Genomic DNA, 72089 nt, shown 5'->3' on the forward strand with positions numbered 1-72089 from the left:
TGTCAAGTGAGCCACACATACTATTAACACAGACTTAATTTCCCTCAGTAACGAAGCAGCAGACGAGGCAGCCAAAATTGCAGTGTATTTTCCAGTGCCAGAAATTATTTCCTACTCAGAAGTAGCAAATTTCCAAATATAATTAGAGATTCCCTATACAGCCATACCCATTACCCTGATAATAGAATTGCAAGGGCAGGCACCCCAAGAAGAGAAAGAGTTGTGGCAAAATAGGGGAGGTTTGCAATCACCTACTGACCTTATCTGGAGACAAGTCATCACATGTACGTTAGTGATGCCCCACAAATTGCTAATGGTTGCATTCAAACAGCTACATCACCCCTCACATCTGTCCAAACATTGCACATTGCTGCAGATATTCAAGAGGATTGCTTTGTACCTAACCTCCAGGAATTGCTGAATGTTTGTGTTGCCAATTAGACCACCTTTCATATGTATAATATGGGGCAGACAGTAAGGACACTGTGTGACACATTACCCCATGCAATGGATTGTGCCACAAGCTCCATATTGATTTTGCTGACATGGGAGAGCAGTAAAATAACTATTAGTACCTTATTGTCATTGTGTGTTCGTTCTCCCGGTGGATTGAGGCTGAGCCATGTGCACATCCAGACGCTAAATCAGCAGCCATATTTTTAGTCTGAGAAGTGTTCCCCCACTGGGTAGTGGGTGACACAGAAAAATCTGACAATGGCACTCACTTCTTCAACAAGCTGTTTAAAGAAATATCTCCATTGTTAGGTATTATGCATAAGATGTGTTCATTTTAGCACCCTCAAGCCAACAGCATGGTCAAGAGGATTAACACTCTTTTTGAGTGGAGATTGTCAAAGCAATATGTGACCCTCAAAAAGAAATAACGCCATTGTTTGCCCCTGGCCATGTTCTGTTTGTGGATGCAACCTTGTAAAACGATCTTCTCTCGCCTCACGAAACAGTGATGGTAAGGAGAATGCACACGCCACTTTCACCCACACCTAGTTAGTCTGATGCTCACAGGGCTGCAACAATTTTGGGAGAGAGGTTTACAGGGTATTTGTGTCAGTTAACCAGTTCCATTAAAGTCTTTTCTGGACAGATAACACCAAGATGAGAATAAGTAGATGACTGCACGGCGCCTGCCACCGCAAGCTTGCAACTGCTGCAGCTGTAACCACGAGACACATATACATGTGCAACTTTGTTAGGCGGAGGAGTCAGCCTAGGTTTATTGGCCAATTCATGGAGGTTTATGCCACCCCATTTACAGTGAAAGTAAAGGAGTTGTGGTATTGGGTGCACCTGTCTAATTTCCGGAACGCTCCTCACACAGCTCCCCTTCACCAGACCTGCAACAACTGTCTGAATAAAAAATAGCTGTTTGAGTATTATTATTCACCTGTGCTGACAGCTTTTTTATGGAGTAATGTGTTTTCCTTTTAAAGTAGTGTTTCTTCAATGGTATAACATATTTTTCTCGATAATACATGATATGGAAACTACTATGATGACTGCATGGTTGTCTTCACATCCCCTACAAGTTTCTTTTCATCACAAGCATTGTTTAATAATGTCTTTAATGTATATATGAACATAAGGATCGCAAATACACTGCGCCAAAAATGCAAGGATTGAAATGCAGCATGGTATTTATTTATAATGGTCGATCAGCCTGACACGTCTTTTGAGCTTTACTGACCCTTCATCTGAGGCTGCTATTTCACATTGATATATCAGATATACAATATTACCACATATTGGATCCAAATAAAAGACAAAGGAAAAAAAAAACATTTGCAACAGCCATGGCATCATGTTGCATATGTAGGTAAATACAAAAGCAGAACAAAAAAATTCAAAGGAGATACGGGGAAGAAAAAAACAACAAAACAAAACAAACAGCGAGAAAGAAGAACAAAGCATTATTAGAGACATTTTTGCCAGGTAATGGTAAACTGAAAAATACAATGGAAAAAATAGTACCTTGTATTTGAAGTAATAATTTCAAGTCGTGAGGGCATAGATTGCCTATAAGTGCTTCAAAAAGATCAAATTATAACCATGTGATTAGTTGGACCGATAAAGGGAGGAAACCGTTTGGTGCATTAGAGAGAAATTATATTAGAAACATACCTCTAATGCTTTGCGGTGCGGCAGAGGATAGATTTAGAAAAAATTACAAAACGCTGTCAGCAGATGACTTATATAAAATTCGGGAACATGTAGTTTGAAAAGTAATTAAGGAGGCAATTGTAAATTGACTGTAAAGCTGATGGGAAGTTAGGCATATATTATTGTTCTGAAGCGTGAAGATGCTTATTGTCTGGCCACGTACAGAGATAGAGATGATTGTGAGAGGAGTTACGTTGTGCAGCCGCAGCATGCCGGTATGAGAGAGGGCAGCTGTCAGCCGCATCGCAAGAACAAAACAAGGGATCATAGCCAAAGCATTTTAACTGTGTACAGGACAAAAAGCAACAGGAATAGGCTCGAGCATGATACGCGAGCAAAGGGAGGCATTTAAAAACAAGATCTCCGGGTGAATGCACAACTAGACTTTGTGAGCTGCAAAGTCAATAGTGGCTTGAAAATGAGTGCCATATTGGATGAGGGAAGCTTGTAGTAAACAAATAGAATGGAGGCAAAATTATGCCTATTGTATTTACATTTGGGGACACGGCTCATGTTAAATGATTAATTGACTAGTACTATATATAAAATAAGCAATTTATATGCATGATCAATACGACAGTACTTGTAATGCCCTCAAAAAATGTTTTTGGGGGGGGAATATCTATTGCGTTTGAATGGGCCGACATGAAGGTCTACTGAGGTTAAGAAACCAGAGTATATATGCCAAGATGAGGTGCTGGTCTTAACTCCTTGAAATAGGATATGTAAGGTAATTATTGGGAAAAATAATTTGTTAGCCATGTTCAACCGGAGATGCAAGTAAGGTCACAGAATTTAATGGAGCGAAATTAATTAAGTCAACAAGTCCTTGGCAAAATACAAAGATTGCGCTGTCCTGTGCCATTTAAATTGCAATCCACAATAGGGATAGGACATGATACATTCATTATGAATAAACGACAGAGCAGTGGGGAAACATTGGCAACTAATTTGCACAAAAACAGAAAGATTTGGTTACAGCATACCACATGTTTATAAGAATAATGCAAATTCGTGGTCAGAATTAAAGCCATTATACAGTGTTCGATATTTGCAAATAAGTCGAGCCTCAAGTTGGCGAAGCTTCAGTTGTAGATTGCCTCCTCGTGGAGGCAATGAGTCTTTCACCAGACCCGCAAAACGAATGTGATCCTTGCTGTCAAGTTGGTGCTGGACTTGCCAACGGACAGCCAAAGAGTATTTTGCTTCCTGGCTGCCAATGGTTGACAAATATTCTCTGATACGGATTTTAAGTGGTCAAATTGTATATATTTAAGACCGCAAATACAAATGATGCAATAGACCACAAATTTCATGTTACAATTTATGAAGGAATCCACACTGTGCTCGCCTAACGTTCCAAAAGAAACAACTTGAGTTTCAAATGCGTATTTGCACATGTTACAGCAACCACATTTGCGGAAACCATTGACTCTGGCTAAGTGTAGCCAGGTAGTTGTAGGACGGAATGGGCCCATAAACGAGGGGCATAATTTATTTTTCAAAGTCTTGCCATTGCTGAATGTAATGATAGGTTTAGGATCTTGCCAATTTGAAATATCAGGGTCTAAGTGCAATAGGTGCCAATGTTTATTCACTATATTGTGTACTTTAAAACTGCCTGAGTTAAATCTAGTAATCAGCTGAATTTTCTGAGCAGCTGATGTAGTAGTGTGTGATTTTGGGACTAGCAGTTCAGCTCTATTCAGCTGGCGTACTGCCTCTGCAGTTGAGTTAAGACGATTAGTTTTGTACCCTCTTGCTGAGAATCGAGATTTGATCAAAGTGCTTTCCGCAATAAAGTCTTGTAGATCTGAGCAGTTTCTCCACGCACAAATGAATTCTCCCTTTGGGATATTATAATTACATATTTTTTGTGACAACTTTCAGCATGCAAGGTAGCATTAATGGACGTACTTTTACGAAACGTTTTGGTTAGCAAGCCTTTATCAGTCAAATGAATAGTAAGATCAAGGAAGTCAATCTTAGTTTGACTGCTCGTGGATGTAAATTGAATCCCCCAATCATTATTATTCAAAAAGGAGACAAATTGTTGAAGAATGCTAGGTGGTCCATTCCAAATCATAATAACATCATCAATATATTGTTTCCAGAGGTATATATATGGGAAATAGTCCAAATTAGTGAATACAAATGTTTGCTTGAAATGGTGCATGAATGCATTCGAGAGTGCCGGGGCAAAGCTAGCACCCATCGCGATACCAATCAATTGTTTGAAGAACACATTGTTAAAAAGGAACACATTATTTTGCAAAGTAAATAAAAGGAATTCTTTGACCATTTCAACATGTTCAAAAAAGGAAGCTGAAGATTCTCAAAACAGGTAATTCACACATTGAAATGCTTTCAAATGATGGATTGAGGTATATAAAGCTTTCACATCGAGGGTCAGAAGCCAACATTTATCATGAAGATCCAATTTGTCCAAGATTTCAAGTACACGCATAGTATCTCTAATGAATGTGGGAGTCAAAAGTACAGCCAGTAATAGGAACTCTTTTATTTAAATAGAAATAGGTTTAAGAACGCCACCTCCTCCACTTACAATAGGTCTCCCTTCTGGAATATCTGCAAAGCTTTTATGAATTTTGGGTAAAAAGTAAGCAGTTGGCATGATAGGGCCATCAACCGTGAGGAAATTTCTTTCCACATCTGTAAGCAAACCTTGTTTGTGCCATTTCAATATTAATTGGTTGGCCAAGGTTTGAATTTTGTGTAGTGGTTTTTTTTGGAGTACTAGATAGGAGTTGCCTGAATTGAGATGACGCATGCCCATAGTAATGTAGTCTCAGCGGTCCATCACAACTACATTACCGCCCTTATCTTCTTCTTTAATAATAAGAGCAGAGTTAGTAGCTAATTGTTGCAATGCCTGGAATTTCGGTTTGGATAAATTGTAAGTGGGTGGATTGGAATTACGAGATCGGTTATCAGCTAATGTATGAACATCTTTTACTACTGCCTGATAGAAAGTACCAATGATATTATCAGTGGGAAAACAGTTGTAAACTTGGATTTCTTAGTGAGTTCTTTAATGTGTACAATCTGTTGAACAATGTCAAAATCTGAAAAAACTTTGGTGGTACATGTTTGGGATTGAAGATCTGTATCTTCCAAAGTCCAAGTCTGTTCATTGCTCTTGTAACGTGGCAGTATACTGGCAGTATATCTACACTCCCCAGACACCCGCTGCCTTGTGCTATTTGATAAATCTTGTACAAGCACTGTGGATACTTTTGACTCATTCTGCCAATTGTGTTTGTTCTTCTTTAATGTATATATGTTTAGGTTTTGTTGTAGGATTTTGTATATATAGCTTGAGTGAGGTTATGTGGTGGGGCATATAAACGGGGGTGTACAGGGTGTGTAGAAACTATTTATTTACAAAATTATATTTTTCAAAATAACATGGTTACTATGAAAAGGAGGAGGGTAATAGATAATTATACCTGGGTCAAAGGACACCATCTAAGGAGTTGAAGAAGAGAAGGAATATGATCAATGCAAAGGGGTAGTGTTTGATATAATTACAGATGTGCATCATCCAGAATTCTGTAATGTATTGTACCGTCACATGTGCTCAGTGGGTAAACAGAGGTCAAATGGGAGCTGTTATGTTTGCTCTCTCATCCCACATGAGTGAGGGCCACCCAAGATGTTAGTACCCCAAGAAATGCCATCTCTGGTAGACCAGAGTCTGGTCCATTTGGCACTGTGTTGGGTACAAAGCATGCTCCGGAGGCACAGAAGAATAGTTATACTGATGGACAAAGATGATGAAAAATGTGCAAAGTATGAGATGGATCCACCGTTCAAGGCAGGCTCATTGCTAAAGATTGAAGGAGTGCTGTTTATAGCCAACAGATGGGAGGAGGTAGAAGTAATCTGTGCTGCAGGGGGAGCGGTGGGGTTCGATGAAGAAATACTATGGAACTGCCTCGCCACATGGGCCACATACATGTCAAAATAAACAAGAATTGAGACAAAAGAGATATACATGTCAAAATAAACAAGAATTGAGGCAAAAGAGGCACCAGTGAAAGTACAGGCAGCAGATGAGGACATGGCACTTTTCACATGGGAACTAACAGCAAGTGCAAAAAGACACTGTTTATTCCTGACCTCAGCAAAGGTACAGCAGGGCTTATGGACATCTTCTGGGTCTGTGACCTGCAAGCATACATGCTTCTCTCACCATCATGGAGAGGAAATTTTTCACTAACAAACCTACACTCAGCTATCCCAGTGGTTCCCGATGCAGACCTGGTTATAGCAAACACGTCAAGGGCATAGCAGGAGCAACCCCAGCCCACGCAAGTAGAGAGAAAGAAATGCTCAATTGGAGGAAGACAAACACAATCACATTATTTGTCTGAAGAAACCTCCAAACTATTGAAAGCAATCCCAGACAAATGTTTCCTCTTCACAAAAACAGAAGTATTTTTTGCCTCCCTTCTACTGCAAGGTATTCAGGCCGCAGGCAATGCCAAATGGCTACAAATAGTGCCATTCGGAATGATCCAGCTGCTGAACGACACAGAGCAGGTGCTCAATTTGATAAAAAGCAAGCTGCGTGCAATACGGCTTATGACCCTGCAGAATAGGTACAACTTCTTATTGACGGCCATTGAAGGGGCATGTGCAAGAAAATTGGAATGTCTTTTTGCATGTACGTCCTCCAAATGATGCATAAATGGCTCTGGGTCACACAAGTTGAATACCAGCATGGAGATAGAGGCACGAGTGGAAGCTAAGATCTAGTTTGGTGTGATGTTCTCCTGGGCCTCAACTTGGCTAAGAATAGTAATGAAAAATCGAGTCACTATCATGGTGTTCATGCTATTAATATTCTGCACGTGACAGATGCTACTCTGATGTTGCACAAAGACTCTCCAAAATAGCGACATGTTGATGTCTTCAATAAGAAAGCTGGAGTTCCACCTATCACAAAAGACCAGTATACACAAACAGGTGATCCAAATAAACCATGCATTGTGAGAGATGACCACCCTATAGATTCCCCTGGGACATTAACCTCACCCCCACCGGACCCAGGAAATTATGTAGAGCACTGGGTCAACCTAGCTGGAGATAGTGATTCCCTTGATCTCACATGTACCCTGGAAAATGATGCCCAAGATGGGGGACGTTTACATCACGTGTGTGGGGTATGGGTGCCCAAAGATGATGATTATAGAAGAAAGAAAGCTGCTGGGTTAGTTAATGGAGGATTAACTAAAGGGGGGAATGTTGGGATGCACATTTAGCTCCATTGCCCACCCAAATGTTACAGACTTTGGAAAATCCATTAGCGCACAAAAAAGTGAATGTGCATGGTTGCAGGGCCGTGGAACTCGCAAAATGGGAATGATAAAGGTAATCATTTTGTACTAGTTATGATAGTGAAGATAGGCCCAGGTATAGTTTGGGGGATATTGTGTAACAGTAGTGAAAATATAGTGTAAAACTGTGATGATGCAGACCATGGGCTTGGGTGCAAGAAATACTGAAGCACCAACATATTGGAAATGAGACCTAGCATTTTACATTCCAGTACAAGGAATCATCCCCTCCACCCCCCGAGCTCCAGCAGTGGAACCTAGATTAGAGGAATTCATGCCAAACAGATAAATGTTTAATTGTATTGAGCTGCAGGTCTGCAAAACCAGAATGGAATGTGAATTGCTGGGGAAGGGTAGGGCTGCACCCTTCCTGAAGGACACAATTATGGGAGCTGGGGTGGAGGTCTTGCGCTGACAAAATGCTCAGTCTATATTTAGAGCACTCGCACCCCCAGAATAATGTCCATTTCATTTGAACTACCAGTTCACTTTAAAACAGAGTCCCTAAATCCATCAGAATTTGGGTGAGTACTGTGGTCCTCGAGAGAACAAGAAGGTTCTATGCGGAGGGGCAGCTGATAAGGGGGGAGCGAGGAGTGAAACATCTCATAATTTGTGATACAAGGAGCAAGTGGCGATGCCAACAAATTTTGTTCAGCAATGGGGATGCATTGTGTGGGTGCCCTTAAGTCTGGTATTAAGAGAACTGTATCATTATTCAAAGGAGCCAATTTGACATCAGTTATCCACTAATCTCATGTTAACAACTAGGTGCACACCACAGCCGATGGGGAGGGTATCATTCCAGGTAATTCACCAAACCAGTGACTGGGAACCAAGATGATGGAATAGGGGGACCAGGTGGTAGAGGTAGGCATATACTAAGTTGTGGCCAATCAGTCGAGGGACTATAAGGGACTGTTAGTATGCATATATGTGTAGGAAGGGAGAGTGTTCTCCTGGCTATCTTGCTTTATTGGTTCCAAGAAAGGTTCTAACACAGTGGTTACTGCGATACAGTTTTCGCTTTATTTGTGCTAGTGATGGGTTATTCTACATTCAGTTGGTATGCATCTAGTACATTTAGGGCATTTCTGTCCCCTCATTGTCAGCCGACACGTGTTTTGACCCGTGGGTCTTTATCAAGGCTATTGGATGCGGTCTGTAGTCCCCTGTGCGGTCCTGGTACGTAATGTTTGGCTGTCCTTTAGGGACAGTGGCTCTTGTTGTGCCCTGTGTGCTGCTTGAGCTGGTCCGTGTGGCTCCTGGTCGACAATCAGGGGAGAACACTCTCCCTTCCGACTCAACAATTGGGGTGCTGGCTAAACCCCAAAAGCTCCTGTGATCTTGCGACTCATGAATCTTACTAGCATGTTCAAGAAACAATACAGCTTAGCACAGTTGCTTCCAAACCTAGAGCCAACCACGATTCTATGTATATATGTGGTAGCTAATGAGGGCGGAAGGTTAACACTGCATATTGACTATGTCACAAGTGACGTTTTTCTTCCTTAAGACCTTGTGACTGCATTTAAATAGCTTAGAGCTCTGAGTCCGTCTGGTTCTACGGGACCTTCTGTCACCTTTTTCCTGTTTGTATACAAAATAAATCTTGGTTTCCTTGCAAAGAGGTGCAGCAAGCCTTTTTCCTTGGAGAAATGTTTTTTTTATTATCTGGTTGTCTGGAGGCCTTACCTTACAATCTCATTCCTCACTGTAATCCCCCCTTAACTGCATCTTTCACACTTTGCCATCTGCAACTCCCTTCGACTACAACTGCTCTGCTTATCCCGCTGTTTCCTTTTTGACTATGCCTTCCACCACTTTGCACTTGCTCTCCTTAAATCCACACTTGAAAGCTTGACTGATCTGCCATCCTTTCTCCCTGTTACCTCTCCCTGCAAATAGCACCACAATCAGCCCCTCCTGCATCTATCCCCACAGGCAATCCCCCAAGTCAGCGCCTTCCCTGCTTCTTTCCTCCCAACCTCAGCTCAACATTTAATTCCATGCTCCTGCAACTGTAACCAGTGGGCCCATTCTGCTGCTCAGTGGCTTGCCTCCTTCAGAGCACCTCAACAATGGGCACTGATTATGACCACAGTTCTATCTTGGCTTCCCAAGTTTAGTGAGAATTACCTTGAAGTCCTGGTGGAGGGTGTCTTGAAAGATGCTACATGCTCTAACCACCAGAATTTTTTTTATCACCAATGCATCAAGATTTGGGAACCCTTCTTCTCCATGGCAGCTGCTATTGTGCCCACCTAATGCACCCATCACATATCCTAGAATTATTTTATGTGACTTCTCTTTATCTATGAGGAAGGTATAGGGGCATGTACAATTTCTTTTGACATAAAACTCTGATGCTTTCTATAATGTCTTTATTTTCTTGACAATATATATGTATGAAGGTGTATATCAAATGCAATTGTGTGGTAGAGCAATGGCTTCATTGGCTCTTCCATCATATGCGATCTTCTTTGTGTGGTGATAGGAGGAAACAAAAGTAAGGGGAGGGTGCTATGAGGAATATTATGGTTATAGAGTACATTGCTGTAGTTATATTGACCACTCTTTTATTCGGAACTACCAGAAGTGCCCGTTCTTGGATCAGTTTCTGTAGAAAGACATGATAATGGAAGGACATGATAACGCTGATTCTGCAGGTTACTGTTCCAAATTTGCTTACCGCTTGATGTGCTTTGCACCCTGAAGTAAACTGCACTGAGAATGGGCACATGTGGCTGGCTGTCATACACCTGAGAAGACGTTGGGGGGGAGGTGAGCTTTGGTGTGCTGCTGCACACTGGGAACTTCTGTACTCTCCCCCACCTGTCACCTCACCCTGGCCTGGTGCAGTTCATTGTGGTGCATTGCGGTGCACATATCTTGGAAACCGTATTCTAGGACGTGGACCTCATGTTTTGTTCTTCATGTCGAGACAAGTCCTTCTATGACCACATTGATGTTTTGCCATTTTCAGGCAACCGTCCCATGTGTGAAGGTGGTGAAATCCACGGAAAAGGGTGGGGTGCCAAATGTTATGTAGCTAGTAGTGTCAGAAGGGTCCCAACAGGTAACTATGAATAATGTGGTTAATATTGGTGAAACAGTGTGTAATTGTATAAGGAACAATGCTTCGCTAGGTCACAAACCCACACACACATTTTGACTTGTGCTGAAAACCGGGGAACGGGTTGGGGTGCCTAAATGACATGTAGCCAGTAAGTCCTGGAGGGTCCTTTTAGGGAGTATTCTCATTTATGTGCTAATTCCCTTCTACCTTAGAGACCACCAGCTCTTTTGCTAGACTTTATGATGTTTTAATGTTAACCTTGGAGTGAGTGAGCCCTTTTTCTCACTCTCTCATGTGTTTTGACCTGATTTGGATTATGTGTTTTCTTTGTTTTTCGAGTCTGACAAACTCCATAGCAATTTACTTTTTGTATGACCTTCTCTCTTTGTAGGTCCAGCACACACCATCGTATGAGGAGTGCTGGGGGGGTTACTTAGTAGCCCCTTTTCCTACCTACTCATGAACATTTTTTATGTTTCCCTCACTACTTTAAATGGCTGTTGGCAGTGGTTTAATTTTCTTACCATTGTGCTTTTCTACCGCATGCTGAATCCTCAGCTGCAGTATAGCACCCATGGGTGACCATTTTGTCAAAATGGCCCTGGTCTTCTTTTTGCAGCATTTTCTGTCTGTGAGGTCTTTCTTGGGTTTTATTCTGCGCACCAAGCTAGGATTGAGCCCTTTGTTCATTTTGCCTTTGACAGGCTTCAGTACTGAAACCCGCCTCTGGGCCAGTGTGCCTGGAAGGGCATGAAGGTTACTGAAACACCCCTGTGCTTTGTGTTTAGGAATACCTAAATACACCCATTCCTAATCGGCTGGCTGGCTGTCCTTTCAGGACAGCCACCCTGCTGTTTCAATGAAAGCTAGGCTGTGCATGAATGGGAGAAACCTACTTAAAAGGCAAGGGTTTTGTGACTGAAGACAGAGTCGACCACCGGGAAGAACAACCTGACAAAGAAACCATGAACGAAGCTTGCTGCATCCTTCTGGACCATTGAACTGCCTGGTAAAGTCCTGCTGCTGTGCTGAAACTCCTTTTTCTGATCGACAAGAGAAGCTGTGGAAGAGACAACTTCTTCCCTTGGGTTAGTGGGACCAACTCGACTGGCTGTACTTCTTTGCTGCTGCAGGAACCGAGTGCCAGAGGTCGAGAAATCCATAGTCGAGTGCATCATCTGTGATCCATCCAGAAGCTCCACGAGTCTCTCCAGGACCCTCCAGAAGCAGGACAACCAGAGCTTGAGTCACCTCACCAGAGTGCAGGACTCAAGGAGTGAAGGAAGCTCAACCGGTATCCAAGATCCACGGTGGTGCTGTTTACTGAGCACTGAAACAGGGAAGTGCAGCTGATTGGAGAAGACCCAATAGCTGCCGCCGACCTTTGAATTGTTGCCGCAGGAGTCTCCAGACTTCTTCCCTCTTGACCCCATGTCTGAGGCCCAAGAACCCAGGATCTGCATTGCTGCAACCAGAGAGAAGCCAGTTGAACAACTCTTCTTCTAACCAAAGGTAATGTTCTGACTAGGGGTACTTAACTCAGTTTCTTTAGCTTTGCTCTTCTCAGTTGAGACTTGCAGTAGCTACCTTGCTAGAGTTGATGTCAGCTCTACCCTTCACAAATGTAACAGCTTCTGACCCTACAGTGATATTTCTTCAACAAACTCTCTAACTTTGTGCTACACTTTTTCTATCTAAGAAGTGCCTCAGCTCCATATACTTGCTCCAATTGACTTTGGCTGTCCTGCCTCCCTGCAGACTCTTCTAGTGCATTTGACGTTGATACTTGCTGTTCTTCATAGGTGTTGCATTGGTTTTAAACTAATATTGCTGGGAAAGGATTTACCTAGACTTCATTGGAAGATTTAAGGTGCTCACATGCTCTGAGAACCTGTTTAACCCTTTTGCTTCCTTTAACCTTTCCTTTCTACAAACCTCAGAATCTACAAAGGGTACTAGTGATATATAAATACAGCAGTGCCATGATTGAGGTGCACGTTACGTGGAAACCACAGTCAGCGACAGTCTGAAGCCCAAAAGCCTCACGGTCGCCCTGTGATTCCATCGAGTTGGAGCAAACCGAAGTAAACTGGGTCATTCCGAGGTTGGAGGTAAGGAATTACCGGCACCGGTAAGGGTGCCGATGCCGGTAATCCCTTACCTCCATATTCCGAGGTCCCTTTGCGGGTCCTTCCTTACCTCCTGCTTTTAGCAGGAGTAAAGTACGGGACCCGCAAAGGTACTTCGGAGGTAATTACGGTACCGTAATTTACGGTGCAGTAATTACCTCCTTCCCCATTCCCATTGAGCCCTATGGGGCAGAAATGGGAATGCGGAAGGGCAAAAGGTGAATGGGGAATTACCGGTCCCTCCAACCCTGGAATGGACCGGTAATTACTCCATTCACCATGCCGGATTTGGGACGGTTTCGGAGGCAACCATGGAGCTAATTACTCCATGGTTAGCTCCAAACCCGGAATGAGGCCCGATCTGTAAAATGCTGACCTATCACATTAAACTTGATTTTCGTTTGTGAAAATATGCCATGGCGCTATAATCTGAGGAGCACTTTGAAAGACGGGAGGGCCTGCAAAGCGCAGCTGCTAAATCTAATTGAGGCATTAAATGTAGACGCGTCATCAAAGGATGCGGAAAATGCTTGTGCACGAGGCAAAATAACTGCCTACTTCAAAGCTTAACAAGCTAAAGCGTAGCCTAAAAGCTGCAACTGGACCTCTCGGCATCTCCTAATTTCGACAGTTCAATCGCACAAAGTCTGCCAGCAGCAGATACACCTCCACTCCTCGCAGAGCCGAGCTAGCACTAATAAGGTGTTATTTCTTCTATTAAAATCGCTGGTTATGGGTATCTGCTCTTTACACAAAGACGTACAGAGCAATAACATGGCGCGAGGCCTCGAACGTGTGGAAACCCCGATACTGATAATTTCAAATCGCACCTGTCCTGTTGGCCAACCATATTGAGAAGGTGAATGTCAGAAGGAATGCGCGTGTGGCCAACATGAGCGATTTTGCAAATACGCCTAACAACTTGCCTTCACCATCCGTACTGAGCAAATGATAATGCAAGAATTATCTCTTGCTAAGCCATCTGGGAACCTCCGCTCACAAATACCCAAAACAAAAACACAAAAGCGCAGCGCATGTAAAAAGAAAACAAGCGCCACCTAATAGCAGCGGAGCTGCATAAGGAAAAGAAAAACAAGGTTTTTTTTCAAACTTGCTAAACAAGGGTTCGCCTGGGACTGACTTCCCTCATGTGGGACAGGAAAGATGCAATAAGGAGGTCATGGGTGGCTAAAGAAACACAAGAGACTTGAGCTTTCTTTTCTAAAGCAGCCATGAGCGTTCTTTCGTCTGCATGTCCCGACTTTGTAACTCGAACACAATTAGCTCTCTGTGCCCTTTGCTGGAATGCTAATGTATTTATGTCTGCAGTGTTATGTGCCGCGAACCTAGATCGGAGGAAAGGCGCTCTATAAATGTCGTTAGGGCATTAAACACTGTTACACCAGACAGCATGCTCTAGGTGCGTATGAATATGTGGCGATGAAGCGGTCTATGAGTTTAACTACTTGACACATTTGCTTTTTGTGCACCAGCAATGGATCTCGCTCCCTGTCCCACCTTCTCAAGAGTTTTATGTAAGGTATGCAACAAGTTGGAGCACGTCTGTACGAGGTGCTGTCGTGGTTAGTAATTGCAGAGGGCACACGCCTTGGCACCGTCTTGAGTTCAAACACCGGCTGCCACCCTTGCACACGATCACACGGCGGTCTCAAGCATTGCGATGTCTGCACACATAGTGCCTTTGGCCCATGAGCACTATCCAATTTCCATTCACACTGTACAGGGCATTACCCATAACCGGTCCCTCTGCCAAGTAGCAGCACCACTGTTCCACGCCCAGTCCCCACTGCCTATGACCCCCTTGTCATGCCCAGGGCCATATACCAATACCCAGACACCACTGCCACACTACCAGTTTCATCTTCCGTGTCCAGGCGCTTATAGGCATACTGTTGTCACACCCCCTCTCATGCCTGGTACACTGTGCTCAGATGCCCACGACACCCACCTGTGTGCACTGTACTCGTTGTGGCTTGTTTCTACTCCTATCCTGACCTCTCACATGTGTCATTTCTGTCAGAGGACACCCACGTGTGTGCGCACTTCTGCACAGATGAACAGGCCTAACATTGCAAACACTGAAGAATCAGTGGGCAAAGGTCCTCATGGATGCAGAGAACTGCGTGGCCATCTTGAATTGGGGTCCAGTCACGTCCACTACCGGAACAGGCGAGTGGGTGTGGTGAAAAATATCCCTTCCAAGGGAAGGTATTTTGTCTTTCTTATTATAAATGCATGCCAATAATATATTATTTTTATAGATAAAACTGTAGAAAATGTTACAATGTTCTTTTGTTTTAGAGCTGTTCATGTTCTGCTTTCTGTGTTATGGCATGGGAAGCAAGTTCTTCAAGTTTGCACAACTCTGAACGAGGCAGCCTGCACCTTAAATCAACACGTGAGCACACTGCTGCAAAGGCTTCATTAAAGGGAGCTGCATTCCCTGGTGCTCAGATGGTAGCAACCCAGGAGAGGAAGGAGACAAAGCTGTGTGGCTCCATTCATGGATATCAAGCACCACTCAAAGCCGCCCCTGCTCCTCCATCCCATGCCAGTGTACAACACATTTGCAGTTTTAAATCAGGATGTTTAATCAATTTTTTTGTTTTTGTTTTTTTTAAAGATATTTTTATTATTTGCATGTGCATGAATATCCAACAATAACTCGACCTCAAACTTAATCAATTTTTAAACATTAATTATTGTTCTTGTGAAATCGTATTTTACATATATTTGAAATTCGCTCTACACATAAATGGAAAATGAAAATGGAAAAAATGTGGTAATCGCCTGAAAATGTTTAATTTTATTTGGAAGAAGCATGGTATATTTACCATTCAAAGATGGCCATAGAGACAGTCATCCAAGTTGCCCACGACCATGGAAGAGCTCAGAGCTAAAAGAGTTCCCGAGATGGGCAGGAATGGCTCGGATTAGACACAGAGATTAGCATGGCTAGGGGCAGGGAATGAGAGTTATTAATAATCAAAGAACACCAAAATACACTGTGTGTCCCTCCACACATGTCATTCGTGTGTGCCCCTTGTCACAAGCCCTTCTCCCTATTTACACATGAATCAGCATTTTAATGCAATCGCTTGGGCTGTATAGGTGTCCCAAGCAACACCTAATAGCCCAAACAAACAATCGAAATAAAGAGGGGATGGATGAGTTGCAGGTGGAAGAAGGTGCTATTGATGAATGAGTCTATACATGGCAAGCCACAGAGAATGCATGACGGTGCACGTTATCTGTTGTGACTGTGGAAGGAAATGACATCTTGTGTGATTTTGTATGAACTACAGAGAAGGTGCAGGAGTTGTCTGGGATATCACAGTGTATGTAAGCGAGACAAACTATTAGAGGTGGTATTTTCAGTGCGTGCAGTTTCACAGAAACCATTGAGAAATAGATCACATGCAGACATTGTAATCAATGATGTGATAGTTTCCATGCTGATCGACAGTGGTGTTCCTTATACACTGATCAGCCTGGAGTGCCGGAAGAGCAAGTTTAAGAGTTGCACATTGAGTGAGCCGGGGATTTGAGCCAATGCCTATGGGAACATCGCCATTGATTTTGTAGTAGAATTTGTGGCAGTCCTTCCATTCAACGAACAAGAGAGTTTGGGGAAAATATGTGTGGCTCACAAAGGGGGTGAGCTGCTGTCCTGTGATGTTCATGCTGAGCTAGCCATGAAGTTGGACCTGATCCGCCCAGAGCAAGTGCCGAAATTGTGATGTTAAAGGAAGTGACAAAGTGGAAACATGGTACCCAACAGAATTTGATGATAAGGTGGAATGCCTTAATGATTTTGTTCATCGCATCAGTCTATAAAGGGGACCCTAGCGGTGGTTGCCAAGGTTTGTCTGGTCCCTTTGGTGCACAGAAGGGTAGCTGGAGCAGGAGCTGCGGAGAATGGAAAAGGAAGGCATCATTGAATCCACTGAAGCCTCAGAGTGGGTCAGCCCCATTATTGTCACGAGGAACGCCAATGTAGTGGTGTGGCTATGCATAGTATTGAGGAGTTTGAACAAGAATGTGGTGGCAGAGAGGTTTCCACTTCCGATGAACGTTGAACTGTTGATGAGTGTTTCGGGACTGAAGATGTTTTCTTTGTTGGACTAGAACTGCATGCTGAATCCATGGCCTTGACAGCATTTATAACAGCATTTGGGATGTGTTGATGCAGATGCTTGCTATTTGGTTGGTGTCTGCCACAAGTGTGTTTAAGAAAGTAATGTACAAGTTATTGGGTGGTGTGAATGGGGTGATGTTTCATCAGGATGCGCAGATGTGGGGGATAAGTGAGAGGGAGCTGATTGCTGATGGAGGAAGGTGTTTCAGGTGTTGAAACATGCAGGATTCGCCATTGCGCTGAATACGTGTAAATTCTGGGTGACAAATTTGAGGCATGAAACATCACAGAATGGAATTCTGCTTTAGTGCCAACCACAGGACAGGCCAGAGCAAAATAATAAAATGGAGGTAGCAGATTTTCTGGGTCTCATTGAGTTCTACAGTAAGTTTATTAAGAATCTATACAACAAATGTATGGGTTTGGGGAGACTCACCAGGAAGGAGGTCAGCTTCATGTGGGTTGAGACGTGCCAAAAGGAATTTTAAAATATTAATATGGATGTTTCACAGGCACTGCTGTTGTCGGGTTTAAAGGAAAATTGCAAAACAGTGGAATACACTGACATTAGCGAAACAGGTTTGGGAGCAATGCTTATGCAGGAAGGAGGCGAGCAGATCTATACACCTGGGTTTGCCTACCGGACACTGAAGAGTGCAGAGATGAGGTATTCCTTGATTGAGAGGGAAGCATTAGTATGTGGGTGGGCCATACAGAAAATCAAGACGTACCTATGGGGAAGAGATTTTGTAACAGGACAAACCACAGGCATTGGTTAGTATATTTAACAAGGGAGGCTTACATGGAGTGTCTTGAAGAATTATGAACTAGGTAAGCTGTTTGAAAGGTCTGCAGTTCCCAGTGGAACACATTCTGTATAGAATAATGTATTTGCAAATGCCCTATCCAGGGTGTCACTGGTAGGGAGTTGTGAAACGGACTGTGTGAGCAGTTAGAAGATGAGATTAAGGATATTTTTCAAGTGCAACAGTGTGTGAGACAAAATGACTGGGATCAGGCTTGTGTTCTTGATTAAATCTATAGAAAAGTAAAGGAATTTGTACAGTCCAATTGGATGGGAGAATGGGAAGGAAAAAAGATCAAGGAGTACAACAAGGTTGGTGATGAATTGCTGGTCATGGGTGAATACTTGTGCAGGGGGCATCGTTTGGTAGTACCTGAAGGAATGAGAGCCAAGGTGGTGGAGCTGGGGCATCAAGGTCACCTGGGAATAAGTAAGATTAAAGGGATAATACACACTGATTTCTGGTGGTCTCGGGTGTATTGGTGTGTGGAGTAAATTCTGCTACAATGCCATGAGTGTGTCGGGAGTGACATGAGTCTTTGCACATACAAACCACCTAGGAGGGTGAGGAACGTACCCAATGTGTCATTGGAAGAGATTGAATTGTACTTATTCAGTCCATTCAACATCAATTGCTCAAGAGTTTCTTATGTGTTCATAGTGATGGATTATTGTCAAAGTGACCAGATGTTATGAAGGACATCACGTCTGGTAACGCAATTACTTTTCTGGAGCCATTGTTTTGCATATAGGGGTTTCCCTCATGTTTGTTGACAGACAAATGGCTTCAATTGATATCCAGATCATTTGAGGAATTTTGAGAGAACGGGATTGAGCATGTAACCACAGCTTTGTATCACCCAGAGGGATATGGACGTTTAGAAAGGTTCAACCACATGCCTATAGATGCCATAGGCATTGCAGTGGGGAGCAGAGGTGACTTGGTAAGGGAGGTGATGGAGAGAGCATTCCAGTGCAGGTTAGCTCCCCATGCAGTGACTGGAGAGTGAACATTTGAAGTTGTAAGGGGGCACAAGCCAAATACTCATCTGTGTCCAGCATGGCTGGGGAGTTCAAAAAAAGAAAAGTGAAGTGAACGCCAAAGCAAAATATGGTGGCTGGGATTGTAATCAAGTGGTGCTGATGCCTGGAAATATGATACAACTCAGATTGCCAGGGAGAGCGGGAAACGGGGCATTTTCAGAGGAGGTAGAGGTGGTGAAAATGTGGGCAATTTGTCTTAATCAAAGGTGGAAGAGTGTGGAGCAAGAGGAGAATGGTGGCGGACAGAGAAACCTGTGGGAAAGTTACTGTTTAAAACTGAAAACAAAGGGATGGAAGGAAAGTGTTAGGAATAATGACGTTGCTTGCAAAATGTTGATGAAGGGGAGAATGTGAAGAGATACGATCTAGAATGAGGGGAGGGTAAGTGTTGGCAAAAGAGGGAGGACCAGAGAGTTGTTGCTGGATCTGTTAAATGAATCAATAAAACTAGAGTTTATAACCAGAATCTACATGACCATGTGGTGCCTGTAAATGTCTGCTTAACAATGCCCTGGTAATCTTAATGACATTGGCTTGAAAATGTGTCCTCTAAAAATGCATATTTTACAGCATTTTATCGAATTAAGAAACAATACACAAGCTACTCCCTGAGCAGTGCATTTGTCTAACCATCATGATTGTGATCCATGGCAGATGTTGCTTTTTGCAATAAATCATGCACCAGAACAAAAAAGAGGAGGTAGCATAGAAACATCCAATTGTGACAAGTTGGATCTTAAATTATCTTGTCTATTGGGACATTTAAAGCTTTAATATATAATTATGATGAGAAACTACATGCATTCTTGAAGAAAAGTAAACAATATGATCGATTATTGTGCCCATTGGGGTCAATGCTTTGTGAGATGAACAAGTTACTTACCCGTGGTAATGTTCTTTTGATGGGATGTTCCTCCCACGTATTCCTCATATTTTTCATATCCAAGTCTGCTTGCAACTTGCTTTGGAATTTTCATTTTCTTAGAGAAGAGTAAAGCGTTGTGCAGTATCAAGTCATTTCCCTTGACGGCCTGCGTACTGTCCTCGGTTGTGACGTCAATACTGGTATATGAAGCACACGCTGTGACAGTTACCTCAGTTCTAGTTTTTTGCCAATACTCTGCATGCCTTGCCACAGAAGGAGACGTACTTGACGTTGTGATAAAAGAAGGTGTAAAACACTAAAAATCTTGGCATGCATGAGGGGAAGAATGGGAGGGCTACTAGGAATATGTGGGAAGAACATCATGTCGAAAGAATGTTACCACAGATAAGTAACTTGTTCTTTTAATGGATTGTGTCCTTTCACATATTCCTCATCTTTGATACACTCCCAACGCATTTTGTCTTAGGAGTCCAGTGCTAAGAATTTCTATTTGTTAATGTTATGGAGAACAAACTTGCCAAATGTAGCATCCTCTCCTGACATAGACTCTAGGCTTTAAAACCTGCTGAATGTATGAAGTGACGACCAAGTTGCCGCTGTGCAGCTGTCCTGCAGCGGCACCCCTCTTTCCAAAGCCGAAGAAGCAGCTGCTCCTCTAGTGGAATGCACCCTCAAGCCCGCAAGCAATTCTTTTCATGCTAGTGAGTAACATTCAGTATTGCACAAAACTATCCACCACGAAATGTTTTGCTTTGTTACTGCCAAACCTAATCTCTGTCCTGCATATCCTACAAAAAGTTGGGCACCCTGACAAACATTAGCTGTCTGTGAAATGTAATAACTTAACCCCCTTATAGGGTCTAGCCAGTGAAGCCTCTCCTCTTCTTTTGATGGGTAAGGTGGTGGGGAAAAAGTCAGTATGACTATCCCTGGCGTTGGGTGACATTTTGACAGCCCTTTTGGAAGAAAAGATGAACGGATTTTTAACACCACGTTGTCCTAAAAAGGGACATAAAGGGTGGTTTTGATGATAGAACCTGCAGTTCATGTACCCTGTGGGCAGACGTGATAGCTATCAAGAAGGCAGTCTTAAGTGTTCTCAAAGGACATGAGTCGGAGCCCCCATGAGGTACTTTAACACTAAGTTCAAGTCCCATGTTGGTACAATGAAAAAAGGAAATGGTGGAATTGGTGGAAACAAATTTGTTAGACCTTCCAGAACTTGTATGACAATCAACACTTTAAAATACAATCCCTCGTCGGGAGATATCTTAAAGACAGAAAGTGCCACTAAGTAGCCATTGACTGCAGCCACTTGTAACCCTGAATGGGTCAAATGGAGTAAGAAAGAAAAACAGTAGGAACTTTGCAAGTGAAAGGATCAAGTTTCTTTTCCCGGCATCACCTACGAAACTTGATCCAACCGAAGTGGTAATGGGATTTAGGTGCTTGTCTTCTTGCCGAAAGCAACACCTCAATCACATCTTCCGGAATGTCCCAATCTTTGCATATCTCCCACTTAGACACCAGGCGTTAAGAGTGAGCGTCCTGACTGAAAGGTCTTTCATGTGCTCTCCTCATCCTGTGGGGGAGGCGTCTATCACAATTGTCATCTACAGCCATGGTTGCCAAAAGGGTTCTCTTCTCACGACATTCTATCGGCTGACCGACCACCGAAGATCCTGGGTGACCTTTGTCGGGACTTGGAGAAGATCCATCATTCTGCCACAGAATAAAGAACACTGGGATCTGGGAGCCCACTGAAGGTATCTCATTCTCAGATGGTCTTCTGGCACCAGAAAAATGAAGGATGCCATGAGGCCGAGCAACCTTAGGGAATCAAAGGTCAGGTGTTGTTGGACAATCTGCAACCGATGATGGGTCCTCAGAAAGAAGCCCAGTTTGTGGAGGAAGTGGCAAGTGTGACTGAGATGACTCTGAGACTGTTCCAGAGAACACGCCATGGTCATACAGGTAAGGGTAGATGTGAATACCCCCCTCCTAAAACCTGCTGCCACCACTGCCATAAATTTGATGAAGACCCTTGTGTAGAGGTGAGCATGGATGGCAGAACCTGAAACTGATAATCAGAACCGCCAACCACGAACCTCAGGTACTTTCGGTGCTTCTGATGTATGGGCACATGAAAATAAGTATCCTGAAGGTCCAACAACACCAACCAATCCTGAAGTCAAAGGGCCTGAAGAATCTGCAAACGAGTAACCATCTTGAACTTTGTATGCACTGCAAAGTCTTATATGAAGAAGGAACAAGTATGTGTTATTGTCTGCAAGAAAATGTGAGCATCCCTTTAAATGAAAAACTCCATTTAACTGAGATGAGGAGGATGGAGCAGCGAGAAGAGAGGCTACATCTGTATGCTTGCAGGAAGATTTTTTGCAGGGAACAATCTTATGCAACTGTAGAACTGGAAGCTTTGGCCATCAAATGGGCCATCAACCACTTACAATACTATTTGACTGGCAGAAAATGAAAGCTGGTTACAGACCATCTCCCTTAACTAGGTTGAGCTTAAGGAAAGGAAAACACAACAGAATAATGAGGTGGATGTTGGATTTCCAACCTTTTTGCTTCATAGTTGAATATCAAAAGAGACAAGAACAAGGGAATGTGGACCTCCTAAGTCACTTTCTGATCAATGGAGAAGTGGAAGCCACAGAAATAAGGGGAAAGGTATGTGTTGAATCACATGAATTTGTCCCTCTCCCTTAGGAGGACCCCCCTGACCCTGTGAGGCTAGGAGTGTGGGCACACTCCTTAACACCCTCTCTAGGGGTAGAGGTAAGCAGGACCTCACCAGGAGAAACTTCTCTTGTCGGGACAAGGACTCCAGTTTGTATGAGGAACTCCCTAAAGAACAGCCCAACATTACCTCGTTAGGTATACCCTGCAAATACTTCTATGAAGAAAGAACACGTATCAGCTGTTGTCTGCAAGAAAGTGTGAGTATCCCTTTAAATGGAAAACTCAATTTAACTGAGACAAGGAAGATGGAGCAATGAAACGAGAGGCTGCAGCAGGCGCAGTTAGAGAGAGAGAGAGACGTGAGGAGACTGTTTATTTGGAAAAGACTGTGAGTTGCAAATCTGCTTGCAGACCAAAATACGAGAGCTAGGCGCACAGTGTCCTGTAAGTTGGAGAGAAAGGAACAAAGAGTGGTGGCGTGAACACAAAGATCTCGTGGTGGACTGGTGGTCCCAGGAAGAACACTGAAATTACTTTGCAACTGGAACCAAGTGCTCAACCCGGTATCTGAAACATTGTCAGCCACCCTAAAGGAAGAAACAGGGTATGAAGCTTTGATGGGAGAAAGGAAGCCAGACAGATGCAGAAGACCAAGCCCGAATGTAAAGAAACCCCAGTGATGTTATCCCTTAGAGTATCGGGTAACGGGGATAACGGGAAACCCGGGATGGAGAGAATCATTATGAGACTACTCATACTCATCCCAGTCAAGATAATGAGATAATAACATTGCAAGCAAGAGAAGTAAATGAGTTATGTTATGGGACTACTCATACTTATCCCAGTCAAAAATGAAATTATAACATTGAAAGCAATAGAAGTGAATGAGAATCATTATGGGCCTACTCATACTCGTCCCAGTCAAGATAATGAGACTCTAACATTAGAAGCAAGAGAAGTGAGTGAGAATCGTTACTGGACTACTCATACTCATGGTAGTCTAGATAATAAGAGTGTAACCATGAAAGTGGGGTACAAGGATGAGTATCATTATCGGAATATTCACACTCATACCAGTCAAATACAAGAACGGATAATCGAGAAAGAAAGCAAAGATTTAAGGGAAGAGCCTGAAGAGAAGGAAAAACTGACATACATGTCCAAAGACAGATTCAATCGAAGGAATGAAGATGGTGAATTATGCAGAGGGGAAGAGAATTTAGTCTCAAGAGTGAGAATCATAAATACTGGATAAGGTTACTCTGGGAAAAGGATAGAATAACCATTTGTAATACAAGTACATAATAAAGGAACAAACAAACACCATTAACAAGAGAAAAATATCAATCTAAGGTTGAAGGGACTTCCTTTTGAGAAGAATCAGAAGGATAATGAAGTGTTAAAAGCACTGTATGATCTGATCAAAGAAGTCAGAAGAGACTATTTGAAAATCATCTTTTGAAGAGATGTTTGCGAGAAGCAAAATCCAGAAGAAGGGATTCATTCTCCTGCCTTTCGTTGTTAAGATAGTGGTAGGGTTAGTTAGGCTTTGGTTGTACAGTAGACAGATGGGAACCTTAGGTAGTTTGTTAGATAGGTTGTACCCCATAGAAATATATAAATATAGGCATCCATCTTTTCCTTTGATAAATACATGCTTGAAATCTCTAATAAGAGTCTGCATCCTTCTTCTCACCCACCACTGCACCCTAAACGCACTCCTCACTCTTCCTAAAACTTTGAGTATCACCTCCACATTCACCTAAAAATCTAGATGAATACTTTGCTGTAAACATTTCTAAAATTAGAGCTCTCTCCTGACCTTCCTCAAACTCCGCCTACACAACCATCATCCTCTGACTCTATCTACCACTTTAGTCACTCTTTATTGAAGACATCCTACCTCTACTGAGTAAGGCTAACCCCTTCTATGCCCCATCAGAGCCTCTTGTTTCTCAGATAGTTAAGCCTATTGCCCCTTTTGTGGCCTCTCACTTCGCAGAATGTTTAACTTATTCTTGGACTTTGCTTGCTTTTCCTCTATTTTCAAACCAGCATACTTTCAGAAAAAAAGCATATGGCTGACCCAAACCTACCGGCTAACTTTTGTCCTTTTTCCTTCCTTCTGCACTACGCTAAAGTGCTCAATAGGGTTGTGTTCAACTGTCTAACACATTTCTTAGCCATCCACAATCTTTGAGACTCCCTAATAAGCAGGTTTCTGTCACTCCACGGAAACTGCTCTCATGAATGTCTCCAACTTCATCTGTTAAGTACACTAACCTATCCTTTATCCTAATTCTCCTTGACCTGTCCAGTGCTTTGGCACTGTCGATCACTCTGATCTCCTTAACGCCCGCTCTTTTATTGGGATTCGTGATCAAGCGCTTGCCTGTATTGAATCCCACATAACATGTCACTGATTCTCTGTCTCCTGGAACAGCAAAACCTCTCAACTCACACCTTTAATTCTTGGACACCCACAATGCTCTGTCTTGCATCCCATCCTCTTAACACTCTAAAACTCTGCTCCTGGGGCACTAATCTCCTCCTTTGGTTTCTAGTACCAACTCTTTACGGACAACACCCAAATCTTTTTATCTTTTCCTGAACACTTCTCTGATCTCTCTATCAATATTTCAAACTGTCTCTCTGCCATTAAATATTGGATAGCTTCACATTCTCTGATGTTAAGCTCTACAAAAACAGAGGTGTTCTTCTTCCCTGACAACTACTCTCTCTCATCTTGTCCCCTGCTTCTGCAGCTCCCACCTAACACTCGTCTTATTCATCTAACACCTTGGTGTCATCCATGACCCTTTTCACACCTTATCTACTTTAATTTACAAAACTGCAATGGCAGCTTGCATCAACCACCTAAATATTAGGAAAATAAGACACTGCCTTCCTTTCAACACTGCAAAGCATATCTTAACCCCTCTTGTCTTCTCTAAACTGGACTTCTGTACCAGCATCCTCTTTGATCTCCCAAACATATGCTTTCTGTTCCCTCAACAAGATCATCAACTTTGCAATGGGAACTCTCTTTGAACTCCCTCACTTCACACCTGCTTCCTTGTATGCCACCAGGTTGAATGGCTGACTATGCAAAACAGGGTCAGATTTAAATTTCTTCTCCTGGTTCACTAATCTATCCATGCTAAGGCACCACTGTATCTATTATCCTTTAGCCAACTCTACAAGCCTTCTTATAAACATTGTTCTCCCTCATCGAAAAACCTTGTCACATAGTGACCTCTCTATGTTTCGTCTCATGCTCTTTCTCTCTTCTTGCTCCACTTGCATGGAATTTTATTCCCACGGACATCCGAGAAACAGTACACACTGATTTGTTCAAAACCAAACTAAACGCCTACCTCCTCACCTCTGAGTTACCTTCTTAACCTCCCTCTCACCTTTCTTCTAGCTAACAAGTTTCCCTTGCCTCTAACATGGCTCTGCCCTTCACTTTCTCTGCCTCCACTCTAGCACTTCATCCATCATGCTCACATCCCCACAGAGTTTGCAATACCAATTACCGGCACTTAAAAACATCTAATGTTGATTATCCTTAATTTATGTAAGGACACACATGTATTGTCCCCTGTGACTGTTACAATAACTGTGCTCCACAACCTTATCAAAATTTTTCTCAAACTCACCCCATTGTAAGTAGCCTACTTCTTCCCATCAAATCTGATTTCTTATCTATTGTGTGTAAATTTGCGCTCAAAGAAGCATTGTTTGTCCCTTAAAAGAGCCTTGTTCTTCCCTGTGAATATAAATAAATAAAATATCTTTGGAAAATAAACGTTGCACACCAGTGATTTATATTATATCTCCTAGCATCCATGCTGCTGAGTCTGTTATCATGAGAAAGATAATTTCTTTATAAAAGTGTCAGAAGGAAAACCTAAGAATCTATAAATCATCCACTATATGCCGTGACAAGATGAAATTTCATTACTTGATTTGTCTAAGTGAGAGCAATCTGATTAACCAATTAGTAACATGATCACATGTGAGGAATATGGTGTTTTATAAAGTTACAATTGTTTAAATTAGAAATCTCCAAGAAGATGACATCACATCACATGAAGAGTTGGTTTAGTGTGATGTCACTTTTGGAACACTGTCCAATCACATACATTACCGAATTAGATAAGAGGAAATCTACACCCCTTTAAGTGGAGTGCTTTCTGTTCTATAGAAGTTCAAACTCATAGGTTCTGGGGACACTCACTCATTAACTGAATGGCTGGCTGATGGAAGGAAAGGAGAATTGCTAACAACAGAAAGAAGAATGGAATCAATTGCTTCCTGTTTGTCCCATTTTTTGATAATAAGCAGAACACTGAGAAAGAGGCCTACCTGCTTTTATTCAGTGGAAAAGACAGCAGACAGACCCCATCTTTCTGTCTAATGCCCTCCTGTACGTAGAGGCGTGAGAAGGTAACCAGTTCTTAGGAAGATGCCCACTTGTCTGTTAGACAGCCAAAGGAAATTCATATGTAAGTATAGCATTAAGGGGAAATAATCCTGAGGGGAGCAATGCTCTAAAAGGGAATAGAATAATTCCCAACCCATTTAATTAGTGAAAGAAATAAGGGGATGGTGTATGTAAATTGATTAGACATACCGAGAAAGTGATACATATTTTGGAAGTGCATGTGCTTGTGGAATCATAGATTTGATAGAATAGGGCCTATACTGTGCATATCAGGAGATCCACTGCCTCCACCTCTGTGCAATTATCAATAACAGAAGAAGTATTCTTGGAGTAAAAGAATATCTCACGGTGCACATAACTAGAAAAAGGAGTTAATTGAAGTCATGTCTGGTAACATCACCAAGCAGAATCCTATTATTGGTGCTCAACTGCTCAAGATAAAAGGGAAAGGGTGATTCACTGCTACCCATTTTCCGTCTTCAAGTTGTTCACTGAAAATGAGAAATGTATGCTTTACACAGTAAAGCAATAGAAACACTGCTGAAAGGAATTTAGTAAACATATACATTGAACATTAGTTTTCCTTTTGCAAGTACATGAAGTTTACATGTAGGAGAGATAAGTAGCCTGTCTTTTAAATAGAGTTTCTGGATCACTGTTTGAGATGCCCACATTTCTATTGGATAGAGTGGAGGTGTTTATGTGTATTCCAAATAGAGAAAGAAATTTAGAGAGTCTATCCTATTTAGATTATCCTACACTATTGTCACATCAGAAGCATATTTTCTTCTCTCTTCTCCTGTCCTCCATAGACGGCAAGTTTTCTGTTTTGATCTGGGCCTTCCGTGATGCCCTTGTCACATTTTTCTCCTCGTTTTTCCTGTTTTCAGAGTCCTTTACACTCAGTGCTCCCCCGGGTCTTCTGATCTCAGACCTAATTCTTGGTTTTGCGAGCATGTCTACCCGCACTGGATCTACTGGCATATTGCTGCCATATTGATGGGATGCAATAAAAGGGATTGAATTGTAAAAGTGCCAAGAACTGGAAAACAACGGAGAGAAAGAAGGCCTGGGAAATTTTTGTTCAGATGTTTTGTGGTTGAGAAATCTTTCTTAGATTGGGGATCTGTATTGTTATCTGTCCTGATGAAAGCCTAATTGAAAAGATAGAGGAGTGCTCGGCAGAGTACGAGTGGATCCTTAATGTAAAGGTCAAAACACACCAGTGTATACATGCTGTTATGGTGGAAATAAAGTATATTTCAGATGAAAAATATGGCTTGAGTGGCTTTAAGCCTGGCCTGTGCAGCCTTGTGGTCCTAGTTCTGTGGTTTGGCTAAAATATGTCTGGTTAAGTTCAATCTGTTAAAAAGCATATACTAGAAAAAAATAATGATACCCAATTGTTACCTAAATGATAGCATTGTCCAGACCAGTGTATTTTGCTTCCCAAGTTTAAATACTGTGCTTCACAATTAGTACAATGGGCTGTTGGAAATAGGGCACTAGAGTACTAACTCCACCACTTAAACAAGTGTTGCAAAAGAAATTGTGTTTTTAAGTGTCAATTATATTTGGATTTACACACCGTCTTCTGTTTATGGTGGATGAAGGCTGAAGGTCTGAAGAAACAAGTGTCTCTATAAGGTGCTATGTTATGAATGTCAATTAAATCTGGTAGAAAAAAAAGACTCTAAGAAATGCTTTAGAAATGTTCCAATTGTGTCAAGCAAAAGGCTCTACACAGTTTATTTGACAAAGTTAAGAAGACAGCTCCTTTCCACTTCTCTTCTACACAGAAACAGGAGGAAGGCATGATGACAGACCATTGAAGATCAGCACATCAGAGTATCGTTCCTTTCAGACTCTACTCCCAAGACCCAAGAAATTGTGAAAGCATTGAATACATTATCCATCTCTGGAATCCATGTAATCAATATGTCAACTATTCAAATAAATATTTCAAAGGATAATGGACAAAGATGACATGTTGTAGTCAAGTATTACAAATGTCTTGGCAAATATGCATTGCACAAAAAACACTGGTTCTGATGCCATGCTAATATTCATTGTATGCCTAAGAATTTAGGTTCCCCCACATGGTTTGTTACACTACGTTGTGCAAAATAGGCATACTGTGATTTACATGACTTTCTACAGACTGCAAATACAAAAAAAGAAGAAATTACGTTTAAAAGCATAAGGGAACGATATTCATTTCATCCAGTAGGTGTCTCATATTACTTCCAGCACCGTTTTATTGCTGTTACATTTAGAACAGCCCCAGATGCTTTTGTGGAATAAAAAAAAACATCCACAACTTTGGCCATGAAAGTGAGCACACTCAGAATTATTTTGAAAATAAACTACATGCCAAATTCAAAAACGACAAAATTAATAATGACTTGCATTTTAGTGCCATTATGTATTGTATTATGTTTGTTTTGTGAAGTTCCTTAATGTCCCTTTTTGATTGTATGTTTTGTGACTCTCTTACAACCCCCATACTTCCTTTCACTGCAAAAACATAGAAACATATACCCCTTTGTGAAACCCCTAGTGGTTGTTTGTTTCATTAATCCAAACTTCCTTAATTTATTTTAATTTGTTACTTATTGTATTGTATTTAGTTCTTTCAAGAACCTTTACAGTTTTTCAAGGAAATTCACTTCTATAAATTACATATCCACTATTAAACATCACATTTCCATAAACAGCAACACATTTAACATACATATTCAGACAGACATACAGACAATAACAGTACCATATTTCATTTAAATATAAATACAAATGCATCTTCATACAGTTTAAAACATTCCTAATTCATTTCATATCCTTTCATCATACTTCATTTAATTTCAGGCTCATATTTAATTCTTACAGTACATTTTTAACAGACCTGGAAATGTTTTTGGGCTTCCTGCCAGACCCTATAATGTGCACCTTACTTCCTTAATCATAGGCATGGATCTATAATTTCCGTTGCTAAACGGATTTCTATGACAAGCAGCAAGTATGTGGACTGGCCATAGAAAAAATGTAAACTTAGTTACAGACACTAAATGTTATCTTAAGCTTCTTCCACACATTTCTGTCAACCGATTCTCCACTATCTGGCAGGTAGCGGTTTGTGCATGTAAGTAATGCAATGTATTCGCTGGGGTTCTCGCCTCAAATGTAATGAGATGGCACACTCAGTTGCAGTGAGCAAAGCAATATCCTGTTTGAGGATTCTTTAACTTTTTCCTCAAAGCCACAAGTATGTCGACAGACCACAAAAAGAACACTCTCTGTTGGAGCTACTAAATCCACTCTCAAACCTAAAAGGATGTCTTTTACTTTTAGTTGGCATAACGTTTTCTAAGTCCCATTAATGGTAGGAGGGTAGCAAATCGGACATATCATCTCAGCTTTCCTTTCCACCTCCCTCTCAGTAGGGAACTTCATGTTACACCTGCATGAAATGTTCATGCAGGCATGCAAGCGATGGATCCCACTGGACTACTCCTCAGGTTAGTTCCTGGTAATGATCAGGCCGATTCCTTTGGAGTCCATTATAAAGCAGTGCCTGAAAAAGGTATTTGCAGTCAGTGTTTTATTTCTCTCAAAGTGGAAAGTAGAAGTATTGAGTAAAGGCACTTATGCACTTCTTTACTCTTTTCTTGTACACTCTGTTTTCAGAGGGATGGATATTGCATACAGAGGACTAGGAATAAATAAGTGTAAGCATTGTTGATCCCATTCATGCAATTTCCATAATGACCCCTAAAGTGATATTCTGGCACAGGTGTTACCAAAATTGGACAATAAGTGGAACCCAGTGAAGCACCTCAAAGAATGTATTACATAATTTTAGGATTACCCTAAACCCTTAGGCTTCTCCATCAAAAGCAGCTTGTCCTTCCAGAACCACATAGCCAAGAAGGCCAAATAGAGTGGCTCCAAATCTTCATCCTTTGCAAAATCAACCGCTTCATCCAGCCGCAGGACTTCTGTAACATAGTGCAGGCCGTTTTGGTCTTGCACATGAATTGGAGAAATACCCTTCTAATGTGGCTCCCCTCCGCTTACCTAAAAGCAGTCTACCAGAAAGAAACACACCTCCTTTTGGGTGTGCATACATTTTACCAAATCACCCCCAGCCTACACTGGCTTCCTCTCTAGGACAGAATACTGTTCACAAAGACTTGCATCATCTACAAAGCAATCATGAGTAGCTTGCAAGTGTACCTGACAGTTAAGCTCCACATATCTGTTGGTGCACACATCTTGAATCAAAACTCGCCAAGAAAGAGAGTAAACATTCCTTCTCTTTTCAGGCACCTGCCCTCTGGGACTCAATCCCTGTATCAGCTTAGAATGCCCCCACAATTCTCCAATTTGACAAATCGCTCAAAGTATGATTTTTATATTAATATCTGATTAAGGACTAATCCCAATGGACACACAGACTGATGGACAGACCACGACTAAAAGCATTGCACTACTGTACAGTTGCTCTCGATCGAGGTCAGTGCTTTTAAAAAATAACATAAAATAATTGTTATTGCAAAATGTACCACATTAAAAAATACAGGACGTTAATCACTTTAAAACAGCTACATTCTAGTGCTAGAATTAGTGTGCATGGTATGTGATACAGATGGCATGTGTGCAGATAGGCCAGATTATTGTGGGCGATAGATGCATTCTGAAGGTTGTTGAGATGTGCAAGGTTCCTTATAAAGAATTAAAAGGCGATAAAATATGCTAGAACTGTTTTGGTGGTATAATTAGTGCACACTTGTTTGGACTTTACAATGCACCATAACGAAATATATTATTGAATTGGGCAACATTTTGTAAACCTACATTGTAACATTATGTAATGCACAGTTCATCAATGATATTCTGTATTGTATATTGAAGTACTACAGTACAGGGGTGCTTTTAAATTGGCAACCTAGTTAGATTATTATCCTAGTGTTGAAGGCGCTGTGCGGCAAATGTACATTTGACTGCTGTAAAATCACGTTTGTATACCACATAATGTAGAAATAAAGGATTGTTTGACGGATTCTGCTTGCTAGAGATGATCTGCGTCCAAATAATGTAAATGAAGTAACTGGTTCTTGCAAATCTAATCCGTAGTGCTCCGATCGTGGCCCACAATGTGAACTATTGGAATATAAATATGCTAAATTAGAAACCATTATATGTTCCAGGGCAGTTTGTTTCCAAGGACAAACTCTTTAGGGCAGCATCTCAGAGATTATTTCATATAATTATTATTTTCAAAGTTTAACTCTATTTCAGGGAGGTGGGACAGCACCGAAAAAAGGCCCATTCACTGGGAAATGTTAAAAAAAAAGTCAAATGCATTTCTATCTCTGTTTGAGGGATAGAAATATATGTGGTATGGCAGGCTTTCATACAGCTGCTATCACACAAAAGGTAATAATACATGACAGGGTTAATTCAATGCACATTCCGCGGCACCGCTTCCAAACTGGCGCTGGGGATGTTTTTTTTTGTTTTCAGCACATTGTAAAGCACATTCAATTCTTCATTACGGGATGTACTTTAAAATGTTCTGAAACGACACCAGATTTGTGCAAATGTGCCAATGTGCAAAGGTGGTACAAGAGAATACTTGAGTGTGCACATATATGATGCACACATTTAAATTCCCATGAGGATAGGTACAATAATGAGATGAGCTAACACATATCATTTGCAGAAGTAATTACAAAATGGAAACAACATAACAGTAAAAGTATCTTGATAAATTATGATATTCAACAGTCTCATAGTACAAAACAGTTGCTAGCGTCTTCAATATTTAATTTGATTTAGTTCTCAGATTATTTGCTAATTTCCTTCTTGAATGATTGTAAATTCATTATTGGTGTTACAAACACTGGGCTCTACACAGCATACAGTAAACATATTCATTCAGACATGTAGCCCATCAAAATCAGACTGGGAATTTTGAAATCCGTTTGTTTACTGTATTTTGAGCTGAGCTGACGTTCAGTTTAAAGTGTTACAATGCCTTATGGTTGTTCTGATACACTGCAGTTGGTCTTCTTCATTATTCAAGATCCTTCTGATGCAGGGGTCTCAAAATCTGATGTTTTTTAGCAGCTATGGTGCGTCCATATTAGGCATTTTCAAGTCGTAACTGATTGTACAGGGCTGTACTGATGGCCAGAGTCCCTTTCTATTTCACTTCCGGCAAATGCATGGGTAGCACATTATGTTAGTTTAAATGGAAACAAATGCTACTGCTGGGCACATTACAACCTGTTCCCTAAACATTACCTAATGTCTGATATCTAGGCACCAATTGTGTTCAGATTAGTTGAGGGGATCGATGAGTATTGTGTACTGTACAGAATACCATTGATATGCTGGAAAAAATCCAGCTATCCCGTATCTGGTGCTTGTTACCTGGTATTAATTCTGCTTTTCACTGGGACACATTTATAGTATTTAATTTTCTTTTCTTTGCCTCTACCATGTTACACTGTTCTCGGGCTCGCTTTTAACACAACATCATGTAAATCGTTTACTTTTATAAAGAAAGCTATAATACTGTATCCTTCACCTGAAAGGGCACTTTTATTAAAGATGTGCAGCAAAGCCCAGTGGTAGCTTCTCGAATCTTCCCTTGTCAGGTGATCAATGATCTATAAAGGTAACAGAAGTGGAGGGCGGTCAGGTCAGATACAGGATGCTGTGTTTCCTTTACTTGCAAGTAAACAAATAAATCACCTCTGTTTACCATCACCCAAAAATGATTTGTAACCCTGGTATCTCCAACAATGAATAGACCATTGAGCAAAGCATTTCCTTTGTCCAGGTGACGTGGGAATAGTGACTGTGTGGTAGATCTAAAAATTGTTACTCATCAATAGAGCTTTATTTTCCACAGGAGGGATACATGGTACCTTGCTTTCTGATTTTTCTTTCCTATGTGTGTTTTGGAGGATTGGTGGTTGTCTATTTTGAATGCTAGGGAATTGGTGCACTATGTCAGCTGAAGGTTGAAGCCAATGAGATTACAGGATGTGCAGATATGGGGTTGTTCTGTGCTGTTGGTAAAAAGCAGGACTTCTTTCTTTTAAGGGTTCAGTTTGAGAAGTTTCTGGACAACGATGTCAGGATGAGGGTGAGGCAGGCCAAGAGATGGTAGTTGTCTTTGACAAATTACATTTTCACTGTGATTGGTGAATGTGGTGGGTGGCAAAGGTGGCTCCATGGAGAAGTTGATGATCATTGGTGAGGGTTCGTATTGCTGATGAACTTTTCATTTGATGAGTGGAGATGGTAATATGGAGATGTCTATCTGAACAAACATATGGGGGTCTTGTAGGCACATTCTCCTAAGCCAATGCACTTGTGCAGTATGTTGATGAAGGCCTGATGGAATTTTGCAGGGGTCTGCCAACAGTGGCTTTCCAGATCTTTTGAACTACAACTCCATTACTCCTCAGCATTCATTATGCTGGCTGGCGTTGATGGGAGTTGCATTCCTAAATATTTGGAGAGCCTAAGATTGCAGACTCCTGGTATTCTGTGTCAAAGTCCGTGGAGAGATTGAGGAATGCAAGGAGGCAGGGATGTGCGTATTCTAGGATGACAAGTGTGTCATCAGCAAATTGGATGGTGGCTGGATCAGTGCTGTATTTGGGTTGGATGTGTGCTTGAAGTTGGCTGGATTTTCCCTTTCAAGGAACCTCTCTATGGGAGGAATATGTGTAATATGTTCCCATCTTTAAAAAAGAATCCCATCTTAAAAAAAGGGAATAGATTGGACCTGACTTCCTACTGTTTAGTAGCTTGGTTGGATGTCTTAGGAAAAGCTTTCTGTAAAATACTGTTAGGAAGAATGAATGATTGGGTTAAAACAAATGATTTAATAACAGATTCCCAGGATGGTTTTAGAGACGCATGTTCCACTTCCTATATCCTCATGATATGGACTGATTTTATTAAGTATGCTTACAGGAAGGGGCATTGCACCTTTAATGTTGCCTGCATTTGAAGATGTTTCCTGAGTGCTTGACACGGTATGTAGAGACTGCATGCCGGGAAAACTACAGCAGATGGGTTTATGCGAACTTGTGGTTGAAATGCATTAAAGGCTTGCATAGTAATACTAGCATCAAGATCAGTATGAACTCTAAAGGCACAGCCAGTCCGCCATTACACACAAATAGACAGGGTTAAAACAAGGTTGTGTAATGGTGCCTCTTTTGTTTAACATCTGCCTGTCTGATCTCGAGGTTGCCTTCACAAGTGTTCGTATATTCCCTCCCAAATTTGGTGGATACCAATTGCTATTGGTTTCTTACGCTGACAATCTAATGTTACTGTATATTATTGGATCTGACACGCATTGGCCTACAACAAGCATTGTACAGTCGAGGATCTTATACTTGTAAGAACCAATTGAAGATAAATAAGTGGTGGTTAGATAACTGCCCTTTGGAGACATTTAGTGAAATAAAGTACCTAGGTCATGAGATCCATGACAGTAATTCCGACCTGAAATTGCGAACACAGAGGGAAAATAAATCAAAATGACTTTGAGTGTAGCTACATGGCTTCGATAAAAACCTTTGTGGATCATCAGTAGCTCCTATTATTACCCCGTATAACCAACAATGTGAGCTAGCCATGGCATACAGTTTAGATGTGCTTGTTTCCAGGTTAGAGATGACCCTAGGTAGAATTGAAGGAACGTTCTGGAGGAAATCAGAGCAGCGCACTTCGCTTGATGTTATTAAAGGCACAGAAAGCAGACATAAATTACACACTCAACATTTCCATTCAAAATGCAATCTCCAGTCATATGACAACTTTCGGGGACCAACATATGGACTTTCTTAATAGTCTAGAGTGTATGTACTCTTCTGATTCTTCTTTAGAGTTAAATATAAGAAACATGAAACCAAAGTCAAAGAGTGGGGTTGGTACAACAACGGGGCAATGATATATTAAGGTTCACTGACCAATACTGTTTTCCTGGGCCACAGAGACATACTCTAAAACGTATTAGATATTTCTATAGTGAACATTTATGTTGAATATGTATAACGTTAAGACTTAACCGGAAGCATTAGGAGTCATAGGTCCAATAATAGGGTTGCCAAGGTCACTACGGTTTCGAAGGCTATGCAAGAGGACAAATACGTATGCCAACAATAAAACATCTTTATCTGCATTGCACTGCACCGAGGGAGTAAAGATGCACATATTTTTAGCAAATTGTATATGATGTGGATGCATTGCACTCCAAGTCATTCTGGCTCAGGGCTTTGCTGGCACAACACCTAGGACATTTACTTACTATCACTCGTTTCTGGGTATCCACATGAACTGACTGAACTCAATAGCTACATAATCTGGTATGAAATATTTGTGGCACATACAAGATACGGATTTCCTTTTAAGATGTCCGTTTGCACTTTGTTTTTAATTTGAGTATGTGATTTTTTAAAGGGGTATATATTAGTGACCTATTGCATGAATTAATATTAGTATGATAATTCATCTATATACGTTTTTTTTAAAGCTGTTGAACATTGATATAACCTAAACTGTTTTTAGATTCATGTATTATTGTAAATGTGTATATGGTTTGCAGTTAACCAAATGACACTAAATATATAAATATATATACAAACAAATAATGTGTAGCTAGTCTCTGAGGTCTTTATGGTTAGTTGAACTTTTGAGGGGGACATTTGTCCAGTTTTGAGGGTTTGTGGAGAATAGGTTCTGGTTGATGGTTGCATTAATGAGTGCCAACATGTGGTGGTGCACTTGCATGAGGGGTGACATCAGGGTGAGGCCGGACAAGATTTCATCTGAGTAGGTTATTGCAATACATGATTATTGGAACTTTAGGTCTAAATACAAGGGTGTCAGCGTGGAAAAAAAAGTGGCAGAAAAATAGTGGTAATTTCTTGCTGTCACTTTACCACCAGATCATGCACTGCCAAATCACGTGTTTATAGGCAAGGTGGAGGAGATACCTCCAGGCAACAGTAGGAGATACCCCTCTCTTTACTGGAAATAAATAGCCAGATTTACTCCCACGGGAGCAATCACCACTGCGATACATTTTCCAAATCCCTAATGGAATCCTATGGACTCCAAAACCCTTATATACACATTGCCATAGTGCCACTTGAAATCTGGCAGTAAGTCCAATGGACTGAGTGGTGGTAAACTTCATTAGTCAAGCCTTGTATAGAGGCTTGACTAATGAATAGAGAATGTTTTAAAGACAGTCCATGCTGTTTTTTGTGTCTAGGGATAGGTGGTTGTGTGTTACGCATTGGTGATAGTGTCAACATTTAGGCATATCTTGGTGAGGTTTTTAATGAAGACGTTGTTGAAGCCAGTAGATTTCTCAATGGAATGTGGCATGGGATGAACGGGAAAGGAGTTAATGCTCTATGCGTTATGGAGAACTTCTCTTTCATTGTTGGTTCTGCTTTTGTATTCTGTTAGTAAGATGCTTCGATTGTGGTGATAATGTGTCTGTGTGAAATATGATGTTCTTTAGTGTCTGGCCAGATGGAGTTTTGGAATTGCACATGCTTTTCTCTTGCTGTGATTGATTTGTTTGCTGATTTTGAGTTCCTGTGTGTTGGCATGTATGTTGATGTTTCACCATAGGGTATTGTTGAGTGTTTTTAGTAAGAGATTGCAATCTCTATTTTAGTTTCCTGAACACCTGTTGGTGAGGTTGACCAGACGTTTTACCTTAGATGACCCTATAATAGATGACCTGGGAACTACGTGTTAAGAAGGGAAGAACCGGTGCAAGGCAGCTAAACAGCAGGTAAACACACACAGTGATGTGTTTGTTTGTAGGTCAGAGGCCTTGACCCACTTGCACCAGCTTTCCTTCTGAACAATAAAACACGCATTTGCAAAGACAATAGTTCTGAATTTGCAGTTGTTAATTGTATTTTACAATAAAAGAAATTCATTTGAGATGGACCCATAAAGAAAAGGCCCAACTGTTGGGTATTTTGTGGATATTTGGGGCTTTGCGGTATTTTCTTACTGCCAAAATACCTTTAGCAATAATCACTCTCTGTATTCATATTGGGTCACACATGACAATAATACATTGCATTATTTCAGAATTCAGACCTATTTAGATGGTATGCGCGGTAGTTTGCGTGGTTGGTTGGTATAGTGGTTGTTTTATTTGTGGCCCCAATATCCAACATCCCTTGTTTTTTATCTAGATTGTTCTTAATCACTAGAGAGACCTCAGGCCTACATTTTAGGGATACCACATTTTCAGTGTTAGTGTTGTGTGCCACCATGGGCAATTGTGGTATTTTTGTGGTAATTTCCACTACCTCATATACAGTAGGGAACTATGTCCAGAGAGTCTCTCTTCCCGTTGACTCATGTACCTCCAACAGGCTATGCTACAAACAGTCACTCACAACTGTCCATACTAAATAGAATCATGCACACATCTGCTTTAAAATGACAATTGCACTGTTTAAAAATCTACCCATGTTTAAACCTTTCCCCATGCAAAATGAAAGAGAAAAATAATACACACTAGCTATCTGTTTTCAAATATTTTTGTATTATAGAAATTTCATTTAAACACAGTTTAACTTTTTTTACAGCAATAAATAAAATGGTACAACATTATTTGTGATAAAATAAACAGAGAGCTGCGAGAATATATTCAATTGGTAACATTAAATATGCTGATAAGAGACTGAGACTTCCTCTAATACACTGACTGAACAGCTTCGCGCACTTTCGCACAGCTCCCACTCGCTTCTGTAATTACCTTATCTGTTCAGCATGAGTTTTCTCCGGCTATTCTCTTTCTGAATTTGGCTCCCTTGAAGATCAACCCCAGTGAGAACAAGCGTCTGCCGTTCTCAAACCGGGGTTATTGCCTGGCGCTCTCAGCTTTTGCAGCAGGAATGCCCCAGCCAGGAAAGAGATCCTTCTCCCAGCTCTGCAAGATGTCGACCCTCTTCTCAAGCTTCTCCAGCAAAGTTCTAACCACAGCCTCTAGCATGATACTTGCTATGACACTGCTCCAATCAGAATCAATCATGTCATCTCCTCCCTCACTACACAATGGCTCACTTCTACAGTGGCAATTGTAACAAACTGATTTCCTGCTCCTTCGAGCTCTTTGCTTCCTGTAGTTATGTGGACAGAGCAGCAGAGAAAAAATGAATGTGCGTTTAAAAGTTCACTTTCAGAGTAGGCCTAATTCTGCAGTGGAGACACATTTTTATTAGTGGGTTATGTTAAATGAAGTTTTATTAGTCAGGTTAGTTGTTAATAAGGTTAGTTATTAATTTTCAAATGTGTCTCTTGCAACATAGGCATTTCAGGTGAAAAATAGTGTGCATTTTGAATGTGCAGATGTGTGCTTTTAACTGTAAAAATGGATTTGCATTTTATATGTAAAAATCTTTTTGACTGAATAGCCTGTCTTTACTTATATGTCCATGTTACTCTGGCAACACATATAGCAATGCACCACACCCATGTAGTGGTGCTGCATAAAAAGAAATGCTACCTGTGCAGTAGTGCTGTACTCTGTGCTGTAACACGCCAAATATCCTTACACAACTCAAAGAAAATGTAAGTTGCACGACTGGTCATAACGTGACTAAAATTAGGTGGGATGTTATCCTCTTCTGGCTAACTAAATATTTCTAAATTGATATGAAGGTTCAACATATGCATTTAATCTCTGTGACATCCAGCATGGCATAACCAATGTAACAACACACCTTAAAGACCCAATTACCCAGGATGTAAACAACCTACAACAGAAGGTTGTAAACCTTATCAATCCATTAAATTTGGTCAATGATGAAGAGAGGATGTGTTTTAGCATAACAGAGCAAAATGATCATACATCACATCAAATTCACATCAAACATCGCAAAAATAACATTCAGGTGAATATTTGCGCTGGATGGAATTCACACTACATACCTATAAATTGTATACTTTCACCATCCATCACACCACTTACAAATCCTCCAATTAGCCTTCAGTTCTTTGGTAGCCCTCTCTTTACCTTGTTCCAGGACTTGCACCACACTCCCTAGTGAGATGAATGTGTGTAGGAAAGTGCTGGAGTCATATGGAGATGCTAGAGTTGCTTCACAATGGTAATCTGGCAAGATTCAGATATTGGCCCTCATTACAACACCGGCGCTAGACCATGGCACTGTTAGCACCATGGTTGGTGCCGGTGTTGCAACGAGTCCGCCATGGTGAAATGGGGAAATACCACCCCATTCCAAGGTTGGCGGGGCGGTATTTCCCCATTTCCCCATGGCCCTTCCCCATTCCCATTTTTGACCCATAGGACTCAATGGGAATGGGGAAGGCGGCAATTATGGTACCCCAAATTGCGGTACTGTAATTGCCTGCGAGGTCCCTTTGCGGGTCCCTACTTTAACGGCTGGTCCAGACCAGCCGTTTAGGTTGGGTCCTGCAAAGGGACCTCGTAGTAAGGAGCTAAGTGGTTAACGGTGCCGCAGCCTTTTACGGCGCCGTTAACCACTTAGCGCCTGGGACGTTATGAGGCCCATTGCCTCCAATGAGAACTGATCGGGCAATGTTCTGTGGGGATGTACACTAACCATTTCAGCCTGATTGAGTATGGCTAGAATCTGGATATTCCCAGGCTGGGATGCCAGGACATTTTGTTCCTGTTATTTGCGTATGGGCCGGTGCTACTCATGTGCACTTAAACAGCAATGCTTGCACGATTGGCAATCCTTTATAATTGCAAGATGCTGGTCATTAAACAAGGGGAAACAAATATGTTCTGCTATCTTCTATTCGTACAGTGAGGCCCGCCATTTGTTATAGGATCAAGGTGTAGATAGGATGTCCCTTCCAAAGACAGCAGTCTGAGAAGACAAGAGAAAGGACTATAGATTGCATGCCACAGTGATTGTAGTTTAAAGAACTGTTCAGAACTTTTCAGGTGAAGCAGAAAGGCTTGAAGTCAAAGGATGGATAGCAAATAGGTGTCAGTGGAATTCAAACTGTGTGACAACTGGACCAAAGTTTTCCTGGGTCTCAGCCTTATGCTGTAGGGTGTCATGTGATAGGAGGAAAGGTTGCACAAATAAAAAAAAAAGGATCCCAAGGGCAACTGTCTACGTCTACATTTCAATGATTTCATATACTTTCCATGCAGCGTACATGTAAACAGTAGACATTATATGACAGCTGAAGCACATTGTTTGTGTGAATCAGCTGTATGCTATGTGCACAGTGCTATATGAGAAATGATAGTGTAGTGTGACAGGGTCAGGGGATCCCTCTTAACCTGGGGCTTGCAGCCTACCTGAGGCCTAACATGATGCTTGCCAGAGCCAGTCCTGCCCAGTGGGAGGGGGGAGGAGCTCGGTCTCTGTCGTCTCTCCATGAACCTGATTACATATCATAAGTACCACTTTGATGGTGCCATGCAGCGGTCCAAAATCCTCACCAGTAACTTTTCTCGTCTCTCTTAGAATACCCAGACCAATAAATCCTGGAGATGGATGTAAGGGTTCAGAAATATGAGGCATTTTATCAACTCAAAAGGTTGGCTAAACATCTCACTATCCCTACCCTGATGAGGAATTCCCTGCCGTAAATAAATTAAAGGAAACACTCTAACACCGGATCTCTGTCCCTCACAATTATACATACAGTAACTCAATAGGTAATGCATGGCTGTTCAAAGGCTGTTCAAAGGCAACACATATATATATAACAGTTAAGTTCCCAATATGACAACAGTGTCTCCTTAAAATCTGGGTGAATGCCCCTTCCCTAGATTCAAGCAGGATTCTATTTTACAGTTCAAAAAATAAATAAGGAAATCCTGGTTTGTAACAAAGGTTTAACACAATTCTTTGTGCCTTCAACTGTACAAAAAAAGTTCCTTCACTCCAGTGCTTCAACAATAGTAGAGACTCAAAGTAATCTTCACATAAACAAAGATATCTCCTTAGTTCACCAGTAGTAACATGAATGTACTTTTTCAAGATACTTTTTGCAACCGCCTTATATTTCCGAAGCGATATAACACTTCTGCAGCAATTTTAGACAGTTCTTGTTACAATTTGTTAGGGTAATTGTCGACACCACTTCACAGCACTTCATCAACTTCTATCTGGTTTACTTCCATGCCAGGCCTAATACTTCAAAGTTCGCTGTTTGGGTATAGTCCCTTGCCCGAACAGGAATCTACAAATAAGAGCTTCTGTGGTTCAGTTCAGCTTACACTAACTTTGCAGTGTTCATTACTTTGCAATAACAGGTTTTAAGCAATTCTTCGGGGAAGCCAAGATTCACATTGGTGCTCTTCACCACTCCTTTGTACTTTCCAAAACCTCTGCAAGTTATGCTTGTCTCCTTCTGAACAACCTTTCCCAGAAGGGCAGCCTTCATGTCACTTTTGTTTCCCAACTACGTTATTAACCAAACACTGTCAAGGTTGTGGTTTTCTTTTGCTTCTTCCTTGGCTTTTGGCAATTTGCGTTTATACTAGTTTTTGTTATGTGCTTCTTCAAATACAAGCAATAAACTTTACAACTTTTGAAACTTTCATTAGTCCCTGACTTTGCCAATATCTGTTGGTTTTAAATGGCCTTGCTTTTATTTTATTTTGGTTTGGATAAGGGTGTGTTTGCATTAGGTTCTAGGAGTGTTGCCCCCTCATGTTGTTGTGTTCTAAATAAACTCACATAAACTCACCTGTTTCTAGGTGTGACAAGTCAAGGAGGGAAGACAGAGGGAGGATAAGACAAGTGTGATCTTACTATTCCAGTTTCATTCAGATTGGGCAAGTGCGACACGCAAAGCGCAGAAGGAAGGCAGAAGGGGGAAGTGCCAGGGAGAGCGATGTGGGAAGTGCAATCAGGGCAGCATTGCTATGAGTAAGTGCAGCCAGGGCAGAGCAGCTTTGTGTAAGTGCAAGGAGGCAGGGGATTGTAGGGTTACAGTTAGAGCTCCTAAGTGCACGGTAGGCACTCAGGCAGTGCAGGGGAGACTGATCATGAAGGAGCCTGGTACCAGATTCTGAGGGCAGCCCAGCAACCAGTCATTGCAGCAGACAGGGACACCAGCAGGGGAAAGGGAGAGAGAACGGAGAGGAGAAAATGGCGGTCTTGAGCTGTTTCCGGAATTTACGGTGGGTGGTCTGGCTCAAGTTTGAGAGAGACAGGGAGGCCATTCCAGAGGGAGGCACCTGAGAGGAGAGAGATCTACCCCACACTCTCTGCCTAGCAAAGCGTCTAACCCTCAGAGAGTTTGAGGTCGCTGAGCGAAGGGCTCGAGAAGGAAGGTATTTTGGAATAGTGAGTTGTATGTAGTGCATACCCCCGCCCGAGAAAGCCTTGTGGATGATGCAGAGGGCCTTGAACTTGACCCTTGCAGCCACCGGGAGCCAGTGGAGAGATTTCTGGCCTGGAGAGATATGGTCACTGGGCTTGAGGCCAAGGATACGTATCGCAGTCCTGTTCTGTGTTAGTTGTAGAGGGCGAAGAGTAGAGGAAGGCAGATTGAGAAAGAGACTGCTGAAGTAGTCTAGCCTAGAGAGAACCAGGGTTCTGGTCTTGAGACAGTGAGCATCTGGGGGAAAGTGAGAAAATGAAAAATTACTCTGAGGAGGTGCAGCTGGTAGTGGGCCTTCTTGGCAAGGTATGTGATGTAAGGAGAGAAAGAAAGAGAGAGTGGAGCCTAAGATGACTTGCTTGCTTTAAGGCAAAAAGGGTGGGCCCACGGAGGGCAGCCAGAGTGAGAGAGGTAAAGCGGGAGCAGGTTTCCCAATGAGAAGGATCTCTGTCTTACTGGCATTCAGGTGCACCAATCCTGAATCGTGGATAGACCGTCAGGAATGATAATGAGAGGTGAGGAAGCTGAGGGGAGCCTGAAAGAGAGCTGAGTGTCATCCGCACAACACTGAACATTAGAGGAAAAGGTAGAGATCAAGCTGGCCAAGAGGGTCAAGCAGACATTGAAGAGCCAGGATGAGAGGTTAGAGCCCTGGGGGACACCACATGTGGAGAGAGAGGTGGCAGAGAGAAAGGACCCCAATTGGACCTGAGCGGGTTGGTCCAGGAGGAAGGAGGTAAACCACTCCAGGGCCAGTTCCATGATGCCCAAGTTCTAACAGAGTCAATTCATCTGGAAGACGTGATTGACTATGTCAAAAGCAGAGGAAAGGTCAAGGAGGATCAGGAAAGAAGGAAGGCTGGAATCAAGATTAGAGAGCAGATCTTCACAGGTGTTCAGGAGAGAGGTTTCCGTGCATCAGGCTGCTGTGAAGTCAGACTCATGGTCCTGGAGACAACCAACAGATCCAGTGTTGAGAGTAAGCTGGGAGATGGCCAGATTTTGGAGGAGTTTGCCCAGACACGCAGTGATTGAGATTGGGCGATAGTTTTGCAGACAGGTAGGATCAGCAGAAGGCTTTTTAAGGAGGGGGTGCAAAAGGGAATGCTTGAGGAGAGAGGGGAAAGATCTAGTGGTGAAAGAGTGATTGAAGAAATTGGCTGGAGCGAGGGTGTCAATGTGGTCCTTGATGTTCTGAAGGAGCAAGGAAGCACCTGTTTGGATGGCACTTGCATAGATCGGATTTGTATGGAAACAGTTTGAACCGTCTTAGAGAGTTGGTGTGTTCTTATGGCCAACTGTGACATGTAATGTCATTGTGGGATTTATTACGCTGTGATACAGAGGCTTCTGACATGAGGGAAAAACAGTAGGGAAGTCAACGTCAGGAGACTCTTGGGTGACTGAAAGCACTGAACCCCTTGATCAAGAGATTTGGGAGGTTGTGGAGGAAATGGAATTCCTTAGTCTGCATACCCTACCTGACGAAACAAAGGATTCCTTGGAGAAAGTCAGGTCTCACAATACCCGACAAGAGACAACCTGTCATAGGAACCGAAGAATAATCTACAAGAAAAGATACTGGTGGTCCGAGACAGAGCCAGGAGATTGAAACAATCTCTAGCCAGCAGAAAATCCAAATGGCTAGTGCATGTTGGAGAGCTGTACACTCATGGGAAACAGTTATGGGGCCTAAGACAACTACCAATATGACGTCCAGCATTCAGGCAAGAGAAGAGAGTTCAGCCTTGAGGAAATCTGTCCCAACCAATGGATACCCAAAACAAAAGTAGGCCTTCCATATAGTCGGACTGGAAAATCCCCTGACCAAGTCTTCGTCCTGAGGTAATGAGATGTTATGCTTGCAGGAAACTGGGACTTACTGCATGTTATGGACAGAAAAGAAACAATAATGAGCCCATGTAGATCAGGCTCCTGACCCAGGGTTACAGAACCCTCTTGATGAAAACTCCAACAATACAGATAAAGGATTGACCAATACAGAATACTTCCCCAACCTATTCTCAGATGACATGTGCGTATCATAATCAGCTATCTGGACATTTTATTTTTTTGAGGCCCACTGGAAGTTCAAATACCTGTAACTGTCCAAGACATGTATGTCACTATCCTTTTGGACTCTGGAAGTAAGAGGATCAACATTAGGGCCAATCTGGTAACCTCTGAGGAAATTCACTTAAGGTCCCAGCCCCAGATCATATGCGTCCACAGAGACATTGGTGTAGATCTCAAGGCTACCATAACAATATATGCACTAGAAAAGGAACTATTCATTCAAGTGTGTGACATGATCAGGGACATGTCCCTGTCATGGGTGAATGGGGCTCTTTCTCATTTCCGAGAAAGAGGCGTACCATTGTTCTTGGTAGTTCTGTCCCAGATGCTGGGTGAGGAATTTGGGAGGACCCCCATCTCTGTCTGCTCTACATGTGCCTGTCCACCATGTGCCTATCCACACATGATAAGTACCTGTTTTGATTGCCCGTACCCACTATTTGGAAGGCTCACACATGTCTTTTTCCATAGGAGTAGGAGGAAGAAGAAAGAGGGCCAGAATACCAGGGCGAAGAATACCATGGCATGAAAAGCAAAGGCCATTAAGACTTGGGTGATTGAAGAAACCACTTCTTTAAATCTTGTATTCTTGATTGACCCCAGGTTAGGATCACCATAGAAATGACCAGAGGGAGTGAGAGAGATCAGGTGATTGTCTTTAGGCCCTTTAATTTTGACAGAACCTAGATAGTATGAGTTACCAATCTCTAGTGATGGCATTGGTGTTTAGGGTTTGGTAGGGAATGACGTGCCCATGGGAAACAAGAGAGAGGGACAGCTCTTAGTTAGAACCTTTCAGAACTTGTTAATAAAAACCTGAACCGACTTCAGGAGTTTGCGTGTTCTTTAAGGCACCTGTGACAGGGGAAACATTGCATGAGCCCCTAGATCAACTGTCTATAGTTGATGGCTCTGCAATACTTTACATGTTCAAACATGGAGTGTGAATCATATGGTCACATATGCAAATTAAAGGACAATTGAAGAAGGTTGGGAATCCAGATGAAGCAAGTTTACTTGACAGCCATCCAGGATGCAGAGAGTAAACTGGGATCTTAAGTCTGCTGTGAGGCACAGAGATAAGGATTAAATATATAATATTGAGAGCATTTCATGGTGGAATACATTTAAATAGTTTTATCTTGACATGAGCTGTGCCCTTGAGGCAAAGGGGAAGAAGAAGGAGCAAGTTGCTTTTGAACAGGTTGTGGGACCTTTAGGTTAAAGACCTTGTAAACACCTTGTGGGGCAGTGCGTGTTCATCACCCCACATGAGACAAACATGAGCTGAGCCCTTGAGATTAAGGAGAAGAAGAGAAAGCAAGTTGTCATAGAGGTAGGACAGGGACCTTTAAGGTAATCTCCTTGTAGAGAAATAGATTGGAGAAAGGTATGAAATTGGAGTGATCTGAATGTATGTCACGGTAACAGTAACCACCATGAGAGTGTGGAAGAATAGGACGTCCCTTCCAAAGACCATAGCCTGAGAGAAAGGAGCATAGCAGTGCATGCAGTGGTAATGGTACTTTGAGAAACTGTTCAGAACTGTTCAGGAAAATCAGAGAAGTCTATTGTAGATGTGTTGGAAGACACCAGTGGATAGTGAATGGGTCGGGTCTGTATTGAAATAGTAGACTCTATGTGACAACTGGACCAGATTTTTCATGGAACTATGCTGTATTCTATGGGGCACTGTGTTAAAGGAGGAAAGCTAGTCGGACCCCCAGGGCAACTGTCTACAGTCAGGTCTCAGCTATACTTTACATGCAGCATACATGTCTATGGTAGAGACTTTGTAACAGGTAAACCACATTTTCTTAGTGGGATTCAAATGTATGCAAAGTGCGCAGCACAATAGGAGAAAGGGAATCAGTGATAACGTTTATGGGCCCCTAAAGCAACTGCCTAAAGTTGAAGGCTCTGCTTCATTTAATGTGCATCATACATGCAGAGTGAATCATATATGTACACATTTAATAAAAAGAACAATAGTACAAAGTGGGCAATACAGATAAAGCAAATTTACTTGACCACTATGCAGGATGCAGAGAGCAAATCGGGAGATTAAGTCTGGTGTGAGGCACAGATATAAGGTAACAATATAAAATAACAAGGGACCTTTACATTGAAATATTCTTAACTTGACGGCCAGTGTGTCTGCATCGATCCACTTGAAGCAAACTTGAGCTGGGATCTTGAGACAAAGGAAAAGAAGAGGTAGCAAGTTGCTGTAGAAAAGGGCATGGGACCCTTAAGGTAATCTCCTTGCAGACACGTTGATCCTAACATTGATCCTAAAGAGATATGAAATGGGGTGAAACACATGTATGCCATGGTCATCACCCAGGGAAGTCATAAGGGGATCTGTGCCGCGACCCTTGTGGTCTTCCTTGCTACCCATGTGATCTCTCTTACTATCCGTGTATTTTAAAAAAAGGTTTTATTCATTTTAGATTTGTAGAGTGCACTGCAGCCTGCGGGCATCGAGGCACTATAAAGTGAGCATACGGAGGCTTGATTCAGGGTTACATAAGCTGCTGCCCAAAAGATTGCTTACTGGCGAGTAAAAGATACAGGCAATGACAGTAGATACAGAAAGGTTACATTACTTGACGGTGCAAAGGAACACAAATACAGAGTGTACACAATTTTTAGACAAAAAGCCTAGTTTTGATGGCCTTGCGAAAGGCCACATGAGAGTCAATGGTCCTAATGTGTGGGGGGAGGGCGTTCCAGTGGGTGGCAGCCAAGGTAGGGAAGCTGCTGCTGCCAGCGCAGCTTTTACATGATTTAGGAATAGTTAACCTATTAAGGTAAGGGGTTCTGGTGGGTCTAGAGCCGAGGAGCTTCGAGATTCTTTGTGCTAGGTAAGGGGGTGCTAAGTCGTGAAGACACTTGTGGGTCAGTGCAAGAGTTTTAGAAATGATCCTTTCTTTGACTGGTAACCAGTGGACCTGTCTTCTAAGTCCTGGGATGTGTTCCCTGCAAGAGAGTCCTGTGGCAGCCCTAAGGGCATTGTTTTGGGCAATTTGGAGTTTGCCCAGGTTTTTTTCTGATGTTCCTAGGAGGAGTGCATTACAATAGTCCAATCTGGAGCCAATAATGGCCCTGGTGATTGTGAGGCAGTTCTCTTTGGAGAGGAAAGGCCTAACCGCATTGATGAGTTTTGCATGGTATGCTGATGATGACGTGATGGCAGTTACCTGCTTGTTCATGGACAGGTTGGTTTCAAGTTACACACCCAGGGTTTTAATGGCTTGCGAGACAGTGATGGGGATGTTGTCGATGGTGAAGGAACTGTATTGTTTGTCCAACTTGCCCATGGTGGATGAGGATCCAATCAGCAGAAGTTCAGTGTTCTTGCTGTTGAGGCATAACCAGCTTTCTTCCATCCAGGATTGGATGGTAGCGTAGATGGATTTGAGGGTGTTCAAATCCGTCAAGTAATCACCCTAGAGGGGAGGAGCACCTGGGTGTCATCAGCATAGATGGTATATGAGATGCTCAAGGTGTCCAGGATTTTCAACAGGGGCCTCGTGAAGAGGTTGTAGAGGGTAGGGCAATAAATGAGCCCTGTGGGACCCCGTATTTAATGATGCTGGGAGTGGCACAGGAGGAATCGGAAAATACCTTCATCGCTCTGTCCTGTAGGAACAACGTTATCCAATTGCCAGCTTTTGGGGAGAAGTTGGGTGCGGTGGATAAGTGATGGCAGAGGGTCTTATGGTCTATCAGATCAAAAGTGGCTGATAGGTCAAGGAGGAGGAGGAGCGCAGGTTTGCCTGCGTCTCTGAGGTCGTCCTTTTGATTTTTTAGGTCAAGGAGGGCCGTTTCGGTGCCATGTCTTGGCCGGAACTTAGACTGATGGAGAACGAGAAGGTGGTGATCTTCCAGGAATTTCTGAACCTGCAGGTAGGCTGCTTTGTCCAGGATTTGTAGGAGGAAAGGGACAGTGGTAATGGGTCTGTAGTTCCCCGGGACCGATGGGTCGAGGGTACGTTTTTTAAGGAGTGTACGAACCCAAGCTTCCTTAAGTCCAGTTGGGACGTGACCAGTTTGGAAGGAGGCATTGGTGAATGCTGTGGTGATAGGGGCAAGGGAATGGGCACAGTCCTTGATGACCTGGGCTGGGCAGATGTCCCCTTTGCAATTGGACGGTTTAATGGACCTGAGGAGGGCAGTGATTTCAGGCACGGTCATAGCCTTGAATTCAAACAGGGGGGTCTGACAAGGGTCAGTGGCAGCTAATGGGAGGTCATAGGTGTCAGTGATGATTTTGTTAAGTGCTTTTTGATGGGCAAGGATTTTGGAGTGCAAGGTGTCCAGCTTGACCAGCATGGCACCTTGAATTTTAATGCACCAGGCTTCATCCTTTACGAGGGAGGCGGGCGGGTCAGCAGGGGTCTCCAGCTCTCTGAATATGCTGAATATGCTGAAAATGTCTTTTGTCCCTGATTTAGCATTAGCTATTCTTGTGTTGAGGGATAGGGCTTTGAGAGAATCAGGCATTGGCATGCTTCACCTTTTTAGCTTTTGTTTGGGTGGTGCAGCAGTATCGGCCGCTTGGGTGATAAAGCTTTTGAAGGCATTAGCGAGTTCCTCTGGGTCTTTGGAGAAAGGGGGCAGTAGTGCAAGCACCAGTAGGTTTTGGGAAAGATTCTCCATGGTAAGCTGCCGACCACCTCTTGAAAGTGCCTCAGGGAGAGGGATAGTGGGTTTGGAAGGGCCTTTGGCTGTGGCAATATTAAATCTGATGTAGTGGTGGTCGGGACATGGAACAGGAGTGACCTTGATGTCAAAAGGGAACAGTTATGGTGTGATATCCAGTCTAAAGTCCGGCCTTTACTATGGGTGGGCTCAGCGAAGGCCTGAGAAAACCCAAGGGTGGAGAGCACTTTGTTGAGGGTGGTGGCGTGGGAGTCAGTAGGGTCATGGAGCCCTAGGTTGAGGTCTCCCAGGAGTAGAATTTTGGAGGTGGTTTTAAGGTTGTCTGAGAGCGAGTGGATGAAGGCTTCATGGAAGTCAGAAGTGGGGCCAGGGGAGCGGTAGACGACATGGAAAGCAATGGTGGAGTTCTGGTAGAGCTTGTGTTTGAGTGCCAAATAGTCAGAATTAGGACCAAGGTCCCCTACAATGTCCTAAGTGGGAGGGTCTCCTTAGCAATGACAGCAACCCCCCCCCGCCTCTGTGCGAGGATCAGTCTAGTCTATGGATGGTGAAGCCATCAGGAATGGCGAGGGAGAGGGCAGGGCCAGATGTAACACTGAGCCAGGTCTCACTAAGGAAAAGAAGGTCGAGGTCATTCTTGGTAACTCGGTCATGCACGTCTAGGGCGGAAGGGAATGGGAGTTGATCAGGGCACACTTATGTGGGATATCTGCCTCCGGGAGCATGGTGGTAGTAGCAGGGGTAATGGTCTTGTATTGGGCTGGTGAGGGTTCACAGGGTACAGATGCACCAGCATTGGTATCAGTAATGCAAGGAATATTGGCATCAACATGAGTATGTGCCATGGCAGAAATAACATCTTGATGTGGCACATTAGCAAAAGTGTTGATAGAAGGCAAGGTGGCAGTGACAGTTATACCTGGCAGGGTAGTAGTTGCATTGTCATACGGTAGGGGAGCAATGACACAAGGTGAAAAGGCATCAACATTGGAATCAGTAGCACAGTAAATAGTGGCGTCAACATAGGTATGTGATATGGCAGTGGTAACAACTTGATGCAGCACAGTAACAGGACATGGTTGTAGTTCATATCCCAGGGCACTCTTGGACGGTGGGGCCGTCGATGGTAGAGCAATCCTGTAGTCGGCATATGATGCCCCGTGTGGTGTTGAGGTCGGATAAGGTATGCCATTCGGTGGCAGGTCGCCCGCTAGTGTGGGGACACAGTCCTTGGATTACGAGTACATCTTGAGGTTGGGGATGGGTTGGCAGGCCTCTGCATGGGTGGATGCCTGATGCCGCTTCCCCATAGTGGTCAGTGAAGTGAGTGGTGAGATGGTGGTGACTGGAGGAGGCATGAGGGTGTCGGGCAGGATTTCGGTGGTTGTGCGCAGTAGTCTTGCCCCCAGCCGCGCCATCCTGCTGGTTAGGTTAGGGGAGGAAGAGAGGGCGGGGAAGTATGTGGTGCGGGAACGCAGGTGAGCGTTTCTTCTTGTTGCGTGAGTATTGAAACGGAAGCTGGGGGGCCCAGCCCAGTTCTCACCCAACAGGGTGAAGGCTGGGCCAGGGCTTGCATCACTAAAAGGAAGCACTCACTAGAAGTTGGAGCTGACCGTGACATGTATGGGTCAGTGAGTGGTGGGTGATTGAGTAGGAATGCGATAGTGTGTGTTTGAAAGCTCTGGGTTGGTGGGTGTGTTCCTGTGTGGAGAATGCAGTGCCCATTTGTGCCCCTGGTTTGAAATTCGATGTTAGGTTTGGGCGCTTTTACATCTCTGTAACCTCTTTTCATTGCATTTGTGTCCCTTGTTTCTTGAAAGTCGAATTTCGTTTTTTGGATTGCATTTGAGCCTTTTGTGACTTTTAGCTAGAACTGTGCTGTGCAGCCACTCTTCGTTAATTCATCAACTAAACTCTGCCACCCCTATGGCTCTCACTATCTCACCCATCTTCTCTAACTGCTACACTATCACCTATCCTGCCTCTCTCACAAAGTCTGGAAGGAAAAATCACAAAAAAGACATACTGTCCATGAACCCTGGCCTATCCATCGCAGACACCTATGTCAGTGCAACTTCCAGACAGGTCTTTACTGATATCCTCTACTCTGCCCCTTCTCCAGATCTATGGACTCCTCATCTCATCTCCACTCTCCTCCCTTTCACATCATCTCCCATTAATGGTGGCATCAAGTGGGAAGTCCTCTTGGCCGGCTTCTCATCATCACACTCCATCATTAATGTCTACCACAGAGGCACTATCTTGGTCCAGGTTCCTCAACCCAACCTCCTCCTCTTTGACCAGCACCTGCTGTCCCTCATTAACATCCTTCCTTCACCTGCCTCTCCCCCTACCACTCTCTCTGTCCATCCCCCTCCGCCTGGTGTACCACATCCCTGTATTCCACCTCAGAAAACCTTCAGGATGCAGACCCCCTTCACTTGGCTAGTCTTAATGCCCGCTCAGCCTCCTTCTTGAAGACACTGACCTCGACATTCTCACTCTTACCGAGACATGGTTCAATGCCAGCTCAGTAACTGCTCTTGACTCCCTTCTCCCTGATGGCTTCCAGATCATCTTCAAGCCACAACCTCAGCATGCTGGTGGTGGGGTTGCCTTAATCTTCCCTGAGTGGGTTCCTTCTTCTGTCAAACCCACCCAGCTCTTTTCCTTTGAGATCCTGGTCTGCAAGCTGGTCATCTCCTCCTCTCTGACCATCTACAGGTCTCCTGGTGCTACCATCCTGTTCCTTTCCGAATGGGCCATTTTCTGTTCCTCCGTACTCCCAACCACCTCTAATCTCCTCCTCATGGGTGATTTCAACATCCAATTGAACTCCCCTGTCACAGCATCCACTCTCTTCCTTGACCTCTGCACATCAATATCCCTCTCCACTCTCCTTTCTGGCTCAACCCTCTCAGCTGGACACACTTTGGACACCCTCATCCATTCTAACCTCTCTCTCTCCCCCCTCTGGTCACTCCACTCTCTTGGTCAGACCATTCTCACTCTATTCCCACCTGGGTCCCCTCAGCCCTTTTACCGCCACTCCGAAAGTCCTGCCAACCTTGTTCGCGAACATCCATCTGATGCAACAAGTGTCAGCTGATGCCTTTACATCCACCTTCATCCCCCCTCTCTCCGACTCCCAGACTCTACCACCAACTCTGCTCTCAACAGCCTCCATTTGACCATTACTAACACCCTTGACATTCTTGCACCTGTCATGAGGATCCACTTGAAACCGCCTCCAAACTTAACACCTGATGCAACTCTTAACTTGCAGCCCTGAAACGCAAGTGCAGAGCTGTGGAATGTAAGTGGCAAACCTCAGGCTCACGCTCTGACAAACTGAGCTGCCACCTGCTACAAAGGCAATACAGACTCTCATCCATACCAAGAAAATGGCCCACATTCAGGCATGAATATCGGGTGCATCCAACAGCACAGCTGAACTATTTAAAATAAGCAGGGAGCTAGCCAAACGTTACGCAGTATCCTTCTCCCCTCTTCTGCCCCAGACCCTCTGCAATGCATTGGCCACACACTTCACCACTAAAACTCTGGACATCCTGAGCACCCTTGCTAGCCTCCTACTCAACCCCTCCCTCACCCCCTTGCCTCCCTTACAGCTTCTCACCTTCCTTCTTCCTCTCTCTCCTCCTTCTCCCCTGTCACACCTGAAGAAGTCACCAGAGTTGTCTGATCCATGTAGGTCTCTTCCAAACAGCTTCCCACTTTCTCCTCCAGAACCATCAACCAGGACAGCTTTGGCTTGCTTGCCCCTGCACTCTCTGATCTCTGCAACCACTCTTTTGCCAATGGATCTTTCCCATCCTCCCTCAAGCACTCCCTTGTGCGCCCCTCCTGAAAGAAACGTTCCGCAGACCCTACATGTCCAGCCAGCTACCACCCTATTTATATCACGCCCTTCCTTGGGAAACTGCTGGAGAAGCTGTCCTTTGCACAACTTACCTCACACACTCAACTTGTTGGTGGTCTCCATGACCATCAATCTGGTTTCCAAGCATCCAGAGGCACAGAAACTGCTCTCCTGAACACCTGTGAAGAACTTCTCACAGCTCTGAACTCTAACTCTCCAGCTTTCCTCAGCCTACTCAATCTGTCCTCTGTCTTCAATACGGTTAAACATTTCATCCTCATAGAACAGCTCCATGATACCCTTGGTATCTCAGAGCGGGCACTGGATTGGCTTACCTCCTTCCTAACTGACCATTTGTCCCATGTAATTTTGGGCACCTTCTCCTCACCTACTTCCTTCTCCACCTGTGGTGCCCCCCAGGGCTCAAACCTCTTCCCTTGGCTCTTCAGCACTTACATTTCTCAGCTAGCACTCGCAATTTCCTCCTTTCCTACTAACTTCCAGTGCTATGCAGATGACACACAACTCTTTTTCAATCTTCCTGCTGACCCTCTTACATCTTCCATCATTCCTGACTGCCTATCTGCCATCCAGTCCTGGTATTCTTCCAACCATCTCTGCCTCAATACCAGCAAGACTGAGATCATTCCCATCGGGAGCCCTGCTCCCTCTTTTTTTCCCATCAGACTGGCCACCCTCTATGGGCTCTCTCCCTGCTCCTTCTTCTGAAGCAAGAAATCATGGAGTCATCTTTGATTTCTCTCTTTCCTTCCTCCCTCACACACAGGACATTTCCAAGAATTCACACTTTCACCTTTTCCTTTTCAAAGGAATTCTCCCTTTTCTCACTTTCCCCCAGAAGCTCAGTGTTACCCATTATGATATGATGATAGTTTATTTGTATAGCGCCTATACATGGGTGTTTCAAAGTGCTTCAAGGCAGGGGGGAACAAGGGAAAATACAAAAACATTCTGACATTTCAGAGCATTGACAATAATGAGGGAATGAAGGGACGGGGGAATAAGGTGAGGAACAAACAATAACTATCGTACTAGGCCTAACGACATTTCAGATAGTACAAGTGCATTGGAAAGGTGAGCCGAGGGGGGGGGGGGAGAGATAAGGGAGGGAAGGGATGGAGAATACATAGAATTAGAGGGTGAGAGGTGGGAGAAGGCAGCGCCGTGAAATTCAATGACCCGGAGCAGACAAACAGATGGAATGAGTGTGAACATGATTAAAAGGACCACTGAGAACACACCATGATTCAGAAGTCAATGATGGGCAAACTGTTCAAGAGTCCAAAACGAGCACTCCCTGATTCAGAAGTCAATGATGGGCAAACATGATTCAAGAGACCAGCATGAGCACGCCCTGATTCAGAGGTCAATGATGGGCAAACATGATTCAAGACCACAGTGAATACAGCATGATTCAAAAGTCTATTTAAGTATCTAGCATCATAGTGGTGATGGTAACTCCATAAATTGTCATCAGATTCAGAATTCGGGAAAGGCAGGGTAGTTGCAGCAGAGGGGTAATACAATTGAAGCAGGCAGAGGAGGGGAAGTGAGGATAGTATAGAAGTGTAGATAAGGTCCCAGGGCATCGGGGAGGGAGCAGGGGGGAGAAGAATCAGAGGTAGTACCGTGACCATGGAGGGGGTGGGTGGGTGAGGGCATTGAACCGGGGGCAGGGTAGGGGAGCACTGTAAGACTGGAGAGAAGAAGGTGAGGCAACATTGTGTGGACAGCTGTGAGTAAGGGGGGGGTGATTGTCGAACCAAGGCATTGCATGAGTGTTCGCCTGGAACACATGCATAGTTTCTCTTACCTTGGAGGCATAATAATGAGAGTGGGAGGGAGGAAGGAGGTGCACTGCAGGATCGAAGATTTTGGCCAGGGCTGTAGAGGATGAAGAGGGACCCTGGACAAACAGGACCGGACAGGGCCAGATAGGGAGAGCCATGGCTCTTAGATGAGGGCTTTCGAGGAGCTGGTGATCGCCTGAAGCTCTGACGCTGGCAGGCGTGATGTACACACGGCCAGACAATCATGGCAGGCCTCCTCCTCCATGATGGGCCTGGGAAAAAAAGAAAGAACCGCTGGTCGTTGGATGCCGCGCACATAAGGTCCTGATGGAAAGGTCCTTCAAAGACATAATCAGTGGAATAGTGGGTGTCTGGGTGGGGAGAGTAGGGAAGGGAAGCAGGTGAGGGCAGAAGGAAATTAGCTAGCAAGGCACACTTAAATACTCGGCTCCGACGCTGGCAGGTTTGATGTACACACAGACAGCCAATCACGGCAGGCCTCCTCCTTCACGATGGGCACTTGAAAAAAACAGCTGATCGTTGGGAGCCGCGCACTGCGGCCCTGATGGAACGGTCCTTCCAAGACATCATCAGTGGGATGGTGGGTGTTCAGGGGAGAGAGAGGGAATGGAAGCAGGTGAGGGCAGAAGGCCCTGGTTCCATTTAGGCTTGACTACTGCAATAGCCTTCCGCTGAATATACCTTGTTTCACTTTACGACCCTTGCAGCTAATCCAGAAAAGGGCAGCAAGCTTATCCTTGGCCTTAATCCCTGGGACCGCATCTCTCCTGCTAAAAAAAATCACCACTGCTCCTGGTTGCGGCACAGATTAAATTCAAATCCCTCTGCATCATCCACAAGGGTATCTGTGGCCTGGGACAATGCTATCTGCAACTTTCTCTTACTAAATAATCCCCCTTTGAACCACTGAATTCCTCTGGCATCAACTCTCTCTGTGTAAAGCGCTTCACTAAACAGAGGGCCACAGGCCGGTCACTTTCTTCAGCTGGCTCCTTCTTTTAGAACAGCCTCCCTCTTCATCTTGAGCAGGACTTCCTCAAATTCCGGAAGCTCCTCAAGACTTTCCTCTTCACCTCCTCCTTCCCACTGTCCCTCCTCTGCTATTCTCACAGTCACTGTGATTGGTGGCCAGGGTGCTTATGTATCCTCAGGGACCTGGCCTCCTATACCCAGTCACCCCATCCTCTGCCTACCTCTCAGCACTTGCCTCAGCATCCAGTGGCCTCAATTCTGTAAGCTTGCACTTTCTACTCAATGTGGCCCCAGGCCGCATAGCACTTACCATGCTATGCCCTTCATCTGCTGCTCACCCATGAGAAGGCATAGGAGGTTCATCTTTATCTTACACTGTATTAATTGTTTTTCAATCCCATGTTTCCTCCATGTTGCCCTGATGGCGCTTTGAAACAGAATTGACTTACTGTATAAACGCCTAACAAATGCATAATAACATTTTTTTAAAATTAAAGTGAGTTGAAATGTGAGTTTGTGTGTGTCGGTGTAAATGTTCTGGGTGGGTGGGTTCCAGTGTGAGTATTTGTGAGAGAAGGAATATGGGTGGGTGACTGGTGGGTGAATGGGTATGAATGTGATTTTGTGTGTGAATGTTCTGGGTGGTGAATTCAGTATGAATGAATATGAGAGGAGATGCATGGGTGGATGCACGGAGATGCCTGTGTGTGTGCATGTGTGTGTTTGTGTGTGAGTGTGTAAGGTCCTTGGAGACTGGGGATCTGTCACAACCTGAGACGATATCATAATCTAAGGTGATACAGATACAACTCCCACTTTGGGTGTTCCTTCAATCTTGCAAAAGTCTTGAACGTGATGTAATTAAACACTTTCCCCCCCAAGAGCACAGCCTGCAGGAACTTAATACACCTGTCAGGTCGGGGCTTGAGTGAAAAGGCAGGAGCAGCAACAACAGAGTTAGGGGAACAAAGAATAATACAACAGTTCAGAAAACGCAGCCAGGAATGCCGGAATAAACTAATTACCACCCACAATTCCTCACTCTTACCTGCACTGCGAAGAAGAATACCAGCAACCTACTTGTATTCAGTGAAAAGGTGATGGCAGTGTTTAATGAAGAAAAAGGAACTCCCAAATCCAACACAGTTGTGCAGCGCCCCCTAACCCGAACGGCACGAGGGCGCAAACTAAAATTATAGTTCAGAACCAATCCAAATTGTGAAAACAGGAAAGCGTCTCAAAGTGTTCGAAAAGCAATCCAAGTTCTCAAACAGTAGAGCATCCCAAGGTGTTCAAAAAGCAATCCAAGTAGTGATCTGGTGAGCAGAAGAGCATCCAATAGACCACTGATGTGTTCTGGAATCTTGAATGAGTTGGTGAGTCAATGAGTGCTAAATAAAAGTTCACAAAAAGAAAACAATAAACTTAAATCAGGGATTGCAGCGTTATTATCACGCTAGTCCCTATGAATGACAAGGTCCAAAAATCAGAGGCATCATAACATAATGGATAAGCAAGAAGAAGTCGATGTAACATGTAGCCGAGTTCAGTAATCCAAGGGGACAGCAGAGGGCGCCAGGCATTGGGAGACCAGATAAGGACAAAGGCGGAGGAAGAGTCCTTATTCACAAACCGGATCGAAGTAAAAGAATATAGATGCCAGGATACAAGTGCTTATAACTAATTTTCAAACATAAGGAATTTAATACGGCGGTCACGATAAGACATGGAAACACATTGCGTGTGTGTCACGTGACCGTGGGGAGGAGGGCTGATGGGAAATGTTGTCTGATGAACCCTGTGCACCGAATAGCGCTGTGAAAGAGGCCAGGGTAGCCTCCAGGTGTTGCTAGGCACCCCCAGACATCGCCACCTAGGAAACGGGTTATGACAGGATCACTAGAGCATTTTTGACACATCCTGTATTGATGTTGCATGTTTTCCTGGTATTTTCAGCAAAGCCAAGTTCATGTGTGTCATTACCTGGCTAGCCAATAATTGTGGTACAGCCAATCAAGCCATTGCTTACTGTGGCATGACATTGATTATTCAGCATCTTTGATAAAGCAAGCATGAAAAGTAGTATTACCTCGCTAGACTGACGTTTTGTTCTGGAAGCCTGAATATTTCTTTCCGTAGCATGACATTTTATTAACTGAGCATCTATGAGGAAGCAAGGATGATACAATTTCTTATGGCTCTAGACCGGGTTACATTGGACATGTTTTCTTATTGTGACATGTCACTTTTAATGACCAAACCAACGGGACTATTTTCTTACATAGGAGCACTGGCATGTATTGGCAGAGCCAGCTTTGTGGCTAATGCCAGTAATGATACTATATAAAACATCTCAAAGCGAACATGAGTATATTCTTACACTACAAAAAAAAAACTTTGTTGAGGGGATGTTAAGGTTAAGTTGCTCTAACAAAAACCTGTACACTTCACTTAAAAAAATACTTTCCACCTCCCCTTTAATCTTCAAATTAAAACCGAAAAACCCCTGAAATTCGACAGTTATGGTAAACTAAGCCCCCACACCTGCCACCACCCCTGTGCACTGCTAACACTAACACCCAGACCATGAAAGATGTCATCTCAAATGTCAATGATGACATCAATGACAACATCACTAGCCCCTTTCTTTTCGTTCCCTGCCATACATATATATACATTGAGTAAAAAAATGTCACTAAAGGAATGTTATACTTCACAGTGAAACCAAAAACCACTGCACATTCCCCCATTATGGCAAGCTAAGCAACCATAACTCGCACCATCTACGTGCATTGCTAAGACTAACACCCAGGACATCAAAGATGACATCATTGATGGCAGAGAACGAAAAGAAAGGGTCTAAACAAGTGATTACCTCTTTATTCAGCAGAACCACACCGTCCAGTATACAAATGGCCGTGCACATTAATGTGTGCCATTCCAAACAAAGCTTTCAAATCTTTACGTCAGTTCCTCAATCAATATGTAAAAGGTAAAGACAAAAGTAGAATGAAAGTGCTGCAAAATATGGATATTTGTGTAGTGCGGAAAGTCACAGGACTAAAAGGACATTCATTAGCCTGCATTTCTGGCCCTATTTGCAAAAGTACCTTACATGATATCAAAAGAATAGCAGTACATCATTCCAAAGTAAGAAATTTAGTGTATAAAATATACTGTGCAAAAAGTCCAGCTTCAGAATTAGGTAATTTAAATACCACTCTTCTTCATGGTACACACAAATACTTACAAGAAGAAATGGACCGTATTCAGAAAAAGTATTTTGGAAGTGAAAGCCACGTAGAAAATGCAACAGTTTTAGAGCATAGTAGCGACAATTCTGCAAATAGCAACCTTCTATTACACCATACCGAAAAGAAATACTAAAATTTAAAAGGTCATCGGCTGAAGTACCAAACCATGTGTTTGTATGTTGCCGCAGAACATTTTAAAAAAGGAACACAAAAAATGTGGACATAGCATACAAAATAGAAAACAATGAAGACTCTAAATAGTTAGAATTAGCTTTGTACCTTTTAGCTGAAAACAAATATGAAATAACTGAACACCTAATATGTTGCATTTACTGTACTGCAAAATTAGACAACAACCACACTCCTTCACGTGCAATTACAAATAATTTGGAATTGTTTCCATTACCAAAAATCCTGCAACAGCTCAATTTGTATGAGAGCATAATAATTCAAACAGTTCACCCATTTCAAGCAATTATACGCCTTCATCCAAAAACAGCAAATTTACCTTCCTCTGAATTGGTGAAAGGAATTTGTGGCAAAGTAGTTCACTTGCCATTAGATATAACGGAAAATGTGCACACTCTAGGAGTGGAACGTTCAATAGACCATTCTTTAATAGTCTTGGTAAATGGAGTACCAACAAAGGATACAAAAATTTGGCAACAATTAGTAGACTTACACAAAGTTACACAAGCATTGCAATATCTAAAGGATAACAATGAGTACTACAAGGAAATAAATATTGATGAAAGCTTAAGGCAAACACCTGAAATAATTCAAGAGCCATCAGAAACTGGGCAATTTGAATGTCTGGATCCAGCTACAGTATCCACTCTTTTGGACCATTACACAATTAATCCATTGCATTCCAATGAAAGTATAGATGCTGCACTAGAAACTTACCAAATGCGGCAAACCAAAGGGTCACCAATGAGTATTTGAGAAAAAAGTATAGAAGCACATGCTTTTCCACTGCTATTTCCTACTGGCAAAGGTGGGAGATACGATGATAGACCCACTCAGATTGGGTCATCAGAATACCACTCATTACGAATTTATTCGCAAGATCTCAGATTTAGGCAAAATGTGGAATACATATTCCACCTACTCTATGAAAGTGAATTAGCAACACTATGTTATGGAGTTGCACACATTCTTAAATCTGGAACACACTTTCAAAATTTGTTAACTACACAGTTAATACAAAAAAGTACAAGAAAAAGATGAGGTTTTATAATCAAGTATAACAATTTTTTTTGCAAACATGCGTGGTACAAAGGAATACTGGTTTAGATGGCACGGAGATGTGCGTTGCATGATCAGAAACCTTGGACCACCAACTTGTTACACTAAGATGTGCAGAATATGCATGGGAAGATTTACATGAGTTCCTACGCATAGCAAACAGCAATAGAAACAACATAGATATATTAACACCTGGAGATCTTTGCTCTCTAGATCCAGTTAATGTCTCAAGATATTTCCATCATCGTTTCATTACAATGCTACACTTTATTTGCAATAAAACTGTTCCTCCCCTTGGAGAAGTGCAACACTTCTTTTGGAGAAAAGAATATCAAGCGAGAGGAGCACCACATATTCACATGCTGTTATGGATCAAAGGTGCTCCGAAATGTGGGCACGACAGTGATAGCACTGTTTTGCAGATTATCCAAAAATATGTCACATGTGAAATCCCTTCACAACAGACACATAGTGAGCTGCATGGGCAGATTTTACAATTTCAAAGACACACATGTGGCAAATATTGTCGTCATAAATACAAAAACAAAGATAAATACTACACCAAATGCAACTTTGGTTTCCCTAGACCAGTTACAGAAACAGGTGAAGTAAACAACTTCATGTCTTCAGTTCGACATATTGTTAAAGGGAAATCACCTAAAACACGTATTACATAAAAAGAAGGAAAGAATCACAATATATCATTGATTACAATGCAATCATTGCACTATTATGGAATGCAAACATAGATGTGCAGTACATTGCAGACAATTCAACTGCTGTTGCACAATATGTTACAGCCTACTTAACAAAAGCAGAAAAAACAGAGCTTCAAGACCTCTGGGATGACCTAGTATCAGACAAAACATTATCACAGAAATTGTACAGCCTAAGTATAAAAATGCTCTCTCATAGAGAATGTGAGGCCTATGAAGCAGCAGATCGTTTAACCGGCACTGCTTTGTATGGAAAATCAGACAACATAGTATGGCTCAGTCTTGGTCCTGCAAAATCTAGAAAAAGAGTGCTAAAATCATATGAGGACATAGAAACAGTTGCCAGAAATGATCCCAACAGCCAAACATTTTAAAAAAACAATTTACTGGACACATACTATCCGAACAGGAGTACCACTCTGGAAAGCATGTGTCTATACCACATAGCTCAAACCTTTGCATACAAAAATAATGTAAAACCTGATGAAAGCAAACGTAGATATCGAGTGACCAATTGTGAAGTGAGCTTAGTGAAACTTAACAAACAAAGCTTAATTAATCATGTGAAATTGTCATTAAAAACTCCTCAACAGAAAGAAGTATATTAAATATCTCTATTACAACTTTTCAAAGCAAGGAGAAAAGAGGAAGACATACTAGATAAGTATGAGTGCTAAGAAGATGCTTTCAAAGCAAATGAAAGCACTATCACTGATGTTTACTTTACGCAGTACAAAACAATGTTACACAATGAGCAGCAAAAGGAAGAAGAAATTCACTCCCAACTAGATAAAGAATCTTCCGACAGTAGTCAATCTTCTGTAACAGGAAGTCAAGAACCATTAGGACAACCACTAATAGCAAATGAGGCTGAAGTTGCTATGACAGAAGTAGAAAACAGCATGTATCAGTATCAAGAAGATACAGAGGACTTAACTGTACAACAAGCAAAACTTAACAACAATCAGCGCACCATTTTTGAAAAGGTAACAAAACAAATTGTGCATGGCGTTCAACACGAGAATAAAGAACGTACCTGCCAAAATTACAAACCTATACTGATGTACGTCAGTGGTGAAGCTGGATCAGGGAAAACATTCTTAATCAAAATGATCAGCAAGTTCCTTGAACAATTGACAAACAACAAACTGTCAGCTGTTGTAACAGCCCCCACAGGTTTAGCTGCCTACAACATAGGCAGTGTGACTTTACACCGATTACTACTGCTTCCAGTAGATCATCAAAATAAATTAGCCTAGAACGAACTTTCTGCAGAAGCTACAATGGAATTACGTAGAGTATTGAAACAAATGAAAATGCTGCTAATAGATGAAGTGAGCATGGTCTCCAATCTAAAGTTGGCTTTGATTAATCGCAGATTGCAAGAAGCACTTAAACGTAATAACAAAGAACTCTGTGCTGGGAAACACATGATCATTTTCAGAGATCTTCTACAATTAACACCAGTAAAAGGTGAACCGATTTTTAAAACCTTAGGTCACAAACTCTGCCAGAAAACTGTTGGTAGCATAGGTAATGTTAACCTTTGGCAACATTTCCAATAGAGAGAATTAACTGAGAACATGCGGCAATCTGCAGATCTCACTTATGCCAACATCTTAAAAAGTATTTGAGTTGATGTATTATCGCAAGAAGCACAAGCTGTATTGAAAAAGCAGCATATACATGCACTTTATGGTGATCATGCATGTGCAACTGATGTTATGGAACAAATAGCGCACATAAATGTCAATTGTATGGCCTTAATGCCAACTCTAGCAAGCTGTTTCAAATTCAATGAAACAATGTTAGGAAAGAAAAGCAAGCAATAATAGAAATTAGCACCACAGACAAACTAGACGTACCTGGTTTGACAGTACCCATGTGTGAGCAAGCCACAACAAGACTAAATAGTTTAGAAAATTAAATCTCCAACACAGCTGGGTTGGAAAAAGTATTGAAATTATCATTAAATTGTACAGTAATGCTTAAACGTAACTTTGATGTAGAGGAAGGGCTAATTAATGGAGCACTGGGCACAGTTGTTGGCTTTCAATCATACCCACATGATAGCAGCATTCAGTTTGTAAATATTCTCTTTGATAAAGTTTCAGAAGTGAAAAGGATAGGGCGCTCAATGGCTCCATGTCTTCTCTAAAGACATGTATGTACGTAGAGAGCAATTTTCTCTAACTCTTGCATATGCCGTTACCATTCATAAATCCCAAGGTCTTACCCTAGAGAAAGCATTGATAGATATAGGAAAGACAGTTTTTAAGGAAGGCATGAGCTATGTAGCATTATTACGCGAACATACACTTGACGGTCTATTGCTAATAAGCTTTGATTCAACTAAAGTCAAAGCTGATATTCCTTGCATTCTAGAATACAATCAATTGCGTTCACTGTACACCCCTCATCTGAAACAATTCCCTGTTCCAGATAAAGTGAAACGTGGTAAAAGAAAAGTAAATGAAACAGAAATGCAACAGAATGCAACAGTAAATTCCGCAAAAAAAGAAAAGAAGCTAAAGTTTCATCAATTGCTGCAAACATAGAAGAACCTATTAGGGAATGTAAACCAGGCACATCGGCAAAGAAGCAACAGAAAAACTGAAAAATGCACTCAGATAAAGAACTTGCTGGCCCATTCAAATTTACAAATGAAAGTGGGGTGAGTTGCTATGCAAATGTAGCAATGAATATTCTATTTCAATTGCCAACAATTGTTAACAATATTTACCTGCACAGCACAGAACAATTGTGTTTGCAAAATGTTAGTGCTGCATAGAAATGCAACAAGCAATCCTGACAACACATACAGTGTTCATGGAGTAAGGCAACAATTGGACGACTGTGCTGGAATGGTGAGATTCACTATGAACTCACAAGAAGATCCACAAACAAAAGCATACCTGTAAATGAAATCTTCCAAATTTCGTACATGTGGAAACATACATGCACTCTCTGTAACAAAGTGATACAGGAAGAAATCCCAAATGAGCGATTTGTGTATATTTCCATACCAAATTGTGAGAGCATTCCATTTCAACAACTTGTACAAAATGCAAACCATGGCAGATTATGTAGTATTTGCAATTCAGACAATCGCTCTACCTTACTGATACAATCACATAGTGCCTACATAATAGTTATGCTTCTATGTTATAATGCAGATGGCACCAAAAACAACTGCAAACTAACTGGATTTGGACACGGTCAAGTGTCACTTGGAAAGAAAACCTTTACAACAGTAGGAATAATCTATCATGCAGGAGTTACAACCAATGCAGGTCACTACACTGCATACATTAAAAAGAATTCTGGATGGTTTGAATGTAATGATAGCACCATTACTCTAAACCAGAGGTTGCCAGCTAACCTAACAAATGCGTATTTAATGTTCTTGAAGCCAAAATTTATGAAAGAATAATGTGTCAACAAAGTATGTGAACGACTACAAACAGTTGGAATAAGCCCACAGGTATCTAACTACCCAACAGGATGGAAGAATGACACAAATAAATGATTATCACAGATTGTTGGAAACAAATGCACAGGCAGAATACGCCTAAACGTATCTAACTGCTGTTAAAAATCAGCAGAAAGGCAACAAAGAAAATATTAATGGGAAAGATAAAGGAAACAGGATATGTCAACGACACAAATGAATGAGTATCACAAATCTGTAGGAACAAATGCACAGTTAGTATACTCCTACAGGTATCTAACTACCCAACAGGATGGAAGAATGACACAAATAAATGATAATCACAGATCATTGGAAACAAATGCACAGGTAGAATATGCATATAGGTATCTAAGTGTTGGTAAAAAATCGGCAGGAAGGCAACAAAGAAAACATTAATGGGAATGATGAAGGAAACAGGATGTAACGACGACACAAATGAATGAGTATCAAAAATCTGTAGGAACAAATGCTCAGTTAGAATACGCCTACAGGTATCTAACTGTTGTTAAAAATGGGCAGGAAGGCAACAAACATAACATTGATTAGAAAAATGAAGAAAACACTGAAAGGAAAAAATGAAGTACTTAGTTGCATAAGAAATGAAGGTTTTTTTTAATCCGACAAGGATTTTTTTCCCCAGACCCAAGGATTAGAAAAGCAAACACAGAAACTGAGCGCAATGCACAGTACACTGGTTTGTAAACTAAATATGAGGGTCTAAAAAAAAAAAGTTAACTGTATATTATGCAATGTGGCAAATGTGGAAAAACTGCAAACATTAACACACCTTTTTCTTTCATCACAGAAATGGAAAAAGTGATACTTCCGCCAAGTACAATAACCAATTTAAAAAAAAGATTGGATTCTGAACAAAGTAAGGAGTAAGTATATTGGCAGGCATTTTCTACACATGGCAATCAACTCATCTAATCTATGGTAGTAATATGCTGCAATGCCTGTAGGCTGGCCTTTCATCTGCGGTAAGTAACCTACCACCTACGCCTTACAACCAAGTTTCAAGGAGTACAGTTTTAAATTAGCTGCTTATAAATGTACTTTGCGGACCATTGTCTGCATACATGAAGTGAAGAAACTAGGGCATCAACACAACAATCACAATCCACCACACCCATATTAACTTGTAACTCCACTGCTTATGACTTCAGTCTTGCCTGCATGGGCTTTAGCCATGCACCCAAGACTGCAGGGTCTCCCCACAACTACCTCGGTGATGTGTGGTAGTGAGGGTTATTCTATAGGTGTGTTATCATTAAGTACCTCTGCTCAGAGGCTTCCCTCCTAGGTGTATGTCTGTAGATCTTACATGGGATGGGTGTACAGTGTCTCCCAACTCTCGTACTTACCACTTTGTTCTTGGTTGCATGGCCTTTGGCCATGCACCCAAGACTGCACGCACTCCCCACAACTTGCCAATCAAAATGCAACACTACGGGTGTGTGCATGGGTGGCACATGTGGAGTTGGTTGTGGCCAGGGCCTCCAGTCTTGTAAGTAAGGCCTTCGGTCTTTGGCCGCCGGCCATGCATCCAAGACTCTAGGCCCTGGCCACAACCACTGTAGCATGTGGCACCCATGGTGGCGTACTAATGAATATAATGATAACCATTACAAAAGATAATGCATTCATAGCATGTTGTCAATGTCAAGGTTCCCTAACACCACATATGTCCTTACAAATCTAACAACTCCCCCGTGCACTACACGGGCTGAAATACTGGCCTTATTGGACCCCTCATTTTCTGTGCGTACAAGGAGACCACAGGACATACGTCATAAATTAGGTTTAAGTGTACTATTGGGTGCATGGCCTTCGGCCCTGCACCCAAGAGTGCAGAATCTCCCCACAACCACCTCTTTGTTCTTGCACCCAACACTGCACGCACTCCCCACAACTTGCTAATGAAAATGCAACACAAGGGGTGTATGCATGGGTGCCACATGCAGCGGTGGTTGTGGCCAGGGTCTAGAGTCTTGGATGCATGGCCGTCGGCCGAAGGCCGAAGTCCTTACTTCCAAGACTGTAGGCCCTGGCCACAACCACCGTAGCATGTGCCAACCATGGGAGCGTACTAATTAATATAATAATAGCCAAAGGAAACAGTAATGTATTCACAGCATGTAGGCAATTTCAATGTTCCCTAACACCACACATGTCCTTACAAATGTAACAACTTCCCCATGCAGTGCACAGGCTCAAATACTGGCCTTATTGGACCCCTCCTTTTCTATTCTTACAAGGAGGCCATAGAACATACGTCATTAAGTAGGTATAGGAGTACTGTGCGTACAAGATGTCCATACACATTACATCATGACGATCGACCCCCAGAACAAGTGCATTAATTAACCATATGCTAACACTGTAGCCCCTGGCCACTAGCACCGCAGCATGTGCCACCCATGGCGGCGTGCTAATGAATATAAAAATAGCCATTGGGAAAAATAATGCATTCATGGCATGTTGTCAATTTCAATGTTGCCTACCTATACCCGTGTGCTTTCACGAGTTACACATTTCCTGTCCACTACAATGACTGAAGTGTTACAAATTTCGTGCCCACTACATGGACTGAAGTGCTATAGTTATTACCCACCACATTTACTGTACGTACAAGGTGTCCATAGAAATTACATCATGACGACCGAAGAACAAATGCATAGATCACCCATTTCTTACTGTCTGAACCTTTCCCAATGCTCTGTGACACAGCAAAATAGGCTACTAAAAACAGCATGTGTATGCTGGTTGTTGCTTCACTTTCCATGGATCCAAGATGTCGGGCGCATCCAAACCATCTGACGCAGAACACGTCTCGCAGCAGCCAATGGGCAGAGACGTCGCGTGTACGCGGTCATGACGGCAGTCCCTTAGCCAATCGGTTTCTTGTTCGTCGACCGAACAGGGAAGTGTGACCGTGGAGCGAACATAGATATCACTAATTATTTCAGACCTACTTTTTCATGATTATAAATAAATTTACTGCATGTATGGTGACAAAATTTACAAAAGCACGCTTTCTGGACCAGGCCCCTGTACCTGCCGCAGATTTCGTCAAAATCCGTCCAGCGGTTTCACCTGTAGCTGTGCGCAAAGTTTTTCCCCCATTCAGTCTATTGGAAAAAAAAGACGTTTTGGGACCACCCCTATAACTCCGCTCCCCCTGGACAAATTCTCACCAAACTTTACGAAAAAATTCAGAGTAGCCCATATACTTTTTTTTTGCAAAGTTTGGGGAGGATTCGTCCAGGGGGAGCAGAGTTATGAGCCGCCCAAAAAGTGCTCTTCCTGTGGAAACAGCAACTTAACCATAACTACATGGCCAATACCGTGCCCATGTAATATGGGAATACTAGCATATGTTGATGGAGCCAGAATGGAAATGCATTGGCACAGCCAGCATGAACATGTTTTTATACTAGCATATATTGCAGGGACAGGTATGACAAGGCATTGGGAAATGTGCTTGTGCACTTTTTTTGACTTGCATCCACCGTATTATTTTCATGAGTTACCCCACACCCTACAAAACCATTTGCAAACTGTCTGGCCTTTTACCCAACTGTTCACAGAAAGTGTGCTGTGTAATGCACCATTTTAACCCCTTATTCAAAACATTTTTTCATGTTAAGGGGAAGAATCTCCCCAAACCCGTTTTCTTTAGTTCAGACCCCCTTGCTATCCTTGGTCGCAATTGCATGCTTGTGGCAAATATTTACACCCTCTAATAAAACAACTCACCAGCCACCACTAGTGGCTCGTATATTTGGGGACCAGACACCATATCAGCATATGTTGATGGAGCCAGCAGGGAAATGTATGGGCACAGCCAGAGTGAACATGATTTTTATACTGGCATATATTGCAGGGACTGGCATGACAATGCATTGGGAAATGTGCTTGTACACATTTTGTGATTTGCATCTACTGTACTTTTTTCATTAGTTACCCTACACCCTACAAAACCGATTGCAAACTATCTGGCCTTTTACCCAAATGTCACAGAAAGTGTGCTGTATAATGAACCAATTTAACCCCGTATTCAAAAATGTTCTCATGGGAGGGGGAAGAATCTCCTCAACCCTGTTCTCGTTATTTCAGACCTCCTTGCTATCCTTGGTCACAATTGCATACTTGTGGCAAATATTTACACCCTCAATAACATAATTCACAGCCACCAGTGGTGGCTAGTATATATGGGAAAGGAATAAGTGGGCACCACTTTGTATGATGATTCTTAAAATGAAGTAACAAAGTAAACAGAAGAATAAAGCTTCTCAAAAAATACTTTTAGGGAGCTGGCTGTGAAGAGTCTGGAGACACCCTGACTCGAAAAGTAACAGTGAAGGAAAAGACTAAGTATGGCCAACTTAGTCACACAGCGGCTCTCCGTTATACCCAAAACAACGGGTTATGAAGTTAAAAAGACTTTCTTCAAAATATTCCTGTATATAGGTAAACGTGCTTGTATCCAATTTCAAAAATGATAGTCAAAAAGAATCCAAGTCAGAAATAAATTCGATAATAATTTATCAAAAGATCATTGATAAGAGCACAACACTAATGGAATCTTAGTGAGGCTGCAGCTACACATCACATGTTAGGTATGGACTTAATATGCCAATGCATTTCGGAGTATACAAACTCCTTCATCAGGGCAAGTCTGTATTGAAATAATGTGAACACACAACATAAAATTACATGCATAAATCAATAAAGAACATTTAAACACATACCAGAGTGTAGAATGTTCATATGAGCGTTGGAATATATGTTTGGAAATAAACGACAAAATAAATGCAGTAAGGAATAAGTAAATCAACAACATAATTAGGCTAAAGGAGTGAAAAACAAATAACAAATGGTACCTCTATACCGGTGTGTAGCCAGTGTAGCTTTTTTTAGGAGTGTCAGGCTGTCAGTAACACCCGTTGTCCAATAAAGGACAGCGGTCACAACGGCTTTCTAAAAGCATGAAAGTTAGAGTAATCAGAGGGCTACATGTGTTTAAGTGAAGCAATTTATCTATTACAATCTAAAATGCAAAAATACCTGTAAACGCAGCACGGCCGTGAGACAAGCCGTCTGAACGCTGCAGTGCATCGCCGTATTGTGGTGTTGCTAGGAAACGGGTTATTTACATAACCACGTGACCGCATCGCGTCTATAAGATGGCGCGATGCGTTGACTTTCAAATAGCTATGCTATCTCGATTTGTATGTCCCCAAGGTGTAAACTAAGTAATTATATAGTCTAATGGTGGTCAAGTACTAATTCTAGGGTGCATAATGTCTAAAATAAAATTATAGAATCAGCATAGAAATGAAAAAAATACTCAGTGAAAACAGCTATGTTGTTTACATACAAAATGGCAAATATAAACAGAATCAACAAAAATAAATAAAATCTGCCACTAATGGTGGCATTGAAAACAATGCCACCATGGGTCCCAGACTGGACATCCGGAAGGCACGGCAGCAAAGTGTATACATCTATGTAAATATAAATGAACCAATTTAGCAGATTTAGAGCGACATGAAAATTTCTCAATCAGGGAAACAAACATAAATATTATATGTCACCTGGAAACCCAGGCATCAAATACAGAAAAAAACAACTTCTAAAGCAGATGAAATAGCACAAGACAGTGGAATACTGTCATACGTAAAGCATGATGTCCATGTACAACAAATCTGAGGTTCAAGGGAAAGTCTATAGAGTATACTGAACCTTCAATATTGGTTGTCACTGAATCACTATGTCAGAGTTAAATGTAGCAATGATAGTTAATCTCTTCATTGAGTCCATGAGGAGATAAACTACCAAGTTTATCTATCCAAAAGGTTTCTCTCCTATTAAGCCGCAGTCCAAGGTCCTCATGTGGATTTTTCTTGCTCAATCCCTCTAAGATCAAAAACTTAATTTGGGTTAGGTTATGTCTATTTTCGATCCAGTGGCGGGCCACAGCTGAATTCGAATTGCAGTTCCGGATACAAGAACGATGTTCATTCCAACGTACTTTCGCTGCTCTTGTGGACTGACCTACGTAGTACTTCCCGCAGGGACACTTGGTACCATATATAATGTTTGTGCTATCGCAAGTTCCAAATGTTCTCAACAGGATTTTTTGACCTGTACGGGGATGGTGTATTGTGTTCCCTTTCAATATTAAATTACAGTTGGCACAATGAAGACAAGGATATGTCCCCGTGCGTTGGGTAACAGGTTCTTTCAATCTCGGGCGTGTATGTACCAGTTCATCTCACAAATTTCTGCTTCTTTGATATGCAAAAACCGGAAGTTGGTCAAACAGATTCTGTACTCTTGTGTCATTTCTGAGGATGTTCCAATGTTTCTTAATTGCATTTTTAATTTTATTGCTCTGTACAGAAAATTTTGAGACGTATACTGGTGATTTCAATTCCCTTGGCAATTTAACAGTGTCCGATAACAAAGTGCTGCGATCACATGCATTCACTCTCTGGGATGCAGCATCTAGTTCTGATGATTTGTAGCCACGACATAAAAAATTTTCTTTCATCAATAATTGTTGGGCTAGACAGTCTTCGGGATCACTAACTATTCTTTTCACACACAGTAATTGACTGTATGGCAGATTTCTCAGGAGACTAGGTTGATGGAAACTCAATCTGTGCAATAGATTATTGCGATCAGTAGGTTTGCGGAAAAGTGTAGTCTTGTAACCAGTATCACTCTTGAGTATTTGAACATCCAGAAATG

This window comes from Ambystoma mexicanum, chromosome 2q (assembly GCF_040938575.1).
Source record: "Ambystoma mexicanum isolate Mex_15411 chromosome 2q, UKY_AmexF1_1, whole genome shotgun sequence".
Lineage (NCBI taxonomy): Eukaryota > Metazoa > Chordata > Amphibia > Caudata > Ambystomatidae > Ambystoma > Ambystoma mexicanum.